Source organism: Stegodyphus dumicola, chromosome 8 (genome assembly GCF_044657685.1).
Source record: "Stegodyphus dumicola isolate Sdum_Otavi_A_Nest chromosome 8, ASM4465768v1".
NCBI lineage: Eukaryota > Metazoa > Arthropoda > Arachnida > Araneae > Eresidae > Stegodyphus > Stegodyphus dumicola.
In genome coordinates, this window is record NC_140775.1 from 92,741,574 (window position 1) to 92,813,662 (window position 72,089).

At 33.4% G+C, this 72,089-nt stretch overlaps 1 protein-coding gene across 1 annotated transcript; it reads left to right on the forward strand.

Annotated features, from left to right (window-relative positions):
- The first annotated feature begins 2,848 nt into the window (after nucleotides 1–2,848).
- On the forward strand, nucleotides 2,849–50,126 carry LOC118180311 (secreted frizzled-related protein 5-like). The gene is made up of 3 exons (XM_085823006.1): nucleotides 2,849–4,063; nucleotides 38,477–38,545; nucleotides 50,029–50,126. The coding sequence occupies exons 1-3, from the start codon at nucleotides 3,598–3,600 to the stop codon at nucleotides 50,124–50,126; spliced, it is 633 nt and encodes a 210-aa protein (XP_085679132.1). The 5' UTR covers nucleotides 2,849–3,597.
- Nucleotides 50,127–72,089: the final 21,963 nt, after the last annotated feature.

A 72,089-nucleotide genomic window follows, 5' to 3' on the forward strand; every position in this document is an offset into this window, starting at 1 on the left:
AAATCTTTAATAAAGAAGAAAATTAATGCAAGTCTTTATTGGGAAAGTACTTGTTATATTATTATTTTTAAGTAAAGTAATAAGGTAACATTTCCCTTGTAATTATTATTCTTAAACAATATAAAAATCTCTAGTTAATATTACTAGCCTATTTCGTATCGCTATATTTTCATATCATCTTAAAATATTTTTAATAATGATCTTCATAGCACAAAGAACACTTTTGTAAAGAGAGGATAGAAAAATCTTTATCTGAGTATTAACTGTGTCAAATTATCATTAATCGTCAAGTATTACCAAATGCCAAACTATCATTCAATCTACATCGATAATTGACAATTTACTGAGCAAAATATTTTCAACTGGAAAGAAAAAAAACCATCATCATTGACTATATGCCGTAGGCTTCTTCAAATGATGAATCGAAGATGGTAATTTCACAATACTATAAATTATACTATTAGTTTTTAAGTTCAGTTATTTCTTATGCGTAATGCCCCCCGGGTGGGTCGATGTAGAGAACTCTGCTAAGCTACTGGCTAGGATCTGTACCTAGGCAGTCTCGGCCACGGGGGTATAAAATTTATGAACTTGGTGGTTCTGAAGGCCCTGGGAAAGGTCACTTATTGGCCGGCCTCGGGGTCTGGCAGGTTCTGAGCGGTTGTATCCGTAGCCGGGGGTGTTATCCCCCCGGTTTGCTGGGTAACGGCCTTCTGCGACGGGCTCGCCCATGCGACTGGCAGGTAGCAATTGACGACCAGTGCTACCTGGAGATCATATTTCCAGGTGGTGCGCTACCCCTAGGAGGGGTAATAGTAGAGGTTGAACCTCCACGACGTGCCCCAAAGAGGGGTGGACCAGTAGTGTGACTTGGTTCGCGGAACGGGGAACGTCCAAAAGTTGTTGTTATGCATAATGGGTTAAAAACTTATATGAGCTAAAAGAATAGTAGGAAACAGCAATTAAGCAAGAATTACATTATAGTATTCATTACATGAATCTTAGAATAATCAGTATCTTACATTTGATGTATTGCAGAAATAGCTAATTAAAAGTATTTTATTCTAAGAACGTAGTTTGTTATAATTCTAATTATTAGAATTTAAATCTTCTCGTAGTGTTAATTATTTCGTTTTCTTAGATATGTCTGACGGTAAAATAGAGAGCATTGCTGCTTAAAAGAAGTATTTATTACAACCATTATGTGGAAACACTTCAATAAAAGGGTTTTTTTTCCATCAAATTCATATTTCTTCATTAAATAAGAGCGCAAAGTTTCATGTGGCATTGATTTACAATAAAATAACATCAACATTTTCTTTACCATCTGAATTTACTATTTTCAAAGCAAATATTTTGATTTTACGTTTTAATTCTTTAATTTTTGGAGAACTATAATATTTCTTGAACTAGACCTAACGTAACTGCTTATCATAAAATTATTGCAAGTATTAAATTGAAATCTGCATACCTTTCCTTGTAATTCCTTTTTCATCTTATGATATTTATACTTCCTATTTTTTATTTTTTAAAGCTTTTTAAAATTTTAAAGTATAAATTCTATAATAGGATGAGTTGGAGAAAGCTGCAACGGACTGGCAATCGTTCTTTGCGTTGTAAACAATTTGGAGAGGCTTTACTGCGTAGTTAGAAAGATGACCCTCGAAGTCAGACGTAGCCGTAAATTTCACATATAATTGCATTCTTTTATAGTTAATTCTTCGGACACATATTTTTTTCATTGCACATCATCACTGTGGGTTAGCTATGTGCACTACATTTTTATACAGATTATATTCTTAAAACTATGGACAATAGGTAGCAGAGGCTAAGCGACGCGTCAGCTAGCAAGGTAGCATCTTAACGGTAAGAGAACTAGAAGTAAAATCTGCACTCGAAATTTTAAGTTCGGATTAATTACGTCAAACTTTCGGTTTAGGTTCCGCATTAGTTACGTCATCAGCGTTACGCAGTGTAAAAAAAAGGCAGTAGTATTTTTAGAGAGGGGGGGAATTAAGAGGCTATCGTTAGTTTAAATTATAATTTGATTTACGTACTTTTATCTTACACTATATTATTTATATTTCAAGCTTAAGAATTTTGTAGAAATATATGATTACTGCACATGAAACCAGACAACATACAGCAGTATGTAATCAAATGATTATAATATAATAAGAAAATTGAAATTTGCAAATAATAATGCAGAATATTATTAAAAAGAAGTAAATATATATAACTTATAACAAATAAATTTACCGGTTATACAAAAATAAAATAACCATGGTTCCTCAAATAAAGTAATCTTATTAATAAACCAGTATATGATGAAAATATGTGATAGTGTATACAAAAAATTTAATTCTTCAGTCGATATTTCTAGCGCAAGATTTGCTAAATTAGATCAATTTCATTAATGTATCCAATACATAAGAATCGTTTATTTCTCTCTAGAATAATATGCTCTAGTTGTTCACTGCAGTCTTCTTTTACGTTCCGCTGAAAACATTCCAGTATGATCGGTATCGCATGCAATGAATATTTTGACGCTATTTCCTGTCCAGCGAAAAAAAAAAAAAAAAAAAAAAACTCTCTCTTCTCTACATCTTTATCAACAATTCCGCGTCTCAAGGACACATTTCTGCAAGGTGTGAATACAGCAGCAGCCTGTCTGTTATCTCACTTTGCCTATCGGCCAACGAGTCCAAAATATTCCCAGAATTTCTAAACGCCTGGGGGTCCACATGGGTCAGTGTGCTGTCTACGAACTCCCTCGAGAGATGGCGCTGCGACTGATTCCACCTGTCGAACCCCGCACTCCATTGGAGCGTCCCCGATCTCGCGCCCACGTGACTCGCGGGTCGAAAGAAGCATCACCGTGATCCGGCGTAGCCGTCAGAAGGAAGTTGAGATTCGAATTGTGCGCACCGACATCCACCACGGAATAACCAGAGTTGTCGGAGCACGTGGAAAAGCTCAATCTGTCCGGACGGATTTAAATGGGTTTTGACATATTCTCAGTGACTTGCAAGTCTCTTCTGTCATATGGCACTGTGCTGATTTGACTGATTTCTTCGTAAAATAAAATTAAGATTTTATTCAGTGTAATCTCTTTCCAAATTTAAACTGCGAATAATTCTGTTTTTATAATTTCATAGATTCTGGATTTAGATTTCAGTACAGAAGTGACTTGGTTAAAAATTACTTCCTTACACGATCTGCGTTAAATAATATTGAGAAATAGCCGTAACAGAAAACTTAAAATAAATAAATAAATAACCCCCCAAAATTACTTCGTATATATCAGATTCGTAGCCTGTGTTAAATAAAAACTCATTTTTATTCAGTAAAAATTTTGAGAATTCAAGATTTTTTTCGTACTGTGTTACTTGAAAAACTTCGAACTTTTCATAATTCATTTATGAAACCCTTATACTAGAAACTTTGATATAATTGTGAATAACCTATTTTCTCTGGACTTCTGAATCCAACTTGCGTCCGCAGGAATAGCATCTGATTTTAAGTCACTTTGCGCTTTGTGTGATCACTTACTTCCTTCTGGCAATTTACCAAGCCAATTAATTTCCAAAGTGCATCATGTACTACATAATTTTGTTTACCATCATTGCCGGTGTCTCTGGGAATTTGGTTCCCAATCAATACATTTCTGAATGGGGTATCAGCAGTCGACTAACTCAGCCTTCATGTGTGGACATACCTGAGAATCTGACCCTTTGTCATGGTATTGGGTACACGAAGATGCGTTTACCCAACTTGCTCGATCATGATACCATGGCTGAAGTATCCCAGCAATCTGCCTCATGGGTGCCACTGTTCAATCTAAAATGTCATTCGGACACGCAATTGTTTCTGTGTTCTCTCTTCTCTCCAGTGTGCCTGGACAGGCCTATCTATCCTTGCCGGTCACTATGTGAGGCCGTACAGAAGGGTTGTGAGGGCCGAATGAGGGCCTACGGTTTTCCCTGGCCGGACATGGTACGATGTGACAAATTTCCTATCGACAACGACATGTGCATATCAGTCCAAGCCAACTCTAATACAGGTATGTGAAGATTTCTCTTACGTAAATTTTCATGAATACAAATGCGTGGTAAATTATGAGTTGAATGACTACCAGTTAGTATTTAAAGTTAGCAAAACTTAAAATTAGTTTAAGTAGTGAGTAAAGTTTTCGAAATCGTAATTTCTTAGGAGTTTTGCACCTTTTTAAAACATTATTTCCATAAAATTGATAAAATGAATGTTTGTAAAATTAAGATATAAAAAATTTCTTTACTTTGTCATTAGTTATTTTGCTGTCATAACTCATCGAAAAGCATGTGATAAATACATTACGAAGTGTTACTTATAAATACATGTAAGATAGATAATGTGATAATGGATGCAGTCATCATAATTTAGTGGCGATAAATAATTCCGTTAATAATAAAATAAGCAGTTTACCGGTAATAAGAACGTTTTCGATAAAGATAGTGCATTTGCCAGTTAAAGGAGAAAAAAAGCGGTCTTACATTTAATAAAGTACACACTCATCTTAAGAGTTTCAGTGACTTATCAACGAAATTAAGTACTTTTCGTAGGGCACTTCATATATGTTTCCTTTATAATTTTTATAAAGTAAATCATGTTTGTAAGAACGTTGCATGTTTACAGATTATTATACAGTGAATGAAAAATGATACGCGTTTATTACTTATCAAGCTTATTTAAACGTAAATAGATACAATGAAAATATTCTCAAAAGATCTTGAATCTAAATTTTGAAATAAATAATTAATTTCAAATTAATCATCCTAATAATTTTAAAAGATAAAATTTTCATTATTTAATTTGAGTATTAGTAATGCTTCCGTCTACTGTTGATATCATTCGGATTTATTTATATACCTTCCAGTTAGTCATAAATGAATTTCTACAATATGCACATTTCATGAGTTTCTGAATCCATGAAAACTGTAATATAACTGACATGACAGACTACGGATTTTAATGAAAGTGTATGGGTTTCATTTAGGAGTATAAATAAGCACATAAAATGCTTCAACAAAGTTTTAGTACTGAATTTATAAAAATAAATACATAAATAAAAGAGGCTCGTAGAAATTAACTTTAAACGTTTTCTGACATTGTTTCTAACATTGTAATAAATTTTCTAACTTTATACAATTTCTGATTACATTTATAATAGAAACAATTGTTGGAATAGTTTTTGATTTACCTGTCACGTTTTTTCGAATTCCTGAAGCTTTTTCAAAATGGTGCTTTTTAAAAGAAGAATTTATTTTAGCAAACAGAAAATAGGGCTTTATTTGGAATTAAGAGGAATGGTTATGCATTTTTTTTCGAAATGAACTTAGCGACAGTCGAATTATGAGAAGAAAATTCAGTTGTTTCTCATTATTTGATATTTAAAATCATTACAAACAAAATTGACTGTATAAAATCAAGTAAAACAATTCCATTAACATTTTCCGTTGCAATCAAATTGAGATGCACGATGATATGTGATCATTGCTATGAACTGTCGTTCACCAGCTCTTAAGATTAGTCGAAAAAGCTACTCCTATAAAGACTCTTAAACATGCTGCCTTTCATCTGTTAGCTGTCTTTATATATTTTGTATAGTTCTTCACTTTGGAATTCTAAGTTAATAATAGAAGTGAAGAATCTAAGAACTGATAAACGAATAATCGCTTGAGTTCGGTGACAAGCAACAACAAGATAGAAGGGTAACTAACCCTTTATTATTGCAATAAGATTTAACAAAACTCCGCCTGGGAGTGTACAAGCATAGCCCGCGCTTGGACTTGAACTTAAAAGACTAAGAATTAAACTAAAACTAAGATTAACTAAAGAAGTATAGCCGAAGCTATCAAGGTTCAAATCGAGCTGGCCCCTTAACTTATTTGACTACGAAGCTTAGCAAGGGCCTAGTACGGCCGAGCGTAATAAGAGCTTTGAGAGAGAGAGTGGCCAAAAATGCAGACGCGCGTAAATCAGACACTCTGATTCTCTCTGCCTCAGTAACTTCGTGGTTTAAATATCGCTCCTCCTCATTAAATATTCAGCAAGATTCCAAAACTACGTTCTAGTCGCAAGTAGTAAGTTGAATTAAGAATTTGACAGGAAAGGAACTTTAACTTAAAATTTAACTGTTAATAAAATTAACATAATCCTTATATACAAAGTTTTTATTAAAATTTTATTTAAAGACATGATTCTTCTTGTTATAAGAATCTAAAACTGTTTTGGAAAATCATATAGTAACACCAAGTATATGTCTGGGGAAAAAAGTGAAAAAGTGGAATAAATAATCTTTTTGACGAAGATGGAAAATTTTTGATTGAATTTGATATGCATTTTTTCAATTATTTTTAACTAATTGCTGTGTTATAATTAATATATTTATGACAGTCATTAAATATTTTGGCATTTTCTTTGTTCATAAGTTAAGTCAATTTGAAGATTAGTAAAAAAAAAAACCGGCTTCATATCTGTGTTTTAAATTCAATTTAGATAAAATTTTGGGCAAAGCAGAAACTGCTGAAAAGCAGATGTTTTCCTAAATAATGCAAACGAAAATGAAGTTGAAAAATTGCGTTGGAATCCGTTAATTAAGTCTGCTAACTGCTAGAAGTAATTCTTGAATTCTTTCTGAGAAAAAAATTCATCTCCAGCATATTTTACGTTTACATATCTTAACAAGAAAGAAAAACAGCATTCTCTCAGAAATGAATAAGTACCCATCTTTAAGTGCGCACTTTTAATTAATTTAATTAAGAAAATTATGACGGCTTTTCCTTGTGGAAATAGAGAAATATCTTTTGTATAACGAATAGAAATATGAATTGATAAGATTAGTAAGTAATGAGATTCGCGCTATAAGCTTTCCGAGATTATTTTTCATTTATCTAAGTTTCCTTTCCAGTCGTTCCAGAGAAGCCTAATTCATTTAAAAGAAAAAAAAAAGTCATTGTTTAATTTTTTAAGGACTTTTATTGCACTTTTTTAAGGAAAGCTTTGGAAGAAAAAGTAAAAACCTTAATAGCGGCATAAAATAAATAGAGATGTGTGCTAAAAATTGAAGAGCTGCAGAATGCAAAATGCTTTAGTATTTATCACGCTGATGGCATAAAATATTCCCAAATGTTATTAAGAATTATAGATTATTTTTTAAAGATTCACTTCGTAATGCTGATAAACAATGTTTTTTTTAATAATATGGAAGACAAATGAAAGATCCTGCAGCCTTTTCAAAACATAATGATTTCCTGTCTCGTTTCTGATTTTTATTGGTAAGAGATAAAACTCCTCGGAAAAAAATGTTCTTTAGTTTCCATACTTCCATAGTTCCATAGTTCTTTAGTTTTTCTTTCCTTTTTTTTCTGCATTTTTGATTGTCAAAGCTTATTATAGCTGCGAAATATGTAAACAATACGACTGTTAATTTTTGTCCACAGACAGATGATGGTGCTCAGTTTTTCACAATGATAATACATCTTTTATTTATTTTGAATGGACTGCATTATACTTAATGATACTTATTTACTCTATTAGAGGAGAGGGAAAAAAATGATTTGACATCACTAAGAACAAAATTTTAAACTCTATTTCTTTAATTCTACTTAAAAACAGTTCGAGATAGTGAGACTTGAGGTCATTATCAGATTGAAGAAAACGCATTTCTTAGACTACATACTCCAACTATCGCTGTATGCTGCGATTAGCTTGCTATATGCAAGCTGTTTTTCTGCTATCATAAAATGTGCTCCTCCTGTGAGCGCTTCTAGTAGATTAAATGCTTGACGATGATTCCTAGACCGTATATTGACCGCTGAGTGCATTTAGATAAAATTAGCAACCATTTCCATGCATTTTCTGAAGTACTGGATTTTTTAAGCATTGCGTAAAATATGCAATTATTTAACTAACTAATAACTAGCGCATTTCATGTATAATCTCTTTTATGATTATGTCGCGATTATAGAAAATTTATTTAAATTTTTAGCACTTTTAACGACTAACAAATTTTTATACTTCGTGAGCTCTTGACTTGACCATTTTCCCCTACCCAACTCTATCTAGAGACATTTTCATGACGAAAAGTGTACCTAACTTACAATAAAATAAATGTTTACCAAGGGAAAGTCGTTAATTTCGTAATTAATGACAGTCAAAGTTTAACGACGGTAACGACTTCGAAATGTATGAGCCCTTTTTATTTGCATTTGGCCACCTCTCAACTTTCGTTCCAGAATAAAATTTAAAAAAGAATTAAGGTCTTCAAATATTCGTTAGTGCTGAGGACAAAAAATCATCTATAATCGCGTTTTCCTGCTTCGTTAATCAGAAAGAAAATGAAAGTTTATGTCATCAGTGATGGCTATTTTATACACTTTTCTTAGAACAGACACTTTTAAAGTCTTACTTATTATTGATATAACATTTTTGTGACGTATGTATTTTTAAAGGACAATATATCTCTTTTCATTAATGCAAACGTTAAGATACTGTTGTTTTTAAGCTAATACGAAGTGTTGTTTTATGATATGTTAGCGTTATGTCAAAGGAAGAATGATACAGAACAAATATTCTTAACACAAAATTACTTTCCCTCCTATTCATGCGATGTGGAATTTTAAGAGATGCTCTGAAGAATGAAATGCGTCATAGTGTATACGTTATAAATATGATAAAGGATTGGGAACTCTGCAGTGTTCTTCAGTGAATGGAGCGGGAGTTTAAAATTATAGATTGATACACAGATGGAGGAAAAGACTTAACTTGGGGCTAACTGATTTTGCAAGAGTGCTATTTCTTTTGCACGCGCGCGGACACTAATAAAAAGTTTCCTATGGATGAAGGAGTATAAAAGAAGTTTATAACTGCCAATGTAATTTACCGATAAAAACAAAAAGATAAGGATTTTATTTATTAATTTTTTTACCGATTACTTAACTATATAGTGCATTTCTCCTCTTTGATTTATTATCATGATTGATTATTAGTGGTATAATAATATTACGGTACTTCCTTAAAGTTACCGAATTTGATAAAACATTACAATTTAATTAAAAATATACATTTTCACGACGGTCAATTCCCTCTCCTAATTTTCCTGTAAGCTTTTTGGTAATAACGCTGGTAACGTCCTTAAGTGAGAGGTTTCTGTTTTGTTTTTTCAGTCGCGTCAAACACGGCTTTTAACGCTTTTCTCGCCAGCCATGGCTTTCTATAATTGTGTGTTTCATTGTGTATTTTTGGCATTCATAGCATCTGTAATCTCAGTTTCATAATCTGATTTCGTTGTTCCACAACTTTTCATTCACTTTTATTCAATTTAATTGAGGGATTGTGTGACGAGAACTCTTGGTCTTGTGATCTTATCAATTAGTCAGTATCAAATAAATTAGAATCTGTGGTTGAGTAAATATTTTCCAAGGATAATTCTGAATAATTAACTCGGTAACAGCGTTTAAAAAACAGTTTTCTTCCATTACTTAAAAATACGGTATTTCATGTGGCAAATAATTTTTCTATTCCAGATTGTATGTGACAACAATTATAATAGTAAGAAAAATAGAAATTTAAAATTGGTCAATGAAGCGCGTTTCCAAAGTTTTAGAATGTACGGAAGATTTGGAAATGTCCAAACAGCGCACAGTGTTATCTTTTTATGACTTGCCTAGGACCAATTTGTTTCATTTATATGATTACGGCAAAGCATGTGAGGGCCGTCTGGAGGGATGCCTTTGTAGATAACTTTCTAAGGATAACTGCTTGGTATTCCCTTGTAGGGATCCTCACTTTTATCTATTAACTAAGTGTTGAGGAACCTAGTAAACAGCTAAGCAAATATTCGCTTAAGTTCAAGAAGAAAAACGTAAACTCAAGAAGGGTTAATTACCCTTTATTGCTCAAAATAAAGATTCACAGATGGCCCCTTTCTCAGGGCGTACAACAAAGCCTCTACTTGTGTTTAAACACAAAATTATAAGAAATAAGAACTAACTAATGACTAACTAAAGAGATTTTGCCGAAGCTAACACAAATACTAAACTAATTCCCCCATGAATTTAAATTAGCTAGTGAAGCTACCAAAGGCACGTAATACGGCCGAGACAGCTTCGAGAGACGTAGCCAAGAAGCAAACGCGCGCTATTCAGGAAATCCAATTCTCTCTCTCGAAGTCAGTGGATACTACTCTGCTTCTCATTTGAATTTAACCGATTCTAAAAACTCATTCTGGTAAGGACTGTAAGCTGAAGCTAGAAGAGATAGGAAAGTGCTATAAGCTTAAAATTAACTTTCCTAAAATTAGGATATACCTTACACCCTTTACACATGAGAACACTCACTAGGATATGATTTAGGTCACTGATTGGTCCGCAAACTTTTTTATTCGTGGCACCACCATTCGTATATCAGAATTTTCCCACGACCTTAGTAAAAATAAAGGCTTACCTAACAGTTACAGTGCGCATACGACGCGATTAGGTTGGTTAAAGTAAAAAATGTGAGAGACACGTATTCCTAACTCAGGGAAAAAATAATACAAAATGTATTAAATAAGTATATATTTTGAAAAATCATATCGTTGAATAAATGAATGGCAATTAATAGGGCCGATGAGCATTTCTTTTCCTTTCGTATCTTTTGAAATCTTTGGATATTACCGATCTTTGGATCTTATCTTTGGATCATTTCCTATCTTGCATTGGCTCCTTCCCCGAAACGCTACTTGTTTTTAATTACAACGAGCTTCAAACACTCAGTTTTGCACAAAAATAGCGTCGCGTATTCATCAAATTGTAAGAGATACACGCCAGTGTATATTATAATTTTTTTTTTTTTTTTTCGCCTTACGGAAAGGGATATATGTAAAATTGCCTTTGAAATCGATAGGACAGAATGCTTTCCAGAAAGAGAAAACTAGAAAATATATTCATTTTCTAGCGTGAGAATCACAAATGTCGAAATGTTCGAGTGGGTTAACATCGCTGTAAACTATTACAAACTAGTTTTCCTTAAAAGATCCTTCAGAAATGCATCCTTACAAAAACATGATGTGATGTTTTTAACAAATCTTACTGATAAAATAAATTCATTCGGAAAATTAGTGTCTTAATACATTATTTATACAAAAATTTGAAAAAAACGCCATCACATACATTTAGCGCCAGTGGCTGTACGATGTTTCGCTAATGGAATGATTATCTGTTTTACCGATGTTTTCCGATTTATAATAATTATTTGTTGTATATTAACAATTTATAATAATTTTTCGCTGAAGATTAAAACAAAACAACAATTACGCTGTAGATTAGTTTTTGATGTTCTTATTAAAAAATTGCATTTCCTAATTAATCAGTCGTGTAAAACTCCCAAAGTGAATTCGTGATAAACGGGATTTTCCCGTATACGTCTCTTAAATTTTAAGATAAAAATTTTAAAGTACTATTAAAGGTACATCTTATTTGAGATTTAAAAATTTCCGTAATGTATTTTCCAAAGACATTTTATGTCATTATAAATAAAAATATTAATTATTTTACCTTAATATATTAATGCTGTATACATTATTTATGGTAAACATGCCAGCAATGCACCTTATGTTAAGAATTAAATAGCATCCTGTATCGAAGATAAAATTCAAATGAATTTTTATTCTTGTCTGCTCTTCTATTCAGTCCGAGAAAGAGATAAATGGGATCAATAACTCAGCTGTCTGTTTTCCCTTTTTTGCATGCAATATGGTTCATTGTTTCGGGAAGGGGATGACCCTGAAAAAATATTTTTCTTATTCATTCTAAGAAAATGCTTTCAAGAACACTTTCTATAAACTTTTTAACGTTTCATAAAACTTATAATATATTTTTTTAACTTCAGCAATATTAAGACGCTGTTATCTCATTCTTTAGAACCATGTAAAAGATCATTTGTTACATAAGTTGCATTTTCTGTTGTAGAATTTGTTCTCTTTTAAAATTAGACAAATTTAGTCTCAGAATCACGATCATTTTGAAATTTCCTGAAAAATCAATGCCAATTTTGTGTAAAATTTTGCTTGTAAAATTTATCACTTGACTTTCTTTTTTGATATTTATTTATTATTTTTTCTTCCCTCTTTTATCGGAGATTTCTGGAATAACAAGATTAATTTGATCTGCAGGTTAAAAGAAAATCTGTGATAATATTTTCATTGTATTTCTAATTATGAATTAAATCTATGCGTCTCTTATCAGCTTTCTCTTTTGGAGTTCGTTGCCAATTTATTTTACGCAACTGGTGTTTTTCTTCTCAATGAAAAATTTCTGTCTTTCTCTGTATTCTGCATCACCGTAACTTTTTGCATGTTTAATTTTCTCATATATTTATAAATTCTGGTAGAGAAAAATTGCAACAATCTGGACCCAATTATACTGCAATTATTCGTATCGCTTTTTAATTCTTTCTAAAGCAAGAAAAATTAATCTTTCTAACTTTTTAATGCTTTAACTGTTTAAATATTGTAAAAGATAATATTGTGCAGTATATAATTCTAAAGCACTCTAAATTAATTTAGAATAAAGCGCTCTTTTAAGCAGACGACTTTTATTTTTACTTTTTCTTTCAATTCATAAATTTAATATTAATTAAATTCAGAAATTAAAAGTGCTTTTAAAATTGGACAAAAAACAGTCTTAACTTGGCATAGGATTTTCAGTCAAACTCGATTTCGATTGCGATCAGACACAATTTCCCCTTCTTCAGGGGCAAGTGCTCTCACCCTTGACAAAATCGATGTAATTTTATTCAAAATTTACGTTAATCTAAAGTGACCTTTTTTGGGGAGGGTGATAAAGGGGGCACATTTTAAATTCTACATTGGTGCACATATCTTACAACTAAAAAGTTTAATTTTAATTAAATTAAAATAATCTTGCATATTTTTCATATCTCATATATAAGGCAAATTCTTTGTTTTTTGCTGCCCCATTCATTATAGTTATTTATTTTTGACATTTATTACTGTTTACTTGTCAGAATTACTCAAAAACCCGCGGAGCTGTTCTAATAAGGAATTTATTGTTTTGTATTCATAAGTGTACTTAATGAGGTTTAAATAAAAGGTTTTTCACTCTCATTTATAAACCAGGATTGTACTAATAATGAATGACCTTATTCGAATTTTAATAATTATCTTTGAAAAGGAACATTATCTTTAGAAACTGCAATTCTAAGCTAATATTCTATACTAATAATTTAAATTAGAAAAGCTTACGTCATCGTATAAGAACAGATACTTACATTTAAAAGCCTGTAGAGCAATAGCTATCGTCGTTAATTTAATCAAAACCAGTTACACTGCGGGTAATCAGATCCGTAAAGGAAGCGAAATGCGAAACGAGTGAAGGCCGCATAATTTCAGGGCCAAAAAATGGCCAATGGAATGAAAGAGGCAGTGATTTTTGTTGATTTTACTGGCTATCTTCCTCCCCTTTCTTTTTTTTTTTATCTCTTTATTAGGGGGGGGGGTGTTTGTTTTTTTTTTCAAAGCAGATGCGAGTTTAAATTAAATGATGTACGAAAAAGAGGACTATTATTTTTACAATGTTTTAATGAACTACTCTGCTGGCCCTTAAAATTTCTACTCTGCGAAGGAAACACTGCAGAATTGATTTTACCAATGCATTGTAATGGAAAGATAAAATGATCAAAACTTTAGGTAATTTTAAGGTATAGAGGGCTCACCCCGAAATTTATAACACCCGAATAATAACACCTTCTGTTAAACACAGTAGCTGCTATACGGCTAGGCATAAAGTCTGCTAGACTTTGGGTATCTAAAAATGATATCTAAAGTCTGGCCGACTTTATTGCCTAGAAGTATAACAGCTACTGTGTTTATTACAAGGTTCAGAAGAGGGAGCCTATGGTTTCATCATAACACGTTTATTACAAGGTGTTATTATTTGAGTGTTATAAATTTAGATACTGTAATCTATGCGGCTTCAGTTCTGCATCCGTGTTCAACTGCCGCACTAACTGGCGGATGCTGTTGAGTCTTAAAAACAAGCAGAAAAATGATTCATAGTATATGTGAACAAAATGTAAAGTCACTTCTTTAATATTTAATAACCAGTGTTTTGTGTCCTCAAAAACAGTGTGACTCACTGCAAATGAAAAATTTACTCCACGCTGAATGTCAATAAGTTCTTGATTTACGAAATCAGGTTTTCTTCGCAAAACTAAAGCAGTACAATTTCAAAGTCTTTTATTAAGTATTAATAAGAAATTTAATTTTTACGTTTAATAAACGAGCACTTAAAAGAAAAGCAAAAAATGGATTTTAATTTGCATATTAGCATAATTTACAAGGGAATATATAATTTTCTTATTAGTTTTATTTTGAAGATCGTTCATTTTCAGATTTAAGAATAAAATTTGAAGTAGTAATTCAAGTATTCATTAAAACAGATCTAATATAAAAATACATAAAAATATTTCAAAAATTTAAGCCCATTTATCACCTGTCTCCCCCGCTTCTACTCGCCTGCCATTTTTACAGCTATTAATAAAACTGATGGACTGCCGCCATTAAAACTTCCCCCATTTTGTCCCTGAAGGCGGAGGCTTAACTTCTCCGGCTAAAGGAATTTGTGTTCCACGCATAGAAGTAGAATGACTTCTTTCTTTAACACGGAGAAAGACATTTAATAAAAGTGCCTTTCTGCGAAAGCGGGCAGAAAGATTTGTTCAAGAGTGCTGTGCCATTAGCAAATTGTTCGGAACGAGTATTAAATCTAGCGCATTAAAACATACATTATGGTTTATTTTTTAAAGACCTATGTTTAATCTTGAATGTTAATTTTGAGTTGTTTCGTTATTCAAATTAAATAGCTCCGTTTCATTGTGTCTTGGAAAGAATATGAAACGTTATTTTTAAAATGAAGTAAGTGATGGAAATTCTTGTGTCTCAACACATTCCGTGCTTGAATTCTGATGCGGTGAAAATTTCACGTGTTTTTTCAACAGCTTGTTGATAATTTAATAAATTGTCTTACGAATTAAAAAGTTACATTTAAAATTTTCGATGCTGTAGTCATCCACTATATATTGTTTTTCTGTTGAGTTTGTCATAAATCATCTAACATAAATAATTTCATTCATTTAGTGCCAAGCTAATGAATAGATAGGTCGATAATTTTTATTGTAATGCATACAGAGGTTCTCCAATTAGGAAGGAACCTTTGCAGAAAGCGAAATTTGGTTCTCATTTACATTATTCGTAAAGAAATACATTATCGATGTAGACAAATGATTCTACAATCCAAATCTAGTTCAGAATATAACTAAGAATTTTTCGTGACTTCACTCATTAAACTTACGCCGCTGTTCCATCGCTGGACTGTGAATTAATAGATCGAGCTAAGAACTCATAAAAAACGTAATTCCAGTTTTATTCCAGAGCTATGAGTACATAATTTTGTCATTAAATTTACAAATTAATGTGAAAACTTGTCTCAATCATCGTATGTTCGGCACCATTGACTATTTTAAGTGTAACGATCGATTAGGAATCATGATTAATACTAAGCTGGGTAAGTGAACATAACATTGTCATAGTATATGCAAAACACGTTCAATTTTAAAATTCTTTAATTTTATTTGAATTCCAGAAGTTCAAAAATAGTTAAATTTCATGTTATAGATAGCCAAAACTCTGAAGGGAAAGCAAAATTAACCTAGCATGGTATTAAAGAAATAAAATCAGCGTAAGAGTAATTTTTTTTTTTTAACAGCTACATGAATTTCTTGCCTTTTGTTTTTTTGCTAAAATTCCTGTCTCAAAATCTAAATGAGCATTTAGCATTTTTTTTCGTCTGCGTTTGGTGAGATATCTAGAGAAAATTCTTCAGCGCTTCCGAGAAGTCTATATAACCCTACAATAGTCCTGTATAACTTACTACTGTATAACACCTCCACTACTGAGTTATAACACAATATTAAATTAAGGCTACCGCTGAGTAACCGAGTTTGCTGCATAGACAAGAATATTTGAATAATTGTGCTCCATAAAGGTTCGAACATTTTAAACAGGTCTGTCTGTAGCGAAAGGGTGGAAATATTTACTGCAGTGTCCTGGAATCAAAGTTTCAGTACCTTTATAATGGTCAATTTTTAAATGGGAAAGAAAGAGTAACATTTATTAAGGGTCGTTTCATGGGGCAAACCTCTGCATATATATAGCATATTTCTCTAGTTCTATCGTTGTCTGTGTATATAAACACTTTATATATGTTACTGATACTCGTATACTAAAGCAAAGGAAAATCCTATTTATATAGAAATATTCCGGCATTTTATGGAACTTCTTCGTCTTTTTTTTTTTTTTTTTTTTTTTTTTTTTTTTTTAATAAAAAACTGATCTATATAAAGGATGCACTTTTGTACTGAAACGTCGTTGTGAAGATTTTTGCCTTCGCAAGCACAGATGTCTGTATAAGAGTACCAGAATATAACGGGTCGCAGCGGTCTCCATGTGCGCTTCTTCAGGTTCAACGCTGAGGTTATTTTCTTCCATGACCTTTATGACATTTTTTCTAGTATTTCAAGTATGACCGCTTCCTGCATTTTCTAGTTGATTTTTGGTTGGTTGCTCTCAAATTGAAAATATTACCTTCGTGGCTAGGCACCGTTATTCAGCAAGTCTGCATGCTACCTCATGCTTGACTCGCAAGTTTATGGACCTTCATGACCTTTATGGCATTCTTTCTAGCATGTCAAGTGAGGCAAAGCCGAAGCTTCTGTAATAAGTGTTCTGTCTGACTGTTGGTTGTTCTTAGCTGAGAATATTACCTTACACTTCGATACGACATTTAGAAACTTATAGAAGTGATGCATATACTTCAGCATTGTCTGTTCATATTTTCATCCGAAAGCTCATTCACGAATGTAATTGATGCAGATTAAGTATCATATTAACTTATTAAGTATTAACGTTGTCAAAGATTCAGTATTTCAGTAAAAATTAAATATATAATATGACATTTTCTCCGCTTTTGTAAAAATAAGTGAGAAGAATTTTACCAGTAAGGTATCTTTGATCCCCCCTCCGCCTTCGATATCAAGTGGAAACATTTTTCCGTCTTAAATTCTTCATGTTATATCTGTAATTTTTCACGATATACAGTTTCACGATATGCAGTACAATTGGAGCCATTTCCCTTCTATTAGCATTTTAGTGCACTTGCGAGAAATTTCTTATTAAAGATAAAATATCATCTTTTGTATTTAAAAATAAAATATAGTTTTTAATTATATAAGCACTGTTGGAACAAAGAAGGTGAACGAAAATGCAAACTTATAACCTCGTTTGCATTACATTAAGGCCTATTAAGAGAAGACAATCTAGGTGTCCAGAAAGAATATAGGGTGTCAGTTGAAAACACCGCGGAAAAAAAAAAATGTTGGACGTAAACGTAGCAAGGAAAGCAATCCAACGGAAAACATCGTTGTCTGAATCATCCCAGAAGAAAAGAAATCAAGAAAAAAACATCGCAGCTCTAAAACATCTTGGTATTAAATATCGTCGCAGAAATTAATGCTGTTTAAAAACGTCCTAGCTTCAAAACATTGTCGTGTAAAATATCTTGCAAATAAATAAATAAATAAATAAAATAAAAAATAAAAAACATAAAGAGCACCTATAAATCATCGCGTGTTAATTACATCGCAGATATTTTACCACTATATTTCGTATAATTAATTGAACTGACAAGTTTTTACGGAAAAATCCAGAAGGAAACTTAAGCGTTCAATATCTAAAAATATGCAAAAATTAATGCTAACGTGTAACATTAAATTAATGCTAACGTGTTAATATTAAATGAATGCTAACGTGTTAATAGAACTGTAAACGTATGTAGTTAGCTATTAAATCTCTATTACAAAAATGTATTTGAAAGGTTTCAGATTTTAAGGGTCTTCCAAAAGCATGTGTTAAGATTTCTTACGCGCTGGCTGACCTCGCAGTCTACCAGTCAGCTGTTGCACTCACTTCTGCTAACCCATTTCTTTTGTCTTTTTAACATTATCGTAAAGCATGATTTTCTTCGCATTTACGCCATATAAAATTCAGCAGCAACATCACAAGAATTTTAAAAGCAGAGTAACAACATATGTTTAGAATTCTCGTCTAGTCTTATTCTCGAATTAGTCTTAAGTGCTGGCATACATTTTTTATTCAACTTTTTTCAGTCTTTTCTCAGTTTATCATATCAGTGTTCAGTTTTCTTAATATGATGGCTTGAGAAACTTTTTTTTTTTTTATCTCTTCATTAGTAGCGTTTTTTTGTGTTAACTTTATTTATTAAATGTCACTTTCTTCGCACATACGCCGTATAAAATTTAATTCAACAACACAATCACAAAATATTTAAGAACAACATATCTTTAAAATTTGTGATATACCGTCTTGCGAACTGGAAATAAAAAATGTTTTATTCCATACTAGAGTGTTGCCACTCGCTTTCAGATCGTTGAGTTTATTCATCAAAAATTCATCAAAGTTTTACAAAATGTGAAATAAATTATAAGAAAAAATGTGATGTCATTTTTATAAAAATACTGAATATTCACGAATTAAACACGAATACTTGATCATGAATTAAATGCATTTTTATTATTTAAATCAATCTGATTCAAAAATAAGAAGCAACTATTCTTAAGAATTGCATCTGTTGCTTTCAAATAGCTTAGTTTGTTAATCCACAACAGACAGATTCAATCTGACAGATAAATATCTTACATCTGGCCGATTGGCAGCAGACTTGAATGAAAAGTGAAACGACGAAATTATACTGATTCGACGCAAAATCTCATTTCGAGACAAATAGTCTTTTTAGCTAAAATAATTGTTATTAAAGTATTGAAAAAATGGAAAAAGCGAAGAAGAGTTACTGCAAGAGGAAAGCAGTTGAATTCATTATGAAACTTTAAAATTTATTGCATTGGATTTTAAATGCTTAAACATCTTTCTTGCTTTTTTTATTAAAATTTATTATTTAACTCAAAAATATAGAATAAAATCATCATTATATGCATTTAAAAATTCTGAAATTTGAAAATATGTTAGCGACATTCTCATCATGGGATGATTTGTAGCTGATTTATTTTGTACCAAATGTATTTTATATAATGATGTTTTAACCGCTTTATTTTCTGCCATGACGTTTCATACCAGGGATGACTTAAAACTGTAATGAATGTTTTGGTCTATACTTGTTTGCAGTTCCATTTGGCTCCGATAACTGGAAACTATGTTACGAAATTCACAAATATGAAATAATTCATCAGATACTGAAATTTGATTGATTGAAAAACGAAGTATTTGCAGCATATTTTTTTAAACACTATGATGATAGGAATTCTAGATAAGTCCTAAAGATCCGCAATTTTATGCCAGTATCTTATGTGTAGAAGTTTCAGATTATGTATCAAATGTTTAGTCCTAACCATACATGTTACTTTATGTCCCAGATATTGGATAGCCAGCTGTATTCCAACTACTTATAGCTTATGGGATATCCAGATGGTAATGGTGGCTCCAGCTCGATAAGAAGTCCGTTATTTTCTAGCTTTTAGAAAGTCAATTTCATTTAGTTAAGATTTTTCACTTTGCCGATAGCCTTTAATGTAAGTTCAGGAAGTAAATTAATTGATAACATGCAAACTGACTGAAAGCATATTGTTACGGATTTCGTATTTAAATAGCTAATATAAGTAGGACTATAATTGTTTTATTCCCCGTGCAGTGCAGTGCGTGACGAATATTAAAGGAAAGCTAAGCCAGAAAATTAAAAATACAAGAGCACGTGCATTTAACATAAATAAATACCTCTTTTTGATTTCGAGAAAGTACTAGAAAATTCACGCGCATTTTAAAAGCTCGTATAAAAAGGAGGAAAACCTCTCAATTGGAGGGATTAGTTAGTTTGTTGTTGTTTTAAGAGTTTGTTTAGAAAACTGCTCTTGTTGATTGTAGCGAATTCGCGGATTAGCTTTCTTTAGCTGTTTTGAATTTAAGTTCTGTTGAACGTTTGAGTAGTTAAAATATAACTACTGTGAGATATTGTAATATTGCACGAATATCTGAGAAAATTTAAGCATTTTTGTTGTGATAATAATAAATTTTGTTCAGTTTTCATCGGACTTGTGCATTCATTTCGTAACGAAGCCGTACGCACGCAACAATATGTTTTGTGTTAAACTAATACGTTTCCGGTCTTTGCGTTGCTACAGTTTCCTTCACCGTAAGCCATGTTAGAACAGGAAATTAAAGCCACAGAGGATATACTATATAATTAAAATGCTGACTTAAGTTGAAATTTTTTTTATACTTATTACATGCACTACACACTACACAGAAAGGGATGGATATCCCGTGGAAGTCTTTTTAAAGGAAACTGGATCGTACCTACGTTACACATAGGGAAACCACAAAACGCGTATGTAGCCAGCCCGTTCGCGAAGTCTCGAACCCCGGACTGAACTACCAGTGTTCAGCGGCTTTTATCGCTCAGCCGCTTGTTGACCCAACGACATTTGTTGATAGCCAAATTAACGGAGGCCGTATGACTTACGATTAGGACAGCAGCTTTACTTCAGCGCAGATTTCTGAGATTACTTATTTCCTGAAATGTCGAATAAATCCGGGATTTTTCAATTTTTCTGGTTATTTTTTTTTATTTCTAGGATAATTTCAGGTTATATTTAAATAATTTTTATGTTACTTTTAGAACTTCCGCAAGATCACATTGCAAAGTGATCTTGTTCAAAATCCCAAACCGATATTCGAAGTTACAAAGTTCGCTGTGTTTGCCTGTCAATACCGACAAACAGTTTCAGTGCTAAAATGCTCGTTTATTAGAAAAATGCTTCTTAAAAAAATATGTTTGCGTGTTATGTAATGCATTACCTTCTAGTTAAAGAATAAGCTTGAATTAAAATAATAGTGTTGGTTCCTTTTCCAGAATTTAATTAATTTAGAAATGTATATTTTAAATAAAATTGTGGAACATAATGTTCATTTGACTACATATTATTTACCTGCGTTGTTGATTTTTTTTTCTAGTTTATGTCTCCTCCGAAATATTTGTGTAAATTCTAGATTGAAAAGTTTTAAGGAATCTTTGGTAAAATCTTCTGATTGCGAAATCGTTAGTGCAATGAACGTAATGTTTACGTTCAAGTAGCTGAATTTAATATACAGTTTTAACTATATGAATTCTTTTACTGATGTTTAAAGAGGAAGCTTGATAAAGCTCAGTATTACAGTTGACCTTCCGTACTTTAATATAAGGATTTCCTGGCTTCTATGTTGATCTTTATAATAAATTTAGAAAAGCGCTACGATGTGCTTTTGGCGTCATGTTGGCTCAGTTTGGTTTATTTCATTTCCTACACATTTGTTCCATACTAGGCGACCAGCGGCCGAGCGGTAAAGTCGCTGAACACTGGTAGTTCGGTCCGAGGTTCGAATCCCGCGAACGGGCTGGCTGCATGGGTGTTTTCGTGGTTTTCCCCATGTGTAACGTGTATACGAGCCAGTTTACCTTAGAAAGTCCTCCACAAAGGCATCCCTCCTCTTAGGCAGATAGCCCTCGAGGCTTTGCGATAATACACACACACACACACACACTATACTAGGCGAAATGAAGCGATTAGAAACAGCAATAAGAAACATTGTCTAATTTTACAATAAAATCCTCCAAAAAGAAAAAAAAAAACATTGTGTGTGTAGGGAGGAATGGATGTATAATTTTTTCCTCCAAGTGGTTTCAACAGTTTGGATGCATCGATTGATTTTAACATTAGAACGAAATCAAAAGAAATTAGAATATACCTTTCTTATCTTGTAATCAATCGCTATATTGCGATTCATATAAAACAAATTTAAATTTGATTCACAAAAATCAGTAGGCGTTAACTCTTGACACCATAAATGAATAAACGGTACGGCAGTAATGAAAAGGTTGCGTTATCCCGAAAACTACATTTTGTTACACGGATCTCATTTCCATCGCGGCCGAGCGGTAAAGTCGTTGAACACTGGTAGTTCGGTCTGTGGTTCGAATCTCGGCGAACGAACTAGCTACATGGGCGTTTTCATGGATTTCACCATTTGTAACGTATGCACGAATAAGTTTTCCATAGAAAGTCCTCCACGAAAGCATCCTTCCCCTTAGGCAGATAGCCCACAAGTGCACTACCATATTCAAAATAACCAAACCTCCCCAGCATGAACTAGTATGCGTAAATATTTCGACTTAGGATCGCATATTAGGTTCATGAGCTGGTTATTCAAACACAATCTTTCTTTGTGAAACATATCTTTGTTGAAAAAATAGGAAAGTCGTATCTTAGAATCCACTGAAATTAAACGAATTGGGGGAATTAAAATGTAGGGATTGGGGGGATAAATGTAGTCTTACGAGGAATAATTATAAATATAAGTTATCATCAGGGAGGATGACAAACCAAACTCACGACACCAGGCGTCGAGAAAACTCCAATATATGGGCAATATGTAAACTCTAATAATAAATGAACAAGTTAAGTAATCGCAATAAATTACCTAATTTTTGCTAAAAGTTGCAAAGCAGTAAAATAATAATTTATTTTCTAATAGATTATCTTTCTCTCTATATATATACTGCTGGCCACCGTAAATGCAACACCCTGAAGGAAGCATGCAAATAACATGAAATTTACAACATGCATTAGCGGAGGTGAGATATGCAAATGATTAGAATTTCAGCGCAGACGCACATCACGCACGCCTGCGCCGCCACTTCAAAGCGCTATTTAAGGCTTGGAGTTTTCGACGATTTCAAGTTTCAAGTTCGGCAATTGTGTTTTTCTTGTGGTTTAAAAAAAAATCAATTATGCTTCGTAGTAAACAGCGATCATCGTTTGATCAAGTATCGAGTTCGACAGAGGGAGGATAGTGGCCTACTGAGAGTGTGAATTATCTTTCAGGGAAATCGGTAGTCGTGTTGGACGAAACCAAACAACTGTAATGCGGATATCTGACCGTTGGATGCAGGAGGGTACGACGGACCGACGTGTTCGATCGCATCCACCTCAGTGCACCACTTCACGTGATGACAGGAACATTGTGCGCATGGCAATGACGGATCGCTCAGTCACATCACGAACCATAGCACAGCACATTCAGTCTGTAACGCATCAACCAGCATCTGCGCGTACCATTCGACGCCGTTTACAGCACAGTGGTCTGTCCGCAAGACGTCCATTGATTCGTCTACCCTTGACGCAGAACCACAGACGTCTCCGCCACCAATGGTACGATGAAAGAAGGATGTGGACGGCAGAATGGAATGAAATTGTCTTTACTGACGATTCACGCTTCTGTCTACAACACCACGATGGTCGGATTCGAGTTTGGAGACACCGTGGAGAGAGGATGCTGAACAGCTGCTTTATGCACCGCCACACTTGTCCTGCACCGGGTATTATGGTATGGGGCGGTATTGGATATAATTTTCGCACTCCTCTAATACGTATCACCGGTACTTTAAACAGCCAGCGCTACATCTCCGAGGTGTTGGAGCCAGTTATCCTTCCTTACCTTCAGGGCTTTCCCACAGCCATATTTCAACAGGATAATGCGCGACTTTACGTGGCATGCATTGTCCAAGTGTTTTCCGTCAATCGCCAGATTGAATTGCTTCCCTGGCCGGCTCGCTCTCCGGATCTTTCGCTGATAGAAAACATGTGGTTCATGGTTGCTGAACGATTGACCCAAATTGCATCCCAATCAACTTTGGTGACGTGTGGAAGCTGCTTGGTCTGCTGCACTCCAAGAACACATCCAAAGTCTCTTTGAATCAATGCCGAGGAGTGTGGCAGCTTGCCCACAGCCATATTTCAACATGATAATGCGCGACCACACGTATCACGCATTATCCAAGGGTTCTTCGTCGTGAATTGCTTCCCTGGACGGCTCGCTCTCCGGATCTTTCTCTGATAGAAAACATGTCATGGTTGCTGTACGATTGACCCAGATTACATCCCAAACTGCCACACCAGATCAACTTTGGCAACATGTGGAAGCTGCTTGGTCTGCTGTACCCCAAGAACACATCCAAAGTCTCTTTGAATTAATGCCGAGGCGTGTGGCAGCCGTGATCTCCAACAATGAGCGGCTACTCTGGCTACTGATTCTGGAAGGAACCACACTTCACAGAAGTCTAAACATTTAATCATTTGATACTTGGTCAACATGTTATCTACTAAATAAATTTTGTTGTGATATCTCTTGTCATTTTTGGTGTTGCAATTTGGGTGGCCTGCAGTGTATATTAAGAAAAATGTCTGTGTGTTTGTTCGCGATTAACTCAGTCACTTCTATAACTATCGCTACCAAACGTTCTACAGTTCTTTTCTAGGTCCTGGAAAGGTCGACGTGCACTTATTTTTTTTTCTTTTTTAAAGTTTTACAAACTATGAATTCAGATTTTAAATTACGTCCAAACGGGCGTTTATTTTTTAACATTTTGTCTGTTACCTTTATTTATTAAATATCACGTTCTTCGCTCCTAAACCATAAAATTCAGTTCAAGAGCAATATCGCAAAATAGCTTTAAATTGAACATATCTTTAGAATTCCTGATACGCAGACTCACGCACTGGAGATAAAAATGTTTTTTCTGTACAACGTTGCCATTGCTCGCTTTGAAATCCTTGAGTTTAATAATCAAAACTTCGTTAAAGTTTTACAAAATGTGAAATCGATAATAAGAAAGAAATCAGAATTAAAGAGAAAGAAAGAAATAAAAGAAATTTCAAATTTAGGCTTCCACATATTCATATTCGCAGTAGGAGTACGTCATTCAAAACTCGATGGACCATCACAATGCGAGAAATATACATATATTTATGCAGATTTTTCATTATTTAATTTCTTCAAATATAATGCAGGACTCTAACATCTGGTGGCAACAGTTTGAAAAGTGAAATGGACATTTATAGTGAACCAACGCAAAATCGCAAAACGAAAACAATAGTCCTTCAGGGACAAAGCCACTTTGGACTAAAAAAGCTAAAATCAGAGATATTAATTAAAAACCCTAAAAATGCTAATTTTCGCTCTCATTTTTCCAAGTGGCAACAGTCTCGCACGCTGGGAGACAAAAATCTGCTTTATTTTGAGAAGTGTTGCCACTGCTCGCTTTCAAATCCTAGAGTATGTTAATAAAAATTTCTAAGCTTTACAATGAAATAAAAATAGCATTGTCAAACATTAAATACATTATTCCCGATTGCGAAAATTCTTGGGAAGCCAATTCGACTATTCTCATCTTCGTACAACTTTAATCAGCCGAGATATTAATTAAAACTCTAAAAGCACTAATTTTCTCACTCATTTTTTCGAGTGGCAACAGTCTCGCGCGTTGGAAATAAATATACTTTATTTCGAAAAGTGTTGCTACTTCTCGCTTTCAAATCATACAGTTTGTTAATCAAAAATTTAAGTTTTACAAAATCTATATACATATGAAGAAGAATGCCTGTTTGTGTGTTCGTTTCTTTGTTAGCGTTATTTAATTTTGATCAATTATCATCAATTTTTTGCCGCATTACTCGACTAAAATTGAACTAATTTTTTTAGCTACGTTTACAAAGTTTTAGCTCTATAAGCTAGTAGGTCTTCCCTTAAAATCTTGTAATTTTGACTAATAGCAAATCGCTATTTATTTTATTTTGTACATTGGCATAACCAGGCCATTACGTACAGTTTTTTCTTACACCTAAATGTGCTTTTCAAGCGGACGCGTCAGGAAATGGAACAGAGAATTGAGACTAAAGTTTATGACTAAGTTTTTTTTTAGTTAATATTCAAAAAGAGATTCGTATATAGTTTCAATTGTCTGTTTGGACGAAACGCGACATGGAATTAGCTAGATTCGAAAATCATTATAAAAATTCCCCCTGAAGAGTCTATAATGAGATTCGAATTGGGCTAATCTACCATTTACCGCTTTTTTGTTTTTGTATTTTTGCTTATGTCACACTTTTATTCTATTGTTTAAAGTATGCCTTACCTTGTTCAGCATATTACTTACAATTAGTTTTGAATTTTATTTGTAAATATTCTAGTGTTAATATTGTTTATTTAATGTTTACACTTTTCATTGCACTTTATTTTACTTATGTTAAAATTGTCACCGGAACCACAGTATCTAAGCTACTTTTTAGCGTAAGCACTAAGAATTTTCTTACAACTTGTTTTCTAAATTTTGCAGCTCAGTGCGCAAAATTCTTGAACACAAAGGTCTTTTTTTAGTTTGTTCTCTTTTTTTTTAATTATATATAGTTATAGTTATATTTTATAACAAAATATTAATGGAAGTAGGACTTTAATGAGAAAAAGTAATTTTAGCATTTGGGGAGGAAAGATTACTTCATTTGTTAATGCAGCATTTTGGCTTTTTTATTCTAATTATAATGAAGGCAGTTTGAATTTATGCTTTACAATTAAAGAGAAGCAAAGCAACACGGGTATAAATTGTTAACCGCTGTAATCATTATTTACTAAATGCTTAAATCCCAGAACTGTAATTGTTGTTAAAATAAATTATAACGGAAAGCAATAAAAGTGTTTAGGGAAAGATTTATTTAAAGCATTTTTCTGTATCGTAAAAAGTAGTTTATGTTAGGTATAAGTGAACATATATTTACACTAACGCAGGGAAATTATTTCTCTTCTTGTCTTTTTGTTTCTTTGTCTCTTTTTTTTAAGAATATTTTTAAGAAAGGCGGTACTTGGTTTTTGTAATATTAAAATTTAGGCACATAGAGTTTGTGATAAAACAAAAATTCTAATTTGAACTAAACTAAACTAGCGTAGGTGATTTATTGTTAACAGTGCATATGAATGGTATATTTGTTTTTTTTTATATCTAATACCAGTTTCTTAATTAAAATAAGAAATTAACTAGTTCTTTAAGTGCGTAAATATTATTTTTTTTTATTTCCTTTATTCAATTACATTAACGTTCAAAAATTAAGAAATAAATAGTTTGTATGGCTGAAATTTTAAATTAAAAAAAATATAAGTAAGAAAATGGGCACAAGCATAACACCGTACCAACAAAAGTAGTCCTTCAAAAGCCTTTTATTTCTATACTTTGTTAGTCGTAGATTTGTACTTTCAGTTAAAAATTTTTTATTAAACGCCGTATGGTTCCCCGGTCCCAATTTAATGAAGTATTATTTAATATAATTATGTTTAATGAAAGTTTATACTCATAAAAAATAAAGCACAAAATGTCTGACTTCTGTACGGGAAAAATTGTTCGAGATATTTTATTTTAAATTTTAAGATCAAGTTTAGGGGTCATACATAAACTGAATAAATGATTATTTGCAATTCTACGTAATTAAAAATGGAATGTCAGTCTAGAAAAAAGTTTTTGATGTTAATAGATTAAGGAACGAGCACCGCTACGCAGGCTATCATGAAAAATATTGACTAATATAATTTTTTTCTAAAATGAGATTTTAATTCACAAAACCTTATAGCACTCATATTCCAGAAAACAGCGTCGGCCTTCAGTATTGGCATTCAACACGTAGCATTTTTTGCCTAAATTGGAAACGAAAACTATTGCTAGTTTGATAAATTTTTAATGTTTATTAGATTATGGTTTTAAAGCATGAGAAAACTGATAAAGAATCGATTATTTGTGTGAAAATCCTTTCGTCATACGATTGTAATGAAATCATAAATTGAAGAATGTTACTGGCTAGTACACACTAAATGATATGAACTCCTCGAATGATTCAAATTTATTTTGTAACCAGTTCCCCCCAAAATGCCAAAAGATCGCAAAAATCTCAAATTTTGAAATCAAATAGCTCGGTCAACTTTTGTCATTCAGGTGCCAAATCTTTTGTATTTTATTTTCTTTAATGAGTATAAACGCTTACTGAATGTAACTGCAATGATAAGAAGACCATATTAAAATTACATTTTTTTTACATAACTGATTTTTTTTACCTAAAAGTGTTATATCATGAATATTTGCGTGAGTTGTAGCAATTTTCTAACTAGAAGTATAAATAATAAAAATAAAGGCGTATAATGATTTCTGTGGTTACGATGTGTATCCACAGAAATCCACAAAATGGATGATTTTTGATAATGAAGTGAAAATCGGTTTTTTGCTCAAACAAATGAGAAGAAGAATTTTAATAAAAGATATGCCTTCCTCTAACATGAATGTAGGCTTGCTACTTTCTGTATATCTTTTAAATTTAATTGTGGAGCTTTTCAATGCGGAGTCAAGGCCGCACATGTTACACCTCCAGTGTAGAGCGGCCGAGCGGTAAAGTCGCTGAACTCTGGTAGTTCGGTCCGAGGTTCGAATCCCGCAAACGGGCTGGATGCATGGGCGTTTTCGTGGTTTTCCCCATTTGTAACGTGTATACGAGCCAGTTTTTCTTAGAAAGTCCACTACGAGGACATCCTTTCCCTTAGGCAGATAGCCCTCGTGTGCTTTGCCGGAATTAAATAAACCAAACCAAACGAAACCTCCAGTGAAGCTCATCTAAGGATACTGTAGACAAAGCAGCTGCGATCACCCCTCTCGATTCACTGATTTCATATCCACAGTTCAAGAGAGGCAAAGAGAAGGGAGGATTGTGAAAAATTTCGTAAACTGTTAAAACGAAGTGACAACAATCTGTAACATAGCCGAAATCGGGCAATTCTAAATGCTCATTACTGGTTTCACACGCATTTGCACCATAGTTTAAGGTAGCTGTTACTAAATAAAGATAATGGTAAATTTCACCGCGTAACTTAATGTATATTCAGGTTAGAAAAAACCTCTCAAACTCTAAGCACATCCCAAGTTGATGGTCAGAGTATATCGGTAGACAATCTGAAGTATCACTGTTCAAAGAGTATTTCACTGTTATCTCAGCTCTGTTCTTTAAAGTTTTGTTTACCAAACTAATGGCCTGCAAACGCAAAGCTAATGGTCTATAAAATGCACGAAAACCACTAGTGTGTTATTAGTGTTAGAGAAAGCCTATTATGGCATACAATATAAGAACCTAATTTCTTCTTTTATTGTTTATTTTTTGCGTTTTGCATTTAAAATGTCAGAATCCCTTACTTTCATAGAGACGAGAGAGCATGCCTTAGTCCGGAAATATACTATTTTTATTACATTATATAGTAATACAGTATATAATGCATTGCGATGTACAGAAGGTTTCATTATTGCATTATTTCTGATTGGTAATGTGTTACTTGTATAATTTACAAATTAAACTTAACTTCAATTATGTAAGTTCCCTGAGTAGAATATTTGATATCAGCGTTCTTTATTATCTCGGTTTCATGTTTCCACTGTATGTCTGGATTCATACAGTGATACCTTAGATTCTGGGGTATTATACCCTAGAACAGAGCGCAGTGTACCTTCTATAGTACCAGTCTTCCGATGTTGTCCCACACGTATTCGATCGGGTTATAATCTAATGATTGAGCTGGCTAGTCCATTTATCAGTTCCTGAATAGCTTGCTCATCAAGACATTAATCCACTGTAACACCATTTCATAGGTCGCTTTTCCTCAAAATCAAGCGCACTGTTTTATTTATTTTAATAGGAACAATAACTTTGGAGAACCATTATTTTGGCATAATATATGTAAACAGAAATACTGGAGAGCGAAACGGCAAATGGCTTAAATACCAAATTCCAGACTTTGTATATAATTGCATCAATAATATTTCTGAATATAGCTAAGAGTTTTACTAGTTTTTTTTTATTTAAAATGAAAACTTTTGGCTAAACGAATTGGTAAAAAGGCGCATGAAAGCATGAAAGTAAAAGGAATATTTACGATTTTTACCACGAGCATAAAACGAAATATCTAAGGTGAAAAATTCAGACTATGTCTCTTACTGATTTAAATTTATGAAGAATTAAGGTCCTTTAACTTTATCTTACATTCCAAAATTAAACTGCACCAAATTCAATTTAGAATTCCATTTGAAATCAAAATTGGACATGATAATTCGTTTTTTTCTTTTTCTTTTTTAAGGAAATGGAATAATAAAACAGATCGCTTCTAATTCTTGAAAATGCAATTCCAGAAACAAGATAAATGCTGAGAATTTTTCTGAAGTCAAATTGCGATAAGAGAAAACTTTCCCCCAAAAGTAATGAACAGATTTATTGATTCAATTCTTATTTAAATTTCATAATTCTAGCACAGCTTTTCTAGATTGTCGACTAAAGAACAGAAACAAGTAACTTACAAAGTAATCATTTTACGGCTTTCGAAGAATATTGATTTCTTAATTAGAGTACTGGGTAGAACTCGAAACATTTGAACTAGTTGCAAACTGAATCCATCCGGATATTCGCAAAAAATCGGATAACAAGTTTCCTTTTTCTATGTGATGTTTATTATTACACTTTTGCACATTTAATTCAGAAGGAATTTTTGATTTTATTGAAAAAACTATTTAAATAAAGCATCAAATCTGGAAACTTCAGGGATTAGCATCTCGTAGAGTTTTAAAGTTGAAAAATGAAAGGTAAAAAAAAAAAAAAAAAAATCGCAATCGGCACTTTTTTATGAGGATTTCCGTTTAACACATGAAATTTTTTTAAGCTAAGCAGATATTAAGCCTGTTAGTTTAAGAATTAGCTCCCATATCTGCAAGGTATACAGCATAAAGTCCTATACCTCAAATGATCTGTTTAAAATGGGAAACCCGAATGGTAAGAAGGAAAGCTTTCATATGATGTGATATTAATTCATCATAAATTGTTGTCACATTCTAAACTATGCTCTTGTTTATCAAAGAAAAGAATTATTCAAAGCTCAAATGTGCACTTGTTTTTGTGAATTGTTGTGCACAAACTTTTCAATAAATATTTCCCTGAAGCAGCAATACTTTTTATTTTGCCGAGGCACAAAATCTCGAACTGAAAACAATAAATGCCTAGAAAGAGTGCCCTTCGAGGTGCTTAAATTTAATTTTGTTTATTGCGTCAAAATATGCAAGGACTTTCTGCCTAAAGGGAGGGATACTTTCACAGTGGACTTTCAAAGGAATATCGGCTCGTGTACAAAAGCGTCCATGCAGCTAGCCAGTTTGCCTGGAATAGAACCCAGGTCGAATTGCTATTGCCCATCGTTTTACCATTCGACCATTTATGAGCCGTTCTTTTGTCTAGAAACGCTTAAGATAATTCATTATATGTCGCCTATAGAAAGAAATATAAAGTCCGCAGTTTTGGATATCTGGAATCAGGAATATGAAAGTTCTACAATATAACCATTGCTTCAAGTTTTCTGCAATAGATCAATTTTGTCAATAGTTATCAATCATTATTTAATCAGCGTACTTACAAGGTGGTTAATTATTACTTCCAAGCGCCATTATCATATTGTCATCATGCATTGCATAGTTCCTTGCCAACGAATCGACTTGCAAATAAATTTTTAAACTTACTTTAGCTTTACAGCCGAATATAGCTTCATATTCGACTGAGATCTGTACTGGAATGATGCGCTCCCTTTTTCTAAAGTAAATTATTTCTGTTTCTTATAATCGCTTCATTGTATTGCTTGTTTCAAGTGAAGCGATAATATCCACTCAGTGTCTCGATTTGTTTTTTCGACTGAGCGTTACAATTGACTACGTCTTGGCTTTCCACGAATGATTTTGACTTTCTTCCTCATAATACAGTCATTTCTCAATAAATTGATTAGCAAATTTTCAGCCATTGGGACTTATTTGGAATTTACCATAATATTTGGAGCACAGCAAGACGCATGGTGCCTCAAATATTGTGAATACGTCGAACAAGGTGATAAGCAACATTCCGGCTCGTTTTGTGTTTAACGCTCCTAAATAAATTTCGTTAAATGATCTTGACAGACCGTTATAAACGTAAAATCTCTGTATGCTTTTGATTGCATGCCAATGAGATCAACTTGATGCCTCGATTTTAAGTCATTGCTTTTAACTGGTTTAACAAGTAGACCTTTTCTTGGAAAGCTTTGTTTCTTTTGACAAAGTTCAGAAAGATTTAAATATAGACCGAATAATGACTGTTTGTATAACCATTATTCGGAGTGTTATTGTAATTCAGATTTGATTAGTTTCAGACATTCAAATATATCATTACAATGTGGAGTATAAAATTATTCTTAACCCCTTTCTACATTCTTTTTCGCCCTACACGATTAACTACACGTCACTCTAATAACTGAATATGAAAGTAATATCATATTGACACTGCGCAGCATCTACAACAACAGAAATTTTCGAACGTATTTGCGACTATCTTGAGAAATGCAAAATCCTTTATCTAAAATGCATAGTCAACTGATTTTGTCTCTCTATAACAGACAAAAAGAAACTCATGCGCTCGCAACAGCTATCGCACGTTTGCACAATTGCCAGGCTCTGATGTTGGAAAAAGTAATACGTATGCATAATCGCAAATCTCAAATTGAACGCTTTGAAAATTATTACATTTACCGTTCATTGTTGTATATTATTAAAAATATCCGGTTCATGTTATAAATTCTAATAAATTATTATTTTAACCGGCTTATTCCGCTGTTATTAATATTAACCGATTAATCTCTTTGGCCATAACATATATATTCAGTTAGAGAACTGAAATTTTCAAATTCTACTACCGGCTGAAATAGGGTTTATACGCAAATGCCGTGCATATATTTTTTATTACTGCAAAACTAGATTACTTCACAAAATATGTTCATAATCATTCTAGTAGTATCACGATTTTCACTGCCTAATAATTTCTAGTAAATTATGCTTTTATGCAGCAGCTACTTACTTGCGAAAAAAAATTGAGAGTAGTTTAATCATAACAGGTGTGGGAGGAGACTTCTCATCTCGAAACTGCAGATTACAGTTTAATACGTCAAAAATAAATTTCAATTAAAAAGTTTAAGAAATACGATATTGAGAGGAAAAACTATGAAAAACAAACTTAAATTGCCCATCGCTTCTTAAAAAAATATCTACTGTTGCTAGCGTATTATACTAAATTTTTCCTGTCGAATTAAAATTAATTTCAGCTCAAAAAGTGGTCACTTTTGAAAATTTGGCTTTTTTCTGCATTTCTTTGGAATGTAAAATAGCATAAATATAAAAATATTAAGTAAATTACATTCCCGCTTGACCAAAACTAAAAGTAGCTATAAAGAGGCTTGCGATAAGCATATTACAAGATTTCATCCCAAAACTATTAGATTTTACTTTTTTTTACAATTATAGGACACTACAAATCTGTTTTATTTAAGCTAATTATGGTATAAAATAACAAATGCTCCAAAATAATTATTAATTTTTTGCATATTTAACAAATTGTATAATATTGAAGAGAAACAAAATATCTTAATTAGCATCGATTGCCAATAGTGTTTATTTTATTGAGGACAGAGTTTTACAGCGAAATGAAAACAATAAACATCCCAATAGAGGTTTGTGTTCTAGGCATGTTTAAAAGAAAAAGCACTGAGCGAACTAAATAATGATTAGAGAAATTAAATAAAGCCGGTGATTTTAATAAGATCAGCGAATTGTTGTCATTTTATAAAACATTTCTTAAAAGAATTAACTGTTTTATACAAATGCTAAGAAAGCACAACGAATCGAAAATGAATTCACGCATTAATTTATAGTCCACACCTGTTTAGAACTCCTTATAGTAGGAATGAGCTCAAATTAGCACCTCACATCAAATATTTGCATATATTAGGGCAACTAAATACGTATATCTGATTATATCAGAAACTAACTTGCATATCAATTAAAGAAAAATGGGATTTTCAAAGTCATGGATCTCTTAGCAAAACAGTGTCTCAGATTGCAATGCTTCATTATTCTGAAAAATGCATATTATCGTGGAAGTCCTATTAAGTACATTACTTTTTTCCAAGCAATATTTTGGGGTAATATTTCGAGAAATATTGGCGAAAATTCAAAGTTAAAAATGTTGAAAAAATTATCACAGAAAACTTACAAACGCATATATTTGTCTGTCCCATACGAGAAAACATAAGCTGACTCCTTAGACAAATTTTGTGGCCATTTCATTACATTACATTGCATTAGTTTACCAGAGGCACCGGAACTTCACAGGTGCACTGTTATATGAACCTTCAGCACTATAACCGCCGCCTTGATCGTTGCGGCAGTTAGTAGTGTCTGCTGCCACGTAATTGTACCAGGATTCGAATTTTGACATGCCAATGTGTAACGTTCTCGTAGCATGGGGCTCGATGGTATTGTAATTGCCGCAATAAAACATGCCATTGCCGCATTAAGAAGAAAAAAAAACATGCAAAATATCTTTAAACCAAAAGTCAGTTCGAAAGACTGACAGGGAATTGGATAGATATGAGAAAGTATTATTATGTTTCGAGGCGTTTTAAGATAGAAGTTTGCGGATTTGGTGCATGATGGATCTTTTTTATGAAAAAAGAAATTTCAGAACATTGCAAACGGTGCTGCACTGATTATTAATTGTAACACCTTTAAGCAAGGTCTGAATCAAATCTTAGAATACTAATGTTCCTAATGTTTAGAAGTGTGTTTTATGTTTGTCCTTATCATATTCATGGTTTAAAGTAGTCTTTATTGCGGCCTGTCGCATGTTTAATCCGTAAAAAATCGTGATAAAACTTAGTAAATTGATGTTTATGAACTATTTTAAAATAAATGCTCTAATTTGTAAGGTACTTAATACATATCATGTATCTGTAATGAACTGTACATAACCGTAGACTTTGAAGATACTGATTCGCTTAAAATCGAATCTTCCTGGTCATAGGACATTTTAGTGAGATACTACAACATTCAGATTATTTCGTAGAAGGCACATTATCAGAGAAGTCTTCATACCAGATAGTCTATCTTTTGGTAATAGAAGGCAAGAGGTTAATGTTTACTTCGACAACAGACGAGTGTGATGCTTATGTTTATGTCACATCCGGATGAAATGATAAGATATCATTACGCGATGTTTTTCTGTACATATACTGTTCTATAGATTTTCGCTTTTTTATTACACAGATGAAATAAGCTTACTCTTAACGAATTGCAGTTTCCGGGCTTCATTATGCGCTTTATTTTTTTAGATTAGATTTTATTTAGAAGGTAAAGCAAAATTTAGATTACGTACTATATATTTATGTCTTACAAATTCACAAGCAACGTTTTCTCGTATTTTGAAGAGGTGGTATAACTGCTGTAGCTTTCATACCATGAGGACCATCTTTTTCACTTTCGATTATCAAAATGCACCCTCCATGTATTTTTATTTTTAACTTCAATTAATGTAAGTAACTTAAAGTAATGTAAATGGGCAGAAGTGCGTCCATGGTACATTAATGGGTGCAACCCTACCCACCTGGCAGATTTTGTCATATGGTCATTAATGGGCTGTGCCGGCTTCAACTAATAAACAATGGCAACTAGCAACCCGGCTGCATCCCAGGTAATACATGGCAAGAATGAGAATGACTGACAATAAAAGCCACGGAAATCCAAGGCTCCAAGACCCGAGTAACTAAAAGTTATAAAATGTAACCAAGGAAACTAAAAAGATACAACCAACTGGGATAGTGCGTCGATGGTATAAGTTAGCTCTATCTACCGTAATTTTCCGTCAAGTTTCAGTGCTGATTTTGAGAATTTTGGTTCACTCCCTCTCGCGACGGGAGTTGCCAGAGGGGCTATTTACGACCTCTATTACTATTAACTTTGTTAATCTTATCGAATTACCTTGCGCATATTTCTGCAAATGTCGCCATGCTACTGCTACATTACCAGATGCTCAACATTATAAATATTTATGATCAGACATGAAAACTAAACACCTTCTGTTAAGCCGAAATAAGAACCAGCCAAACTTTTATAATATCATTTTTGGGATCAACATGCCCAAATTAATAAGGATTTCACTTACGTAACAAAACGTGTGTAGGAACAGTGTAATTAGTGATGCTAAGTTTCCTCCATCTCTTCTCGTTTACAGCACGTATAAAGTTGTTTCTTTTCTTATTTACGTACTTAACATATTTTTTTTCATTAAAAAACGTGGATGCTAGAAATAAATTTCTAACAAAACTAGATGCTATTAAAGTTTGGCAGCAAAATACAATTAAAGCTTGACACTAATGCTTTGAATAATATGTGCAATTAAATTTCATATGCTAATCGATTAACGATTTTAATTCATGTGCAGATAGATTGATTGCATCTTTTATTGACAGATTATCAGTATTCATTGCTACGCTATTGCGCTACTTTTTTTTTATTAAAAGTGAGAATAGGCATCTAAGCGTCTAAATGTAAAGAAGAAATATTTTTGATATTGAGTTGTTGCAAATGAAATAGACGAATTCATAGATGCTCGAAATGCAAAAACAGGAACAACCATTTTTAAAAATCAAACCAGTCACTATCATCATCAATAAATAATTGTCATTGGGTGGATTGTGTCTGTATGCTATGTTTGAAATTTTCACTGTCTGTTAGGGAAAGGAATGAAGTCTTCTTTCCACTGATAGACGTATGAGTCACTGATAAAGCATTTCTGCAGGGAAAAAATCCAGGTAATGGAGAAAAATGACAGTAGAGAAAAGTGATGGTATAACGTAAAGTATTCTAGAGAATGTTTTTTTAGAGAGAGTTACAACTTTGTGCAAAATTTTTCTGCATGGTATAGAGCTCTTGCATTGTATTAGATCACCAAGATTTGTTTATTGACAAACAGTTCAAGACATAATACTTTCATAACTGACTATATATCCTTTACAGTAGCGATCTACATTCATTGTTTGGCCCTGAGGGAAAAATTAATGGTGTGTGATATCAGAAGGAGATCACCAAATTCTTTAAATGTGAAGGAGGTTTGAGAACAATTTCTTTAGTTCCTTTATGCCTAGCCGTTAAGATGAAAGCTTACAATGTTCTTATTCAGTGGAAAAGAGCATACACCAAATTCCTTTACCTTCTCGTGACTGGTTAGTTTGTCCAGCTTTCACATATCAAGCTTTCCTACTTTATCTATTATTGCTAAGAAGCAGTGAACCTATTAAACAGTGAACTTTGAGTACATGCAAAGCTTCCTGTTATCGTTTAGAACTGGTTAAATCCAATTAAGTCATTTAATTCAAGAGGATTGCTTGAGGAAAGTGTTGATTAGAGCTGTTGGCAGAGGCCTCTTGGTTCCAACTTTTCAAAATGAAACCGTCGATAATTGAACATCTGTTAAAAGATTTATTAATGCATTTGGAGTTATTACTGAAATCCCCAATTTGATTTGATAAAGCAAAGTGGCTTTCATTAAACACTTCTTCCCTGCTTGGCTTTGTCAGCTTTCATTACTGCATGTTTGCTGAAGTTAACTGCTGCTATTGAATCGCACATGCTTTGCTTGCTACTTTGTCTTGCATCATAAAAATTCGCGTGAAATGAAGATTCTGCTTTTCGCTCACTGCATAGAAATCGCCGCATCTTTCGTCGACCATTTCACTTGCAAAAACACAATTAAAAATTGCTTTTTTGATAATTATTTGCTATTTTGCTTTGTATGTTTTTTATTTTAATAACTTAATAATTATTTTTGTCTTGATATCATTTTGTTCTTTTTGTAAAAACTATATTTTAAAAACTGCCACTGTTTAACCTTTTCTTGGCATAATTTTAAATGATTAAGATTCAGTGCATTTCGAGAAACAAAGGACAAAGTCTCTTTCAAGAACTAATTATTTTTTGCAAGCGTATGAATTAAGTTGCTTTAGGTAGGCAACAAGGTGAACAGTTAACAATATCCTTTGAAGAAAGCAAATGGCGAAGAATTTTTATGAATTAAGCTTTGTCCTTCCCTCGCATTTCCTTTACCGGACAAAGCTAATTGCTGGGCATTATATACTTGAATCGATTGAATTAAATAGCTTCAAAATAATTTCCTCCTGAAGAAGGCAGATCACAGAGTTTGTCTTTTGAAATGCACTCATATTTTACATTTAAAATTATCGCCAATCAGAATTACCATTATATAATTCCAATTTGGATTGCATCTCTTGCATGAATTAATGAAAAACAGAATAGAAATATTATAAATAATTAAAGATGGCATATATATCTTGCATGCATGTCTGCTAAACAAAATATGGAATTTATCATTTATTAAAGTTGGCATGTACCTCTGCATGAAATAACGTCAAACAAACTCTGAATTTGGTCATTAAAGCTGAAGTGTGCATGTACCTCTTGCATGAATTTTATAGCTGTGAAGCGATTTTTAATGTCTTAACGATATTTCATTATGAGAATTTTATATAATTTTCTGTGAAATTCTTAAGGATTAAAGGTTGAAGAAACTTTTGAGGAGGAGGAAACTTTTACTGAAATTGTGACTGTGAAAAGTAAAGGTAAGCGAATGTTTACTACTATTTATTCATTTTATATGAAAAAGTGGTACACCTTTAACGAGCAAATCTGAACCCTGAGCCTTTCTATTTTTACACTAGTCCTTTATTTTTGTTCAAGTAAAGAATTATTCAAAATCCATATTCTTTACAGTAAGGTAAATTTGGAGAACAATACATTTTGAATTTAAAACTACTCAATTTTTTGTCACATCTGTTCGCCGTTATACATCAGAAACCTTTAAGAAATTTGATTGTACAGTAAACTCTTGCCGAATGTAGGGGTTATGTCATTAACACATTGCGTAAAACCGCGTTCCACAGAGTTAACATTCTATGAAAATAACGGGTTAGGTATGGTTCAGATTAAAAAAAAATATGTATCATTTATATAAGCCTAAATGCTTTTGTAATTAAGAGCGGAAAGGGAAGCAAATGTTAATGCAATGTTGTAAATATTAATAAATGTTGCAAATTTTAATTGAAAGGATTTCTATTACTACTTAGTATGTATATGATAAAATTATTTTTTTAAATAGCCGGTGATTTGTGTTTGAACGTCATTGTGCTTGCCTTTCATTAAACGTTTCACGTAAGGGACGCACAATTTTTCAATACCTTTCAATAAAGTATCCGCTTCTTTCTTCATTTTTGTCAATCTACATTACAAAATCAGACAGTTCATTTTTCTCGCAATTCATTTAAATTCTTGTACATTAAGGTCTCTCGATCTTCTTCAGTAAAAAAAATTTAGCTAATGTCATAAGATCACCCAAGATTTCATTCGTCATTTCACGATCGTCATCCTCGACTAATTCTTTGATTTCTCTTTCGTCCATATCTGAAAACCCTTCGTCGCGTATTGCTTTGGCAATATGTATTGTTTCCTTGACTTAATTTTCAGTTGATGGAAAGCTTTTTAAATTGTTGTTAACTTCTTTGCAGAACTGATACCAGCGAGCATATATTGCTGATGAGTTCACTTGTTTCCGTGTAAGCTTAATCATTTCTTATGCAGTATCTTATGTTGAATCGCTTCCAAACTTCCATTAGTGTGTAGTGGTTTCTTTCGTCTAGTGCTTTATTCGAAGAAATGTAAACATGCTTGGCTTAATAAGCTTTGAATAATTAATAAGCTTTGAATATTTTTATGATTCCTCGATCCATTGGTTAGATTAAGAAGTGGTTTTCAATGGAAGGAATAAAACCTCAACCTATGAGGACCTTCAGCAGTGTGTCGTGAAGCATTATCGAGAATTAGGAGAACTTTGAAGTTCAGGTTTTGCTGCTGTCTGCAACATTTCGCTTCGTCAATGAATGCATTTTCAAACCAGCCATTGAAGAGGACTATCGCAATGCGACCGATGCTCTGCAGCATCGCGCGTGTGTTTGAAATTCTTACTCAGAACAAATTGAATAGAGACAATAAAACGCTTACGCGCAAAATAGTGTTCGGCAAGGATTTACTGTATTAAAAATAAGAACTTCGGTGATACAAATTAATCAGGAAAGTAGTAAAATTTCACAAAATATAATGCATGACGTAAACAAAACAAGACAATCTCATAGCAGTCCATGATATATCAAAGGGAACATTGAGGTATGGCTCCAAAGCATCAACAAGAAGCAGGCAGCACCGTTAGTACTGCTGTCTGCTCAGAAGGCCTTTCTTCTATTTTAGTAAGAGACATAATCATCGAAGGGAAATACTCATTAATTAATCAGCTAATATCCAAAACGTGTTTTATTAAATGAATGGATCATTTCTTGAGACTCGTGACATCAAGAAATTCCCTTATCAATAATACAAGTTACCTGAATTTAGCGTTATTATTTGCAAGGGTGTCGTTCATTGCAGTGGCACCTTTTTATCTACACCTATTCCACTGTTGTTTCAAAATATTCTAAGATCTATAAACCGACATCAATCACTTTTAAAATGTAACTTTTAATATGTACAATATATACAGTTCATAGATCAAACATGGTGGTTCAGTTGACAAATAAATCTATATGCTTTCATAATCGAAAATCGAAATCAAATAGGAACCGAAGTGTTCCTAATCAAATAGTGTGCGAAGTATTAACATCCATCTATCGAACTGCCGGTGGAGAGTCTATGGAAATTCAGAAGGCACGTCGCGTCGCGTTAACACGCAACGCTAGCGCCATCTATCAATTAATCAAAATAATTTCCACACACTCCCCACCTGAACTCTGTCAAGAGTTCACATCAATCTAACAAGAATCAAATTTATAGCAATAAGTATTTTAACATATAATTATAAAACAATTGATAAGTATATTAAATGAATAGAAAATATATAGAAAATATATTCAAACTATAATCACTAAATTCTAAAAAAGGTATGTTATCATCAAATATAATTTGACACTCGGTAAATTTAAACGATTCTTAATCTAATCATATGAAACTAAATTATCAAAATAAACAATTGCATAAAACATATTCAGTCATATTCATATTATTAAACAATAAAAAATTTTTTAAAGTTCCAAAGGATATAATAATTGAACTGGTCGTTTTATTATTGTTCCATCAGAAGTTTTTAGTTCACAAGAACGAACTTTGTTGTCACGACCACGAAAAACGTTTATCACTCTACCACAATTCCACAAAAGTTTGCACTTATTGTTGCCTTCAATTAATACAAGATCATCAACTTTTAGATCATCATAAATGTTAGGATTTTTTAATTGATGAGCTGTCCGAAGATCCATCAAATATTGTTTTTTCCATTTAGTCCACAATTGCCTAACCATTAAATCTTGATAAATCTTTCTTTTAGTCAGAGAGAACTTGGTAGAGCCATCTTTAACAATGGAATTAAAGTTGATAGGTAATGTAGAATCTTTGTTTCCAAAAATCAAAAAATTGACTGGCTTCAGTGGCAACGGTTCCTTGTGGTCATTGTACACATATGTCAAAGGACGAGAATTCAAAACAGCTTCCACTTGTGCTAAAACTGTTGACAATTCTTCAAACGTTAGTAAAGCTTTACCGAGAATTTTTCGTAAGCACTCTTTCACTGATTTTACTAATCTCTCGTAGAAGCCTCCCCACCAAGCCCCTCGTTCTATTATAAACTTCCAACTGATTCTTTCATTCGACAGAAAATCTTGGAATTTCTCATTCGACAATAGTTTAGAGAAATGTTCGAGTTCTTTTTTTCCCTTTTTAAAAGTTTTCGCCTTGATCGAATAAATTACTCGACAATTGCCTCTCCTAGATGTGAATCTTTTGAATGCCATCAAGAAAGAATCTGTAGATAGATTCGGTACAAGTTCCAGATGTATGGCTCTAGTGATAGCGCATGTAAATAATGTTACATAGGCTTTTTGACTTCCTTCGATGTTTTTTACGTAAATCGGTCCAGCAAAATCTATGCCAGATACGTAGAATGGTGGTGTCTCATTGATTCTGTCTTCTGGAAGTTGAGAAGTGGTCTGGTCAGCAGACTTCAATGAATATCTTTTACAAATAAGACACTTGTTTATTATTTTCTTGATAAATTGACGTCCTTTTGGGATCCAAAAGCGACTTCGAATTTCAGCTAAGGTCGTTGCTACTCCTCCATGCATCATTTTAACATGTGCACTTTCTACTATCAAATTTGTTAGCCAGGAGTCTCTTGAAAGAATTGCCGGATGTTTTTCATCATGTGACAAACTAGAATGTTCTAATCTTCCACCCGCTCTAAGTATCCCGTTCTGGTCTAAAAATGGGTTAAACAGATATAACGATGATTTCCTTTCGACTTTATTCGCTTTCTTCAGAGACTCAATTTCTTCAGGATAAAAACGTTCTTGTTCAGATCGAATCCAATAATTTTCGGCGTCCACTATTTCTTCAGTCGTTAATGGACCTGTCAAATGGTTTGTTTTCCTAATTTTACCAATGAATCGTTTCATCCAACCAGTTATTCTCAACAATTTTCTTAAATTACTATATTTTGAGATGTCTATAAGCCTTTCTTCAACTGCCGTGCATACAAATTCATAAATATCATTAATATTTTTGCGGTATTCTAATTCTTCTTCAGTGACAGGTTTCTCTTCATTCTGTCGAGGCCACAACTCAGACGACATTCTAAGCCATTCTGGTCCTTGAAACCAGATAGGATTGTTTTTCAAATCTGGAAGTTTAGCTCCTCTCGAAGCCAAATCAGCGGGATTACATTTACCGGGGCAATAATGCCAATTTTCTGGGGATGTCAAATTTTGTATTTCCTGAATACGATTTTTAACGAAAAGTTTAAATTTCTTTGCACAGTCTTTTATCCAGAAAAGTGTGATTTTCGAATCAGTCCAGAAAAAACAAGAAGGTTGTAACTTCAAAACTTTATTGATGCTAGTGTCTAATTTGGCTGACAAAAGAGCTCCCATTAGTTCCAACCTAGGTAAGGTGAGCGGTTTTAAAGGCGCTGCTCTAGTCTTTGAAGCAACAAAAACCGTAAATATTTGTTCATTGCTAGAAATTATACGTAGATACGCTACTGTACCATATGCCCTTTTGCTAGCGTCAGAAAAACAATGCAGTTCAATTCTTTCCACATCACTATTACCGATTGCAGAAAAATAATATCGTGGAATACCGATTTCGTCCAAATTGGAAACTTCTTTGCACCATGTTTTCCAAACAGAACATAAATTTTCTGGTAGTTCATCATCCCAATCTAAAGCAAGTGTCCAAATTTGCTGCAATATGATTTTGACTCTAAGTACAAACGGTGATAATAGACCTACAGGATCAAAAATTCGTCCTATTGCTTGTAGGACGAAACGTTTAGTATTAACTTGTTTTGAGAGAAATGTTATCAAATTTTTTACATCAAAGTAAATTATGTCACTTTGGTTGTCCCAAGCGACTCCTAACACTTTCAATGGAGGATTTCCAGCTTCCGAAACATGACTAGATTCCTCGGATTCAATACCTTCTTTAATCCATAATTCGCGCAGTTCTTGAGAATTGGTGTGCCATTTATGTAGAATCATACTAGCATCTCTAAAAATGCTGAAGCATTCTAAACTGGTATTGAAAGCAAGTTCAACGTTTTGGTGTCCTCCAATGATGTCATCTACATAAATGTGATCATTTAGAAATTCGCAAGTGGCAGGGTAGGTTTTCTCATATTGTTTCAAATGGTATTTAATGGTTGCAGCCAGTAAAAACGGACTGCTATTTACGCCAAATAACACACGTGTGAACCGATAAGTTATAAAATTTTGTGGATCATCGAATGGGTTTTTAGTAAACAGAAAACGCGTTACATCTCTGTCCTTCTCATCTACTTCTATCTGAAGAAAAGCCTGCTTTATGTCACTTGTAAATGCTACAGGATGAAGCCTGAAGGCCAACAGAAGTTCAAGAATGTCAGGATACAAATTTGGACCAATATACAAGCAGTCATTTAACGAGATTTCACCAGGTCCATGTGAAGACGCGTCGAATACGATACGTAGTTTACTAGTAGTTCGATCACTACGAACGATTTCTCTGTGAGGCAAATAAAATGTGATTTGAGATTCACTATCAACAGTGTCTGGAACTGGTTCAATGATGTTTTGTTGTAAATAATCTTGTAGAACTGTTTGATACGAATAAAAGAGTTCAGGGTTATTCTGAAATCGCTTTAAAAGTTTCTCAAATCGTTTCAACGCAATCGCTTTATTGTCATGTAACTCATATTTTCTATCAGACTTCCATGGCAGCCTAACCTTGTAACGAGAATTTCTGTATAAAATTTCCGATTCGAATTTTTCCATTATGGTATTGTCTAATGGGTCAGATAATTCATTTTCAGGTTTTATACCTAAACTTTCAAGCTCCCAAAATTTCTTTATCCGATCAGATATTATATCTTCCTCAACTATGATATTAAAGGCTGTGGACGTGTGTGTTGTACCTTTAGTGTAACCTAGCAGAGACCAACCGAATAACGTTTCAGCAGCCACTAAATGTTTGTCTAAACGCTTAAGTTTCCCAGTTATTACATCATAATAATGATCAGCTCCTATCAAAAGAGTAATTTTTTCTTTGCAATCTCAAGAATCTGCGAGCTGTAAACCTTCTAACTGTTTGCCTAAAATGTGTCTATCCAGATTAGGAGGTGGTAAATCAGAACTTGAAATTTGTTCAGTCACGAGAGCTTCAATTTCGATTTTCAAATTCTGTATTTCCTTGTTCTGTAATTTTATCTTAACAACGTCAAATGTTTTTCTAATGGGTGTTTTATTTCCAAACGTAAATACCGAAAGAGTCTCTGTTCGAATAACAGGAAGCTTCAATTTATCCGCGATTTCTTTTCTTAGGAAGGAACGCATACCACCTGAATCCAGTAGAGCTCTAAGTAAAACCGACTGCGTAGTTGTTCGAAGTGTTACGCAACAAGTTTGAAGTGAAATAGTTTTAATTTTGCTGCGTGAGAATGCTGAAAGAACATGCGAATCTTCTATACTTTTATTTTTTTCATTTCGTTCTTTCTCAGCGCGAAAGCATATTGAACGGTTATGTCGACCTTTGCACTTGGAGCAGACGAGATCGCTTCGACACTGCTTTAGGCGGTGGTTTAATTTCAGGCAAAGGTAACATCGGGAATGTTTACGTAATAAATTTCTCTTCTCATCAACTGTCAGTGATTCACAGTCTTCAGTAACATGTTTGGATGTATTACAAAACAGACAGCAATTAGTAGTTTTGTTTTCTTTAACCGGCGCCAAGAGCTGGTAAGTGGAATGAACGATACTCCCCTTCCCACCCTTCTCTTTATAAACACAGGAAGTGCTTTCTGATTTATGAGTGCAGAGCAAAAGATGGCTTCTCTCGCGACTTTCCAATTCTAAACGAACAAACTGCAATAATTCGTCAACATTAAAAAAGGATGACGAATCCGTTTTACGATTGAATTCTAAGGTTATATCAGACGGCAGAGTTTTCATTATAGCTGGAATCAACATATAACTGTATTTATCCGGTGTGACTTCTAATGATTTCAAGCTGCGTATTTGAGTTTCGATAGTGTCACAAAGTTTGCGAAGTTTTACAGTGTCACTGGATTTGGTTACTGGGGTAAGATTCAGGAGTTTTTGCATGTGTGAGTTTATAATTATATCTTTTCTTCCAAACCTGTTTTTAAGTATTTCGACAACTTCATCGTAATTTGGTTCCGAAATGCAAAAGCCTTCTATCGCGTTTGCAGCATTGCCGCATAAGTACGATTTTAAATAATTAAATTTTTCGATCTTTGTTAAAGATTCATTATCGTGGATTGCTACCTTGAAAGAGTTCCAAAAACTTGTCCACTGGGTGTAATCTCCATAGAATTTAGCGATGGTTAACTTTGGCAGACGCGTACATTTATTGCTTTCGATTTTAGAATTAGTTTCGTTAAGAGAGTTTTCATTATCCGAATTTGTTACTTTATTCAATTCTTTCAATTTTTTATTTGCTCTGAATTGCCATAACTGAATTTTCTCTTCGTATTCGATACAAGATAGAATTTCTGTTTCAAACTCTTCTGCCTCTGATTTCAAGTCACGCTCTATCTGAGCATCTAACTCACTCAGAGCTTTTGATTTCGTGATTAATTGATCTAAATTTTCTTCTAATGTACTTGTATCAATTTCTTCTTTATTCAACTCCGATTCGATTTTTTTTAGAATCTTGGACACGGTGGTCCTGATAATTTTGCGTTTCGATTTTAATTTAACAACAGACTCTTCCGCCATAGTTACTCTACAAATCAGAAAGTTTAGCCTTACCTTTTTTGCCGACTTCGCACACTTGCAACGTGCTAAATCCAATTCTTGACGGCCTAATGCACCAGCTGTTTCAAAATATTCTAAGATCTATAAACCGACATCAATCACTTTTAAAATGTAACTTTTAATATGTACAATATATACAGTTCATAGATCAAACATGGTGGTTCAGTTGACAAATAAATCTATATGCTTTCATAATCGAAAATCGAAATCAAATAGGAACCGAAGTGTTCCTAATCAAATAGTGTGCGAAGTATCAACATCCATCTATCGAACTGCCGGTGGAGAGTCTATGGAAATTCAGAAGGCACGTCGCGTCGCATTAACACGCAACGCTAGCGCCATCTATCAATTAATCAAAATAATTTCCACAACTGTGAATTGGATGCTGCAAGGGAAGTTGGTCTTGTTTAGTGAAATTGTTCAACTAAACTAACACAATACTTATGTGAACTAAATTCACCTAGAGGCATATATCAAACAGATCAGAAAGTTATTTACTTTGTACTGACGCTTATTCATAGCGAACACCTCTAGACACACTCATGTACAAAGGTTATCATGGCAGATGTGAAACACTTTTATGTAATTTCATGTACTTCAGAATAAAACGTATTTATACTTAGCAGGTCTTGATCAGTAAAAACAAGAAGCTAGTTTTAAACGAGCAGACTATTTATGAGCTCCATGATAAGATGCTGTGTTTAAGAAATAGTTCTTCATAATTTTCAGAATAACAGGATAGTTCATATTCTGGTACGACTATCAGTGATAGAAGAGACATGTAATGATATGAATACAAAGAATACGACTGTATATATTTATTTTATTTTTTATTTCCTGCACATTTGGCATTCTTTAAGAAATATCAAAATAAAGTTTTTGAATTTTGTTCTCTGTTATGGGTTAGCCCAATTCGTGACTTAACTTTACAGCAGCAAGTGATTTTATACCATGCTCAAGAACTAACATTTTAAACTTTTTCAAGTAAGCAGATACCAAAATTTCGAAAGCATTAATTGTTGCTTTTTTCGTTTGAGTTTCTTCATTTATTTTATTTGTGTTGCTATAATCTTCCACATCTAGTGTTTAACCACATTTAGCTAAATTGTAGGACACCGTATTATCAAGAAATACCCTACAGTTCTGTTAACGGTTAATTCCAATATCATTTCTTCGGAAGATTTATGAGTTCTTCAAAACTCCTCTGGCCTATGGCTCGTTTACGAGTTTAATCCGATTAAATCCGAAGATTTAATCCGATTAAATCACTATTAAGCAAAAATTATATGTCCCTTTCAGAACAAGCGTTTACGTACCTGACAGTTAATTTTGCTGAAATAATATGTGAATCAAATATAATCTTATTAAAATTTGCTAAAACTGTGTATGAATTAAATATGATCTTACATTGCTTTTAAATCTACTTTCCTGAGAAACCAGACAATTAGTTATTGTGTCATTGAATATACTAGTAATAAAAGCACATTTTTGATCAGACAAACTTTAATTTAGGAACGACGAGAAATCTATTTTACTTCATTAATAAAATTTGTTTTAGCAACATGCTTCGGAATTAATTAGTAGACGCAGAATACCATTATCAACTAGGGAGTTCAACACCGGGATTAGCAGCATTAACTGTAGCACCTGAAATTACTGCATAAGCAGATGAAAAATTAAGTTTTATTTTACTATGAATTCTTCGACATACTCATATAATATTATAACGCAGCTGTAATTTTATTCTCTCAATACATTCTTACTTCAAATCCTTTTTTCTTCATATAATTTGTTTCTGCCATCAATATATGACTGGAAATAATTAGTAATTTTAAGCTATTAATATAGTAAGAGTTCCGAAATAAATTTTCAATCAGGGATATATTTTATTACTGAACTAGCAATTAAAAGCACTTACGCTAGTACGAGAGAAGTACAACTTAATCATCAGTTGTATTTCTCTCGCTTATCTGCTCACTTTTGGATGTGTTGTCTACACATTTCTTCCGTATTTTCTCATTCATGCTTATTCTAGATAGTTCTTGAAAAATATTTATTTTATAATACCATTAATGTAGAGTAAATTTTAAATTATTTGACAGAAACAAATAAAATCTGTAAATTTAGCATTTTTAAAAAAATAACTCCACTGTTACTTGTTTTTCATCATCCATTAGTAATTAAAATCACAAAGTTATTTTTCAAATGAGGGGTATTTTATTTAGCTCTGACAATATTTTCTGGAGTCTCACCTTTACAAAGTACAACTTCTGTAGAAATTATAATTTGCAGGGCGTCACAAAATAGCCAGCTAGTAATACATGTAAATATCCTGTTGCCAGTAATCTAATAAATCAAACCCGAAGCAGGCAGCTTGTGCATTTTTGCCATAATTAATTAGTTAATTAACTATACATGCAAAAGTTTCAAAATTCGTAATTTTAAAGCTTGTTATAGTAACTTACTCAGCAGCACTTACTAATTTTTTGTGTTCATGATTCTCATTTCTAATTTTTGATTTCTTTTCATTATTAAGGTTTATTTTTAATAAAGCATGAAGTTATCAACTATTGAATGAAGTTATCAACTATTAGGAAACTGCTAATTTCCTGTATTTTATCGGCTATGATAACTTTACGTCTGGAATAGGATTCATTCTATTGTGTGTTTGAACGTCAGTGTATGTTAATGTAAATCTTTTAACTGTCACACTAGCTTTTCTGTCTTTAAATTAAATATCCAAAATGTTGAAAAGATCTGATTTCGTTTTTTAGGTTTCAGAGCCAAAAATGGCAATAATATACGTATTTCGAGACTACCTAGTTTTGCAACTTTTTTATCACCATATTTTTCTCTCGAATTTTTAATGGAAATACTATCGGTTCTATATGAGTAATAAAAATTTAGTGGTCGGTTTGAAATTCAGTTAATTGATCGCATTTCATCGACTTTTCCAAAGACTTCGGGTTCGAACCTGAAATCATACAAACATGGATAATTTTTTGCACTTACTTTTATTTAACAATGCGTAATATCAGACTGCAAAATAAGACGGAAAGTGTATTGCCTACTAAGAATAAGCAAACATGGATGGCAGTTGTTGAAAGAATCCTCACTGGGACCATGTCTACCCAGTAAGGTTGTCTGTAACAAAATGCAGCTTCCAATTTTCTACAAAATGTTTTACCATATAAAACTATTTTCTGTTAAAATGCAGTCAAAGCGTTCTAACAAATATATCTTTTTAAAAATGTATTTTTCATTCTAGAATAGTTGCAAGTATTTTGATATCTTCCAACAAAATGTATTTCGAGAGGAATCGAAAGAAGACTAGAGATCGATAGAACGAATAGTTTCTTCAAGTTACTCCTTCGCCAAAAACAAAAAAAGAAAAAAAAAAAAAAAAAGATTTTCTGAACACTTTTTTGAATTCCTGGAATTATTTCTGTTTGGGCTTGAAAATACTTCCTTGTTCTATTTCGTGGAATTTAATTCAGCAGACGTTTTCTTTATTGAGACAATGAATTTAAAATCAAAGCAATTTTCTTAGCTTGGCATAAGGCAATTAAAAAAAAAGAGTTCATTTTTTATTTAACGCATGCACGTAAATATACGATGTTCCATTTAGAAGTTTCATAGAAGAAATTATGAGTTACTTTGAAGACATCAAAATTTGTTAGCAGCATTTATTCTTCTAGGTACTTACAAGTGTGAAATTGCTAGTAAAGAACTTTCCATCTTATTGGAAACTGAGGCAGAATGCATTCCTATAACATGGTCAGGTGCATTAATCTAGTTACCGTAGCATCAGCGAAGATAACAGGATATGGCCTTTAAATGTGCTGAATTTAAGAACATTAGAACTTCTTGATATATTGGCGAAAACCTTCAGTCATTACAAGTTTCCTCACAAGTCCAGCATTAAATCCTGGGATACGGATTGGATTATTTAATTATGACGAAATACAATAGAAGTGTCTGGCTGTTGAAATGAGCCTTCGGTATAAGCTTGCTAAGGGAAGGTTAAGCTGTTTGAACATGACAAAGTGCACAAGGACTTTTAAGCGATTAGTTTTCTTCATGGAGGATCTTCTAAGGAAAGTTGGTTCGTTTTCACGTTACATATGGAGAAATCCTCGAAAACAAGCCCAAGCAGCCAATTCCTTCGCCTGGTTAAGAACTTTGGTCGAACTAACAATATTCAGCAGTCTTAACAACTTGGCCACTGGGAGGGTCAGCAAGTCTTGAGTTACAGTTTCAGGACATAATAATTTCACAAAATGGATGAGCAAAGAAGAAGTATTAGTGTCTCAAAAGATGTCCGACTTTTATCCCTGGAGACAAAAAAGAACTCATCATGCTTATCATTCGGTTGATCCTATTGTCATCGAATATTTGTTATTGACTGCCGACAAACCGCTGAAAAGCTCATACTTGATACCAGTTAACTTGAAGCCAGACCTTACACTTAAAAATCTCGGTTTATGCCGACTGCTTCGGAGCAAAAGGGCATGATCCATCGCAGTTGTCATTAGATTAGCCTTATGGTCATGCACCTATGAATTTGCTGATGGTTTTTGCTGCAAGCTCTTCATCTGCATATAAAAATGAAGAAGAGGTAAAATCGCAAACTGTGTTAACAATGCATCACTATTTCATAACTAGTTGTGGCAGTACAGGTTGGTGCATTTATTATTTGATCATGACAAAGAACTCAGGGATACCGAACAGTCATGGATATCTTTTTAAGACAAAGTGTCACGTACTTATTTACCCATGGCAAAAATCACATGAACTCCAAGCAGCCACCCTTTTCGACAGGAATTTGACATAGGACGAACCATCCATGCCCATTGTCGGTAATTGATAAGCATTTGTGTAATATAAGACTTTCATGTAGTCGACATCCCAACATTTTGCAATTCTACGTTTGTGTGAAAACCTCCATTAACATTTCATTGAGAAAGATCCATTTTTAACACTTTTATTGTTCATAAAATGTCAAAGAGCCCTTAAGATATTAGCTTTATTTATAAAAAAATGCGTATGAGTTGTTAACATAACCTAAATAATAAATATTCGGTTCATTTTGGAACAGCCCTGGTTTGATGTTAACAACACTTGTAATAAATGGTTTACAGTTGGAAATTGGATGAGTGTTAAAGTTTGATAACTTTCTAATGAAAATTAGTTTAATTTATTATTTTTTATAAAATATACTTTAAATGAGAATCCTGTTGGATTATATTTTGCATAACTGTAGATCATCTGATTTTATATTGGTATATTCAATTAGCAGTCGATTATATCTCAAAACATATCTTGTCTGTTAAATGGAACACACCAAATTTAACTCAAATTTCTTTAGTTATGTTAGAGAAAAAGCCGTATAGTCTTATATGAAATGTGAGGTTTATTGCAGACAGTGTTATAACTATCCGAAGGTACACTAATTTGAAGAAGTGAAAATGTCTCTAAATTAAAAATGTTAATAGACGCTTATTAAATTAAAACTACTTCTTAAAAAATTTATTTCTTAAAAAAGAAGTAAGTATTTTTCTCACGGCCAAAAGCGAAACTGAGCATCATTATTTCAGATTTTTGGTGGAAACCTCCAGGCGTTTCCGTGGCCGAAGTGGTTTTGTGGTATCAGCAAAAACTTTATACTTTGGCCCAAAGATATGAATCAAGTCTACAAGAAGAAAAAGAAAAGCTAAGACTCTCTAAATCGACGTGCTTGGACGTTGAAGTGACTCACATCCTGAGGGTTTTTCATTCAGACCACCCTTAAATTAGAATAGAATATCGTTGTGATGCTGTGGCTTAGCATATTAAATCGAGTTGAACCAGTTTCGTTTCGAGCAAACAATTCTCTTGATTGAAGAAAAAGTACAAATTATATGTGTAATGGAAACTGTGCGAAGAGAGAACCAAACCTACAAATTTTTATGTTCATGTAAAAATACTGGTACATTAAACTCCTGATTATATATGCTAATTAATACCAGGATATACAAATATAATCATAAGATGAACTTTAACGTAAAAATGTATAGAGCACACCATAACTGTTAATTTGTTTATCACAATGATTTTAAGAGAACAATACGAAGTATACCATCGAAATAGAATTTAGTTATTAATAATAATTAAACTAAAACAGATTTTTCACTTTTGTATACTCAGATGTTTTATAAGAATTTGAAGAATATTACAATTCATTTGCAAGAAATATTTAATAGAAGTCTTCAGCGCAAACCGTCCAGTGAAAAGTACATGGTTGGGGCTTGAATAATTAAAATTTTTTTAATTAAAAAACTGCAGACTTATTGACGTGGCATTAATTCCTAGTGGAAAAATATGATAGATAGCAAGTTTCTTTTCCTATCGTCTGACACTGCTATTTTTAACACCTTGTTTTAAATACAATATGATTTTAAGTTTTCTATCTTTCACTTTTGAGAATTAATTTTTAAATTAGGGGACTTATGGTAACTGCTTAACTTAAAGTTGCTTTAGAAGTTAAACTTAAATCTGAATACGAAGATCAGATTGCAGTGTTTTAAAACGTTTATCATCTTTTATATTTAAAGCGTTTATTAAAACGTTTAATGGTATACGCTTCTTCGAAGTATTAGACCGTAATCTGAAGTTTCCTGATAGTAATTGTCCCCTTTTTGTCACGCGTTCCTCCTTCCGTTTTATCCTTTTTTCTCTCTTTTTGTCCTTTTTTTCCTTTTAATTTTGTTTTCTCTAGCTACGCATATCTTTCTTCGAGGAATATCAAGAATAATGCAGAATAAACCTGTGATTTCTTTAAACATTAACACATTTTGTTGAACCCTCAGTTTGCGATAAGAGTTTAAAGCTAATCTTAATAACCATTCTACACATTCCGGCGATTCATCCTGTTTTTTCTATTTTTTTCCCTCATTTCCGTCTTATTTCTTTATCAGATGTCCACAATGTTTCACACCAAGTCAGGGAATTAGATTATTTTGTTTTGGAAAATTCCTACAGTATTTGTCGTCCTTATTTTTCTTCAACCACTGTTCCATGTCTGCTTAACTTACATTACTCCTTAACTTAAAATGCTAAGAATACTAGAAGTAATTTCAGTAAATCACAATGCTTTATTTTTTTTCCGGTAGAACCATCTTCCTTTACGATAAAAAGATTGGAATGAATATCCGTTTTTTCCCCATTTATGTATTCAGAGTGCAGCTTTGTTCCAGGCTTTAAGATAGAAATGCGCAGCGGTAAAATTGCCCCCAAATCTTACAAATGTTTCGGCTTCTTGTGGTGTTAATTCAATTTTTAGAAATGCATGTGTACTCCACAACACAATTATCGAGAGTTCAGTGGGCGATGACGTTTTAGATAATGCTTTAAAAATGCATTAAAACAACAAAACACTGCACTTCTGATATTAAAATACTATATGTTTTAAATATTATTATTATGGTTAAAGATATCCAAAACACTTTTTTCCCTTAGAAAAAATTAAAATGGAATATTTTAACATTTTTAATAATACTAATGATTTTTTACTACTGTCAAACATTTATCGGAAATCAGTTTAGTTGTGCTGTTCATAATTTTCTTTAACTGTATTCTCTATTTTTTCCGTTATCAAATGAAAAATTTCCAACTTCATGCATATCAAATAACAAATTTCCAAATAGACAAATTTCAAACAAGTGCTAGACCTCTAGACCGGGACTAGAACCTCGAACCTATCGATACGCACCGAGTGTGCTGGCCATTACACCACGAAGGCATGCTAAGAAGGCGGGAGAAATACTTTATAAGCTATAATTTTTCTTCAATTTACAGAAATCTGAGTTATTTTATTATGATGAAAGTCGTATTTTGAAAACGGAGTATCATCTGAAAATAGAGCACGTCTTCTTCGATCATAGCAATGGTGAGCGACTAAGCAAATGAATATGACCAAAATGAAGAATGTCGGTTGATACAGTTCTTTATTTATGCCACAGGCATTATCGACATAAGCACATATATCTGAAATGATGCAAGAGCCGCGCCCGACATTCATACATTAGACATAAGCATGCATTCACATATTTGCAAGCATACATAAGCATATATTCACATATTTACGACAGATATAAGCATGCATTCACGTATTTGCAAGAAACAACTGGAGGCAGAGAAAAGTAGCAAACTACATGCTATTATGACAGACTAAAGCAGGAAAAGGGCAGGCTTATGATACTGATTTTAGATCAAATAATGAAATTATTTCTTAGCAAAGAGATGCGATATCATGTTACTTCTGTTCCTTAATTAAAAGTCATGGCATGAATATTTTTCAATACTATTGGATAAAAGACTATAATTCCGCTTTCGCAGTTACATAAATGCACGCATCGTTAGATTTATACAAGAAAGATATGAGAAGGATTAATTTTAAAATAATGCACTTCAAGAAGGTTTGATATAGACGTCTTATTAATTTAGGGGCACAGAGAAGAAGTAACCAAATTTAAAAGGATGCTTTTAGTAATTAAAGCTATTATGTTGTGTATGCTTGATCTTACGCTTGTGCACTCTCAGACATATATAGATATATAAATTAAAGATTAATACTAGTTTAATTCTGCATCTTAATGCATGTCTTACTTATTAAATACAGTAATGGAACAAGAAGGTAATCTAACATTAATCAACCGATAATAATAGAAATGGTAATAGAGGATAGAATAAGTGCAGAAAAGCCAGGATTCGTTTCTGTAGGAGGACGAATTATATGTGATTATTTTGCAAAAATTCAGAACATAATCACATTTCTTACAGCATAAGGAAACAACTAGAATTTATAAGCTGTTAATTAGATTGTTAAATTTAAATTATCATTATGAAGAACCGTCAGAGCACGTGCAGAAAATGTGAAACACGGTAAGTCGTGTTGTCCGTAAACCGATGACCAACTCTATCTATATTGTATGTCGCAAGCTATATAGAAAATATGTTTAAGAATTATAATCTACTTATATTGCGAATGAAAATTTTAATCAGTTTTTTGATAAAATATTACTCAATCTTGGGCAGGAATTTCAAGCTTCGAATCAGCTGAAAATTTCGGATATTAAGAGTAACACTAACCTAATAGCTTACTAGATGAAGCATGTATGATAGAGTTGGTTGATAGAGAGATAGTTGATGAAAGAGATAGGTTGACTTTGATCACAGCTCCACCAGTAGTTAAAACGGCTGAATACTAAGAGTATGTTCAATCCCAGAACGCAAATACGAGGCATATTCTTTTTGAATGTCCTTCGTGAAGACACCCTTCCTCCTAGGTAGATAGCTCTCTGGTGATTTGCTGGAGTCAAATACCCTACTATACTATCAATCGGAAGATGATCTTAAAGATCAGAAGACAGTGCTGAAAAGGATAGAGATAAGTGCTAGCGAAGTTCAGGATATGTTCTCTTCTGTATTTCATCAGCGCTTTATCTATGTGTAAGGAACTAGCTTCCAAATTATTAATTTAATTTTTGAATTATGAATAGTGCTTATGCGAAAATTTCGTGACTCGTACAAAACGCCGTAACTTGTGACTTAGGGGCCGCCTGTATTATTTTATTGTTTATTAAAAAATTATAAATGTAAGTAATAACTAAAAATCAGTAATACTTCTTTAAGCATGCAATACCTTTACATTAACTAAATGAATAATCAGCAACAAATTAAACATCAGCAACCAATAATATCTTATTCCCAAATTTTATGTAAAAATGCCTTAAATCTCATAGCTATAAAATCGAACTGAAGACACATTTGAATAGCATATGAATGGGATTGTTCCGAACAAATGATGTAAGCTGAAATGGAAAAATGCGATGTCGAATATTATAAAAATTTTTAAATTCGACTTATTTAAAAAATTTTACTCCGGTACGGTGAATAGAGATTTTAGAATAGCTTTACTAAATAATAAAAAAAAATTCGCAATATTAATACAGGAATTTTAAAAACTTTCATGCTACGCTGATATCTTTCAATGCTTTTCCGTACATTATTACATTTTCATTTCTCATTAACCAGAAATAGAAAAGAATATTTTGTATTTTTTAAGCCTCTTTAAAGAAATCATTATTTGATTTTAATGCTCTACAAATTAGAGAACAATTTGAGATATTTTATTGAAAGTTTTAGGGAACTTCCTTCCTCCATTGTTGAGATGGTTTGCACTTTATTAAAATTAACTTAATAACGTTTCTTGAAATAATAATTAAGCTCTTCGAAGGTAAAGTTTTTAAACGTTAATAATTTATTTCAGCGCTTAAAAATAAATTACAATACGAAATACAACCTACTCCATTTTAAGCATTCTTCAGCTAGTATAAATTTTATATCAAATCTTTAGAATATCATCCTGATGTTGCCATTATTGGCAAAGCGCAATTCTTTCTCTTTTATTCGCTTTTCGTGAGCTTTATTTCTTTTATCATTTGTAAAAGTAATTTATTTTTAAAATTCGCAGAACTGCACACGTGAACTTCCTCGAGAAGCATATGCGATGATGTTGCTGATCTGAAACATATTATATACACGAAAGGAAGCTATAGGAATAAACTGGTGAGTGCTCAAAGAAATGAAACCTCCTTAAATCGCAAAGAAATAACACACCTTTCGCGATAGAATGTAAAATAACAGAACATCAAGACTCAGAGAAAAGGGCATAATTATTGAGCAAATAATAAAATGATAATAATAATAAATGTGATACTTTCTTTGTCTATAATAATTTAAACATTAATATTATAACAATGCTTAGAGGAAAGTTTGTTAGAACACCGTTAGTTAATATAGATAAAGCGTCAGCATTTCCATGATTTGTAGCTTTACGATATGAAACAATCATGTTATATCTTTGCAATGCATGGACTTTCATCAGAGTGTTGCTCCATAAGGTACACTACTGCTTAAATATGCTAGGCAATCGTTATCTGAATGGATTTGCAACTGAGCTCCTAACACCTAAGCATTGAAAGTTTTCAGAGTTTTTGAGTACACAATTTCACACTCTCGCTTTCAGCTGCAGATTATTTCCTTTGGCTTGGACTGAGTTTCTAGGTAAAGAATGCCACTGGCATTTTATTTCCATTGTCTTCCTTTTGAGCGAAGCAAGAATGACGGTTATAGAGGCGTCTGTATATAGGTTGGTTATAGAGGCATCTGTATAATGTTGAAATGGACGGTCATACTAGGAATTCACAAAATCGGCTTTTCTATAAATCCAGCTTTGATTTTCAAAAACGCATTCTATGCTTTTGAATCACAAGGAGTGTTGTCAGAGATCTGAGGGAGTCTAGGAAATATGCCGCAGTAAATTATTTGGAATGGTTACATTCTCATTGTATTAAGAGAAAATTCATGATATGGCGAAATTAAAATGGGAAGGTATATATCCAATTCAGGAACGTCTTTCTAAATATTTGTAATCAACGCTTGCTTCCATCTTTCTCTGGCACCACTGTTTTCGGGATGGTTATACGTAGAAAATCCAGAAAATACTTCAGTGATACATAAAAGTTCTTCAGTTAATTTTGCTGTAAAATTTGTTACTTTATCTGAACATATTGCTATAGAAATCCTGTTTACATAACATGCATACACAGCAAGTAATTTGGGCTCTTGACATGCATGCCATCAGTCCGTCGAATGAATAAATCCATCGCACATACCACATAATGATGGCCAAACGATAGCCCCGTTTAAATATTGAATCTAATGGTACGATACAATCCACATGCCACACTTCGAAAGGTGCATTAGCTTCTTCTCTTGATCAGTGTTAAATCTTTCAACCATTGAAATCCTTATCTCTAGCCCATCAATTCGGTCTTGGAAATAATTCATTGTTATATCATTTAAGTGACGCCGAAATTTTGCAGCACTTTTCTGGTGTTGAACAAACTTTTGCTGCAAGATTTCTAGCTTCATTTTAAATCTTTTAAATGAAATACCTTTAATATGCATATAATTCTCAAAATTTTCTTTGGATTTTCTTGCTGTGAACTGTACTATTTATGAAGGTGGTGTGAGTAAATATGGCACCCAACGTTTCACATTCTTTTGAATCCTTTACGCTTGTCTTTCAACTGATAATTTTCTGTTGAAAATTACGAAAAAAAAAACATTTATGTAATGTCATCTTTGCTTAAATGGCCATTCGACGGCGTATAATACTCGTATTTTGCCTAAGATAGTGTTGTCTGATGTCAGTTTGTCATCGAAATAGTTACAAATAGCGAGAAATGTATTTATACTAATTAAAATATTCCAGTCATATACATGTCAAAAAGGTAATTTGCTCAACGAATTCAACAGATCTGAAATTGATTTAACTAATAATATGTCTCCAAATATTTTGGGATCATGTGTAATTATTTCTTTATTTATAAATAAAATGTTGATTTCAATTCCAGATTTCCATATCCCGTAATTGCAAACTAAATCGAATTACTGAGTTAAATATATCGTGAATGAATAAAAGCTTAAAAGAATATAAAAATTAATTATAAGTTCAAAAAATTCATGATTCTGGAAAGTTATTATTAAGAATAACATTCTGTTTTTAAAATGAAAACTTTGATTTACAGTTACATTTCATTCGTTGTTTAAAAATTCTTTTACATCGGAGGATCGTTCACATGAACTTACTTTCCGGAACTTTAATTAAAGTATTAAGCTATTTGAATTTAATTAAGAGAAACAATTTTGTTCCTTAAGAACGGCGATGTGGCTGTAAGTTTGTTGAATGAAGTCCCGAAAAATAAAACAGTTCCGTTTGACTTTCGGTGTCGAAGTTATTCATGAATTAAAACTGCCTGATTCTTTCTTTGATCAACATAATTTCAGTACTTTTATTCTCATGAGTTCTTTTTGTAATTACATTAGGAACTCTCAAATATTATTATGCCTTAAATAATTTTTTAAAAAAATTTCTTAGAAGTGACGGTGTGGAAACATTGTATGTAACTTCATGTCAAAGAACTTTTAAATTTCATCTTCAGGTAACTAAAATGGGAGAGGGGAATGGACGGCTTTGGAATGTTGGAATGTGATTTTCATCTCTTTCACGTTTGTATCATTTTATGCATGTTACTTTGAGCTCATACAAAAACTCACGCAGAAGTTCTATGAGTTCATTTGCTCCATTTTTATACAGTTTATACATAGTGCTTTCAGTATGATTTATTTCATTCTTCAGTGTGGATAGTTCAGCTTCAGATTAAATTCTGTATGAGATTAACTTTTCATAATCAAATATATACTGAATCCAATGGAAAGCCATTCTATATAGTGCAATTGCTTCCAGAATTTATTTCCTTACGTATTTAATTCAACTGTGAAATTTATATCCAAGACCTTTGACTGACCCATAAGTACTTTGGAGAAAAACATTATCCCTATTTTAAAGATGCGATTTTCTGATCCTTTTTTTATGCTTCTTGAGTGTTTCAACAACCTTTAGACTCACTTTATCTTCGTATATAAAATAGTCATCATCAAGTACAAAAGAGAAAAATCGCAAGAAATGGATGAACCTTATTAACCACGAAGCGCCATTAATTCAGCTTTTAAGTTGTAATAGTATGTCATCAGCATAAGAGAGAAAGCTATTATGCTTATAAATATATTTGGATGATTTTTCATGGTAATAACTTTGCTATTAAAATATTTGTCATTAGAACAACCATTTACATGCAGCGATTTCATTCTCGCTACTCAAAACATACTTTCGCATAAGATTGGATTACAGTAAAGCAAGCAAAGCCATGTTCTTACCGGAAGAAATGTCTTCGTGGAGGACCTTTTAAAGACAGTTGCCTTGTATTTATGTTGATCTTCGGAAGACCACAAAACTCACATAGCCAACCAGTTCTGTGGGAAATTAATCGGCGTTGAACTACGAGTGTTGAGCAACTTTAACGCTTGGCTGCTGGGAGGCGCGTGAGAGAATAAAATAAAATCTTAGTTCCATTATTACAAAGCACCTTATAATGTATAAGAATCAGTCAGAAATTCGGCTGCAGACGTGATCAGCAAGTGTCACGGCTACGAGTAATGCGATAGTTCCGGTAGAAAATCAGTTCTTCCAAGTGCACGACATAAAACAATACCAACAAGATATTTCAAACCACTTGCCTTTTCAAACGCTTAAAATTATTACCGGTGTTGTTTCAATAACGCGATTGCGAATTCTTTCTTGGATAGTTCTCATAAATAGTCATTTTCTCCGTTTTCCCACAGTCGATGAAAACAGTGCTGCAGAGATGGATGGTAAAATCACATAAATCTTTTCCGATGGTCTAATAATCAGTATGAGAACAATCAGTTTCAGTATCAGCTGTTGAAGAACGCAAACACCCATATTGCAACTGTAAATTGCTGATTCATATTCAGAGCCATAGTGACTAGTGATCGATTAGTCAATATGACGATTTCAAACCCGTAACTCCTATTAAAAATGAAAAAAAAAACAGCGAAGTTTGAAATAAAATATGTCGTTCATCACCTCTCTCTACAGTCTACCAGATCCGTCAGAAAACTGTGTGCACTTTAACAGGTGGTATCTGCGCAATGGCTTCGAAGTTGAATTATCCGTACAGTATGCAGTATGATCTTTGCTCAACACATTTCCATACTCTCGTGACTGATATATGACGCATGACGTAAGCTGGTAAATAAAATAGTCTTTAGGGATCTTAAAAGAGAGCGTGTAGCACAGGAAATCGGTTATGCTGGAGGTCCTTTCCAGAAACAGTGGAAGTCAAGAAACAGTGGCATATGCGGCAGTTCTCACAGAAACAATGACTAACGTTAGTCAAGCAAATGCTCGCCGTTGTGCTATGTGTGTGGCCTCTAATAGCCACCAGTCTGAAACTCTGACGTACTGAAGTAGTACGTGTGCAGGTACAGGTGCAAGAAGATTATAATGAACCTAACATGACCTATGATTGATTAAATTAACGCTAATTAATTTTCGCTTATACGTTATCCTCGAATAATCTTAATGTTGTTTGAATGTGCAGAAGCAGTTAAAATAATATCAGTAGAGTAAATATAAAATTGAAGAAAGCAGCATTCTTACTTCTCAGGTTATGTACAACCTTTTAAATCTATGCAACGCTTTGTCACCCTCATCAAGCTGCTTCATTCCTAAGTAGAACTCATCTTTCGGAATGCTATCAAAGTCTGTGCTTACGATTTCCTGAATCTCTTTAGTACTATTAAAATAAGACCTCCGAACTAATATTTCAATTTTAGAAAGAGAAAGTAGTCGGGAAGTGCCAGATCTGGTGAATGAGGGAGATAATTGTGAATTATGACATTTTTTGTTCTGTTATTTCATTTTTCTGCCCCTCAGCAGCACATTCTTTGTGAATAATCTCTTTACAAGCAACGAAAGTCCCCAAAATTTCTTTTATTCGAGATTTCCGAAGCCGATGTTTCTGTGGTGAAACTTCAACCGTATGAGATGATTGCCGCTTTACTCAATGTAATAAGTAAAGCACCAAGTCTCATTTTCAGTTAAAATGTGTTTGAAAAAGTCAGGATGCCATTTGGATTAATGTTTATAAGGTATCTCTCCCGCCTTCCTAGCGTGCCTTCAAGTAAGAGAACAAGTCCAGATACGAAGAGAAATATTTCAGTCGTACATTATTATTTCTGTTGATATGTTTTCCGGTTACAGTTAAAAATTTTTTAGTGTAGTGGTTCTGCACGCTGGGCCGATATTCCAGAGGTCCGTGGTTCGATTCCCGGCTAAGGTGATTGCTAAGTTTTGATCTTGCCTACTTCCAAAAAATACTTAATGTCTCTAAATGTTGTTGCCATTTTTTGCTCTGTTTTCCAATATGTGACAGTAGATGTTCATTAGACAAAAATGAATGATGAATTCCATAAAACCTCCTGTGAATAAGAAGACGATATATTAGGAAAAGCATGTTGAGGTGTGGTAGTCATAAAGGTTGTCGATTATTGTTTAGCAGACTAGCTGGAAATAATTAAAAAATTATTCCTAAAATTTCAGACGCACTGCAATTATTAGTATGCAATTAATAATTTGATTATATGTAAACTATTCTATACTTTTAAATTTATAAATTCTGAATGTTTTATTAACATACTTTATATTTCGAATGCTAATTCAATTGTTTTGACAACCTTGTAATTTTTTTTTATTTTAAAGCCTTTTTATCGTTTGGCTTCAATAACTGACAGAATTCACAAAGCAATATCTGAAATTTCCTGTGAAGAAATGATGTGCGCTTATTTCCTGTTCCTGCTATATCATTATTTGAATGTTTAATAATACTTTTCTGGCTTTAAGATTTTTACTAAAAACAAATAAACAATGTTTTAATTTAGTTAAAGATATGCTTTTGTATTTAAATTTCTAAAACAAGCGTACATTGGAATAAATAAGCATGCTTGAAAAAGTACGCTCGTATGCGGTTTTCAAAAAAGATTTTGAAAAGCTTAGTCACATTTCTCTGAGTGCAGTTTGAATGTTCTTGAATTTTTAACTGTAACCGGAAAACATATCAACAGAAATAATAATGTACGACTGAAATATTTCTCTTCGTATCTGGACTTGTTCTCTTACTTAAATTTGTAGGCATACATTGTTTTAGTTTGCATCAAAACTAAATCTGTATAGAATATATTTCTGCTGAATAAAATACATTCTGTATAGAATGTATTTTATTCAGTCGTCTGTGTCTTAGAAGCATCTGTTATTTTATTTTGTAAGGTCTCCTTCAAATATTTAAAGAAATTCTTGAGCACATTTGAGTGAAATTCCTGCATACAGAATAATAGACTTCGGAAAAAGGGCTATATTTCTCGATTATTATTTAGAAGATATTGAATATAGATAAAATGTTTGCTTGTATTCGATATATAAAGTCGATCACACTGTAATGACTTTAGAATATTCTAAATTTATCATTAAAATAAATAGCTAAGTTATCAAACGGTTTACAACGTCATTTTACATAAAATCAACATTTATTGCAACGATCGCATCTGTACATGTAGAAGAGAAATATAATGTATACAGATGCATTCTCAACTCCACTTTGATTTCAATATAAAATATGCAATTACAGGATGTAGTTAAATGTAAACATGTGCCGAGCCTACCGGAGCTTATGCTACTTCTTAGTTTTTGATATAAATCGTAGTTTTACCCACACTTCTTTTAATGAACTACATTTCAGCAATAATTCTTTTTTCTCCCGTGATATTTTATATAAGCAATAAGTAATACTTGAAAATCGATACTAACAATAAATAATACTATCGATATTTACTGAATTTATACCTCTCTCTCTCAAGTTAAAAAAGAAACCATTGACTGAAGTTGAAAGTTTTGAAGAAAGGCCCCGATTCACACGTTTAAGGAAAAGCCGTAACTCTATCCATCCAAGTGAGATGCAATAAATTTACAGCGGCTTGTCTGGGGACAGGTAAATTTTCGAGGTCACTCTGGTGGTGCTTTGTATCCGCTGATTCGGTATAGGCGGTTTCAGTTATCCGTGATATACGGGAATTGTCGTTTGTGTTCCTAAATTCGCGTCAAGTTACAATGGGCTTAACATAGCGAAATTTTCAAATAAAAGTCTCAAACACGTCCAACACTAGTGACAAGCACTTGAGAGCATTTGGACCCATATAACCAAATACTAAGTGGAAAAAGAGTCATTTATACAGAACTTACGTTTCTTCTCAGCTTACAGATCGTTTTCTCAGATTCTCGGGCAAAATGGTTTCTCTGGTTTGCATTCTGCCTCATTGCTGTAATCCTATTAGCATGTGATCGTCTCCAGAAAGTGTTTGAACTTATGAACAAACTTTTCAATTATAATTTCATTCAATATTTTTATTCTATTTGTAACATTCTCTCTATTCTCATTTGTGAAATTTTAATGGCATTACACTTTTTTATTGATGTGCTGATAAAGGAATTGGCTTATGTTGCTACCATTCCCTAAAAGTAAAATTATATTAAGATATTCTTAGCTTAAATTTAGTCGGAAGTTACCGACGCCAGTTCGAACCGGAGCCCCAAATAAAAGGAGATCCTATATTTTATTTTGTCATTTAAATATTCGTCAAAAATTTGATTAAATTTTTTATTAATCTCTTAAAATGTTATCTAACTTTAATTATTATTTATTTATTATTTTATTTTTATTCAGCATTCTTCATAGCTTCTCATAGGCCTCCGGCATTTCTAATTGTAGAAATTAAGTTCTGATAATATGCAATTGCAGATGAAGTTTAATGCTTACAAATACAGAAAACGATAATACTGTACTAATAAATAATTCAAATGCAGAAGAATAGATAACGCGTATAACGTCACGCACATTGTAACTAGATATTAAATACACATCAGACTGGAGCAATTAATTTGCATAATGCATTGATATATATCAATATGTGTTGATAAACCGAAGTGTGCTTTGTCGTTCACATAAATAAATTGTTGAAAATGTCCTTGATACCTTGATAGATATTCTTAGCTTTTTAGCAACATCAGGTTGCTGCTAAAAAGGTATTCTAGTGTAACTCGATGGAATCCTGTAAGGATTTGGAAGTGCGAATTCGATGAATTTGGATTCCTCCAAACACTAGAATATCTGGAATTTGAGGAGTGAAGAAGATAAATGCTGAAAGATGTATATGAAATAATTAAGATACATATTTCCATACAGTCATCAAGAGATGGGAAGCCAGTAACGTAAACAGGAAGTTTGCATGATGGTGAGGTTTCTGATGTGGTGCATAGCATATGGCCTGAGCTGGTAATTGTCCAGTAGTACCTCGTAATCGAGATTTCAACAGCTGAAGTCATCACAAATTCTAGCTTTGCTGAAGAATGTTTTATTGATCCTATAAATATAACGTTTCAGAAGCTAATAAAAGACACAAATTAAAAAATTAAAATTAAAAAAGAAACTAAAATGAATACTTGTTAAATAGTTGCAAATGAAAATTACTTACATAAAAATTAGGACTCAGAAGTGGGAGCGCTTTTGGGATGAAGTAAGATATCGTTTTGCGCACTTCAGTGTTCTGCTATTGGTATTAAGATCAAAGAGTTAGCTTTGATAAATTTTATAATGATAAGAACCTTGAGCTGAGCTCTTTTAATTTTTACTGTATTTTGCGCCCTAACGGACAGATTTGCATCGAATGTCCTTGTTGGAGACCCTTCCTTAATAAGCAGGCATGCATATAATTATCGTCCCGTGTGTCACGTAATTTTCTACATCTGGAAACATCTGTTGCATTTCTTCCAAACATTTTAGGTATGCGGATGTTAGAAATTAACTCTTACACGTGTTATCCGACTTCGGAATTATCGACATGTTAGAAAAATGTTTGAAAGTTACTCTACCTCTGAATTCGTAACTCTAGTTTTCTTGGCATTTGAGCAAAGAGTACTTTTAGATTTCTGATTCGAAAAAAGATGCAGATTTGGGAATATAGTGAGAAGGTACTTTGGGTTATGAAGTGCAACAAATTTTGCTAGTTCGTTAGCTAGTTCATTTCCCAGCATTCGATTTGAGCTAATAACAAATTACCTCACCACGCATGCTGTCGTGTTTCAAGTGCTGACCAATTGCAGCAAATGGAAAATCCATGGTTAGAATATCGGCGAGGGCATTGTTGATTTTACATGTTCCTTGGTCACAAAACTCCGATAACACTGAGAAACAGCAGTTTCGTTATCTTAGATCTCTCACTTGTTTTTGACTAACTTTTGGTCTCTGAATTTATAAATATACCTCAGTTTTCGTCTATCACATCAACTTTTAAAGCTACAAGATACCCTCTTTCTGTCTCAAAAGTCATGAAAAATATGCATACAAAGAAAATAAATGGAAAACGTAACCAAATATACTGTTCAAAAAGAATAATTTTATTCATACAAAGGCTATATGTAGTTACTGCAAGTTAAATATTTTTCATACAAATAGTAAAGGTTTTTATCAAATGACAAACATAGATATTAAGGCAAAGATTTTCGCTTATGGGTTTTTCTGAAGTATTTAATCTGTTGATATTCTAGCTTGATGCTCCAAAAACTGTGAGCCCTCATATGTAATAATCCATCTAGCTATTGACGGTGCCTCCATAACCTTCAGATCTTGGTGAAATCGCTCACTAATAACTGACTCACTCATTACTGACTTGAGCAAAATTTTTCGGGAATTATCAGGATGTCCGTGTAAAAAATGCTATTTGATGCTCATGTTGCAACCAACCATTTTGAATCTCTTCGACAGTTGCTAGACAATTAAGCTGCAATTCTGTGCTCGTATATTTCCAAGAAAGTCTTTGAAAATGTTTTTTAATACCAACCAAGCATACTTTTGAAGTTCTATCATTGTCCCAATGAAATATTCATCTTTAAGGAGCTCCCAAATCTGTGGACCATCAAACACACCGGCTTTTATCGTTTCAAATGACAGGCTAGGAAATGTCGAAATGAGATACTTGAAACACTCTCCTCCAATTGCCAAAGCTCTAACAATTTGCTTTATGAGATCCACTTTTTATATGCAGAGTTGGAAATATAATGTTCTTTTTGTCGACAAATGGATGATGTAGAATGTTTGGATCACCAGTTTTCAGATCAGATGTTGGCGGTAAATTCGACTGCATCCAGTGCTTCTCACAAGCTTTGTTATCACGCGTACAAAAGAAAACAAGGATACTGGGTATAACCGTGTTGCTGGCCAAGGAGGAAGCAGACCATTTTAAGGTCAACACAGATGATCCATTGATGCATGTGATATTGTAACAGATCAATGACTCTCTTAATGTCTTCACATTCTTCACACAAAAAAATTGAGTATCCTACTGTGACTGCACCAAATATATTTCCAGTGTGGTGTAGAGTTTACTTCGAGCTCCTTCTGAGATATCGGTGAACAACTGCCATCAAGCTATAGGCTGAAATTCCTCACTCTACCATTAAACCATGTACGCTATGACAATAAACAAATCCATCATCACTTCAAAAGAATTGCAGACTTCTTCACCAAAAATAGGATATCTTAGCTCCTTTTTCAAGCAAAATTTTTTTCGTGTAGTCTTGATGATAACAACTCTGAAGTATTTTTGATTAAATCTGAATCTCGTGCCAAATCAGTCAGTTCATACAACTCAAATACCTTTCGAACGCAATCATCTTCAGTTTCAAAATCCTCGTCGTTGGAGTCAATTCCATATTCTCCAGAATCGTATTCCTGTACTTCCAAAGAGGGTAATACTTTGAAAACTGTCACTGCGAGTTCAGCCGAATGGGGCAATGAGCGTAAAGCTGATGGTAAACTAAGATACTCTATTTTACATTTGTTTTCTTTGTTATATCCTGACGTTCTCACTATATAAAGGTAACAATCACTTGAGTTATCTCCCCAAATCATAGTTATGCCAAATGGAAATTTAGAACGTGTTTCCTTCGTCAACATCCGTAGGCTCTGGACACACTGATTGCATACTTTGTGAGGGTCATGATTTATTTTGATCACCAATTTTAACTTTAAAATAAGCAAGTTAGGCTTACCTGACAAATGTACTGATGTTTGGCTTTTGACTGGGAATTGTATAACTGCAACATAGATAACAAAACGTATCGGGGCTGTTTAAACACTTACGACGCGAGCTAGCAGAGGCAGACATAAAGAAAGCTTTCAGTTTATATATAAATAAGAACTAAATACTGCTGACCTTCAGTATCTGAGGTTAACTGAACTAGTCTAGATAAGTAGGTACCTGTCTCTGGCCTTCTATGGTGCCATTCACTCGCATATCGGAGGTTTAATGTCAATAAATAGGAGAGCAGTAGTACTTCCTATGATCTATGCTTGATGCGGCTTATGTCATATTGACATAAGGTGCGGAGAAAACCCTTAACGTGGTAAAAAGAACTAACTAAAATTTTGAAATTAGCATGCCTATTTCTCTCTAAAACAGCTCAAAAATAGAACTCAACAGAAATTGTGTTACAATTTGTTGCCAAGTGTAATCTGTATAATACAGCCGCGCTCAAACTAAAACGTCGCCATCTTGATTTTATTGTCTGGGTCTCATGCGTCTTTTAAGAGTTAGTCATTTGAAATTATCTTTTTCCTCCGTACGTATTCTTATAGTGTATGTAGTTAGCACGTCGAGCTAGCAGGTGGAAGATCCGGCATTCAAATCCATGAGAGGAAACAGTTGATCATGCATGCTTTTTTCTCAGAAAAATCAAATGGATTTTACTAGCTTTGATTCATTTGAATTGAATACGCTGTGCAATTTTTTATATTGTGTTCTTATGCTTTCTACTGGTAGGTAGTTCAAGATATTCCCACGTAAAGCTTTTAATGCTGGATTAGTTGTCTCTGTATGCTGCTGAATGGGATGCTTTGTTTTGTGCTCATGTTAGTGTTGAACTGTTTGCATACACCTTTACTTTGTATATGTATATATATATATAGCGTAGCGACATTTTACAGACTGATGTGTTATTATTTTCAACAGGAAGTAGTTTAGCCTATTCCACTGCTCATCTTAGAATGATCTAGGAACAGTAGTCCAAATGCTATTTCTTTGAAATACCATAACTTTCTCCTTCGAAGATGGCAGATGATGTATATTTAGAAATTATTTTTTCTCATCGTACGTTTCGTCAAAGTATTACACGCTTAATGCATAGACTTTTTTTGTTTTGAACATACTATAAGTAATTTTGAGTCCATACATTACGTTTTGCGCTACTGTAAATGATGCTATATATTTACACTTGTTAGAGAGTTTTTCTCTTTTCCTTAATCAAAGGTAATGAGAAATTATATCTTCACCTCTTTCATCAAGGTAAAGGATCAAGATTCCAATAAATAAGCAGGAATTTTTGCTTAAGTCATTGGGTTGGACTTAATGAAGTCTGGGTAATGGTTCATAAATGAAAAATGAGCAACTAGCTGTAGTTAATTATGTCGAAATATACAAACTTGCTAACCTGCTAGGATTTTTACGTGGAGGATTTTGTAAAAAACCCGAAAAAATAATAATATGCTACACATGAAAAGGATCAGGTAACCATTTTGAAAGCGAGACAAATTACCAAATTTTTACGACTTGAGATACTTAGCAACAGATGGATCCAAACATACAACTAAGGCATAGATGCAATAATAAAACTTGCATTACAGTAACAAGCAACATGAACAATAAATGCAATCAAATACTAAATACAAATTAAATGCAAAATACAAATCAAATACAAAATACAAAACAAATACTAAATACACATTTAAGAAACAAAAAGGACCATGGTCTTACAGTATTTACAAATATTTACACTACGTACTATGGTCATAGTAATGAGCTAACCTGTCGTAATGAACGACTTTAGGTTTAGAGTTCGAAGACTTACGGATCCGAACCACGACGTCATTCAGCTTGTTTAGGACTGTGTACGGACCATTCCAAGATGACTGTAATTTCGGACAGATTCCTTTCCGTCGAGTCGGATTCCACAACCACGCCTTGTCTTCTTCGTGGAATTGATGATCAGTAGCCCTTGTGTCGTATCGGGTCTTCATCTTCTCCGTCGCCAAGTTGACTCGCTCTCGTGCAAAGTTGTGCATTACTTCAAACCGTACCTGGAGATCTTGACTATATTCCTCAGGCGATGAAAGAGCATCCGGAGGGCGACCGAACAAGAGATCAAAAGGCAGACGAAGGTCTAGACCTAAGAGCATCTGGGAATGGAGAATAATCGGTAGTCTGATGTTTCTTTCCGACCCTAGTATGATTTCGGCAGCTTTTTGAGTAGGGTCTTTCACATGAGACGTCAGCGTTTCCAGGCGATGATTCCTTTTGAGTATGGATAGTCATGTCCTCAGATGCTGAGAACAGCTTGTTGTTTTTGAAGTCTAAGGAAAAATTGTATTTCCTTAAAAAGTCCAATCCGAGTGTGCACGGATCTGTAATATCCGCCACATATGCCGCGTGATGGTAGGCGGCGCTTCCAAACGTGATGTTCAGGTTTAACTTCCCAACTATGTCGATCTTATAGCCAGACGCAGTCTGAAGGGTAAAACAGGATGGCGTCCAAATAAGTTTATCTTTAAACTGTTCAGCTAAATCTTTCCTAATGATGGTAACATTAGCTCCTGTGTCAATGATCATATTGCAAGGAACTCCATCGATATTCCCATTGATGGACAGTCCGTTACTGTTGCCACTCATTGTAGAAATCTTAAGAGCTTTAAAACAGAGTTTTTCATTATCTGGCAACCTCCGTTCCTCGATATGGACATTAATTGGTTTCCTGCGTCGTTGCTGGGAAATGATCTTATTTTCCGTACTCTGGGGTGTTCTGCAATTTTTCGTACGTGGCCTTCAGCTCAACAGTACCAGCACTTTGGTTTCTTGTCACTTCTTTTCCGTCCCATGACATTTAATTGTCTGTTTAACCCGCCTTTTTTATTTTCCTCGTTCTGGGGTGTTCTGCAGTTCCTTCGCCAGTGGCCTTCAATACCGCAGTTCCAGCACTTTAGGGTTGGTTTCTTCTCACCAATATTCCGTCTCAAGGCATTCACTGGTCTTGTCAAATCATCCGTTTTATTATCCGTGCCCTGAGGTTTTCTGCAATGCCATCGTATGTGCCCTTCAGCACCACATTTCCAACAACTTAGAGCCACTTTGTTCTCATTCCTACTCCGTATCAAAGCATTGACTTGTCTGGATAAATCATCTAAACGAGCCATAAATTGATCCCCTGGCTCGTGGATTCGCACAGCTCCGACTGGATAACGATCTCTACGAGTTGCTTGCTGGGCTGCCTCGAGTTTCAAGGCGTACAAAGAGCGCTTTGTATATCCTTCACATCCGCCATTCACAGAGCTTTCTGTATTTCGGGATCTTGGATGCCGTCGATAAAGTATTTCAGGGAGAGGATTTCCCTCGTTTCTGTCGGGCACTCCGAAAAGGCAAGATGGGACAGCCTTTCAACATCCGTGGCGAGCTCCTGAAGTGTTTCGGTGGGCTTCTGTTGATAGGATTTTAGTTGAAGCCTGCTGTAGTCTTTTAAACACTTCTCCCCAAAGCGCAGCTCTAATGCGCTGGATAGAGCTTCATAGTCTAATCTCTGGTTTTCCGGAAGAGTCTGCAGGATATCCGCTGCGTGTGCTCTCAAAGAAGCGGCGAGATGACAGGCCTTAGAATGGGCATCCCATCCATTTGCTTCTGCCACTATAGAAAACTGTTTCTTATAAACTTGCCAAGAGGTCTTCCCATCATATATCGATGATAGCTTCAGAACGGGACGAGCAGGCATCGGTAAAAATTTAAAACCCTCAGAATTGCTTCCGTCTGTCGCTGTGCTCTTCTTTAAAGTGTCAACTTCTTTGGCAACAGCAGCAGAAACCCTTTTCTTAATTTGTTGTGCGATTTGTTGCTGGACGGCCGAAACTCTTCCTTCGACTCGTTGCTCCACAGCCGATACTCTCTCTTCTATTTGACCTTTGTCCGAAGAAACCTTTTCTTCAATTTGTCCGACTTTATTTTTGACAGCTCCTATTCTGTCTTCCATAGCCTCGAATTTATTTTCCATTACGCAGGTTATTTCTCTTTTCATTTCCTCTTGACCTGCTTCCATCTTTTCGTTAACTGCTTTCATCTCGGATTTAACGGATTACTGTTCCGG

Bases quoted from the DNA above. Each gene is read 5' to 3' on its own strand.
- LOC118180311 (XM_085823006.1), top strand. From the start codon at position 3,598: ATGTACTACATAATTTTGTTTACCATCATTGCCGGTGTCTCTGGGAAT. The intron at 4,064-38,476 runs GTATGTGAAGAT...GAAATTCTTAAG, and splicing joins CCAAGCCAACTCTAATACAG to GATTAAAGGTTGAAGAAACT. The intron at 38,546-50,028 runs GTAAGCGAATGT...TTATTCTTCTAG, and splicing joins TGTGACTGTGAAAAGTAAAG to GTACTTACAAGTGTGAAATT.